We start from the raw sequence: 70,433 nt of genomic DNA, 5'->3' as shown, positions 1-70,433 counted from the left end.
ACAAATGGTTCTACCCAGAGTCTTTCCCATTGTAAAATGAGGTAAGGGGAATTAATGACAAATCCAAAGTCTTGAGAGGAGAGGAAAGAGATTCCAGGTCTTTTGGATGAGTACCATGTGATTCTCCTCAAACACTTTCATAGACCCCTTACTATCTTTCTATCTGAAGAAAGTTACCTTAGTTTTAGATAAGATGTTTAAAGGTTGTCCTACACACATGATGCCTGCTGCCATTACTTGTCCTACCATATTCTGGCAGTCACTGAGGGGAAGAGAATATTGGTTTATCCAAGTCAGGATATCAGGGTCACTCACTGTAGGGAAAAGGAAGACAAATCAAATCTACAGTCACTCCACTTATTGCACACACGCTTGGCCCCTATTTGGAGAAATCCTTCTTAGAGGTTCTCTCTCAGTATCTGTGTCAAATCAGTAGATTCAGAGTGTGATGTCCTCCTCACATTGAACATCAGACCTGTAGTTCTCTCGCTACTTGCCTAATTTAGAAATGTTTAAAAACCCATGAGAAGATTAGAAGTGACCATAAAAACAGACAGACACAAAGCTATTGTCCCTAAGGAACTTTTATTTTTGGCATCAACTTTTTTACACTAAACATAAAGGGAAGAAACTATTTTTAATGTATAAAGCTGTTTTCTAAAGAAATAGATTGTTTATAAATGGACTATTTGTAAGCGTATTAAGTCATGGTGCTCATCTCCCTCATGACGATTGTTACTCTACTGTTAACTTTAGGACACAAGGATTCTAATCACAGTATCAAAGAATTCTAATCTCTGGTGGAGAGAGACAAGGAGGAACAAAACAAAAATAACTGACTAGAGATTGCTCAAATTAAGCCTAGTGTTACTTAGGGAACAGGATTTTTCTGATAGTGTCTCCAATCTAATGTCCTAAAACACAAAGTGTCAGGTCAGAAAAGAGAGAGGGGAGTTATGTTCAGTTTTAAGTGTTTATGGGAATTGAATCTAAATGCATAGAATAAGCTAGGTGAAAGTAACCAACTAATTGAAATAATGAATTCCCAACAAGTATTTGAAGCCTTGCACCAAAAAGCTTACAGAATTAGTCACTGTGATTCTGACATCCAGAACCTATGTGATAAAAACTTCATACGATTTTATTTTGTTTTTAAATGGTACATAATAAACTATTTTTTGATTACTTTGAATAAGACTTGTAAAGTCAATGACAAAAATCATAAACTTTAATTTGTTTAGAAAAGATATTCACTTAGATCCCCAGGACTGTTACTTCTGTGATAAGTTGTCAAATACTGAAAATATCAAAGTTCTTAATTTTTATTGGTTTTTACAGGACAGATAGAGTGTTCTGTGGCTATCAGCCCAGGGTTTAAACTCGGTTGATGTCATGACGATTTGCCTCAGTGAACACAGTTTCATCAAGCTGATCAATCAAGGTCACTTTTTAAAGTCAGTCAATCAGACCACCTGCAATAAACCTGCCTCAAAGTGCCAAGCAATGACGATGCCTCTATAGACATCAACCCCTTTAAGCTTCTTAAAGCCCCATAATCCTTGTTCAAAAACCTTCTCACAAACTCCATATAGTCCCTGCACTCTGCTCTGCTCAGGGAGACTGTATGCTGAGCATTGTTCTTCCCTCACTGTCATCAGCAATAAATTTAGCTTTATCATTTCCTTTCAGATATCGAGTGGCGGCCCCATCAACCTGTGACAATACCTAAAGAGGGCACAGTGGGTTGTTAGCAGCCACATGAAGTAAAGGCTATCGCTGACCAACAAATGCATAAGAAAGCAACTTTTTTCCTAAAGTGCCCTTGTTAAGACATACATGGTCCTGCAGAGACTGCATCTTCTCTGCCCATACCAATTATAGCTGAGAGGCTGGAGACATGTGTGCCTGCAACAGGGGCCGTGGCAATTTTTCCCAGAGGCAGGTCAGGCCAGAGAGACACCAACAGTATGCCATAATCAACTCCCCTGCACGTGCCCTGGTGTCCACTTCTGAGGGGGGACTATTGATGAAGGAGGAGGTATAAGAGCTGCCCTCTGTGTAGAGAAACAGCTCCCCCAGCCACCCTCATCTCTCAGGGTCCCCTTGAGTGACTCATCATCAACGTTCATTGGGTTGTCTGTGATGGGGGAGGGGGAGTATCCTCTGCCAGCTCACCATGGGTTCTGTTTTCCTTTTCCCCACTGCTGCTTGATGAGTGGCTTTGTGGACTTCCGGCAGCCATCAATGAGACAGTGAGCTACTCTCCTACAGGAAGCCTTGATACTCTCTTTAGAGTGAGGGACTCCTAGTTTCCCCAACCATTATTTGAATTCAGTTCCCTGTACTCTGTTCTTGAATGTTCTAGAGATATAATAGTTACTGCTGCTCCACTCATTGGTGTCAGATTGGTTCCCCTGTATCAGTTTCTGTGAATTTTATCTCTTGGCAGGATAAAGTCCTGGCAGTAATCACTGGGGTCAAGAATATTACCTCATGGCTGCCATTCCTTTCTTGTAAATCCCTCCAAATTTCCCCCAGCCTCAAAACCTCCTCAGGATGAAGAACCGAGTTCAACTACTTACGGTTTTTGTATTCATTCCAAGTCCAGGTTGGGATAAAGCAGGACTCATTCATTGCTAAGCGTTCTATAGATATGGCTATGGTTCCCACGTGGGAGTTGAGTGCAGCAGCCTTGGACAGTTTTATCAGCATCAGGTCATTCTCCAGAGATTGTGCTTTGAATTCAGGGGAGGGCACAGTCAGTGAGTAATTCCGTATCTGCTCTTTCTTATTTTTGATGCTGGGTTGATAAACTCCCAGTCGGATTTTAACACTGTGGAAGAAAAAGGGCAAGGAAATGGAAAAGAGCAGGGTCACAGAATGTCAGAACTGCAAAAAATGTGAGAACTCCACACCCCACCCCAGTCATCTTAACTTTCTCTCTCATCCCTGAAAACTGAAGTGACCTGCTTTGGTATGTGAAAGAGGACTAAGAGTTTACAGGATATTGTAAACTAATAGTTTGTACAGAGTCAGTGTATATATCAAACCTGATGTGTATCTGCCACCTCAAGCACATGTGGTACCGTCTAGTGTTGTTATTAGGATTTGGAAAATGTGCATGGGCAGGAGATAGAGATGTGCCTGCACTACATTGTCCCAAGCCGCTCTTGAGCAAGTGTATTGAACTCTTCATTTCTGGATATTCTTGGATCCTTCCCAGCCCCATGTCATTATATTTACGATGTGATGCCTACTTTTATCATTGATTCCCAAGGCTCTCAGTCTATCAGGACTCCTCCCACTTACCATTTTCCATTATATTCCCTGGACACATTCCAACATATGCACTTCCACACCAGGAGTTTAGTCATGCTACAGATACAAGAGCCATTTGCTACCAAAAACCATTGGTGTATTAGATCTGGCACAGGGAACATCAAAATTTCCAACTCCAGTTCTTGGGAGAGGATGAACTGTCTATCCTTTGTATTTCTTATGATGTGCAGAGCAGGGATTCCTGTGTGTGGGTTTTTTGTTTACTTATTTTGTTTTTGTTTTTTTTTAATATACTTTATATTTTTTATTTAAAGTCAAGTTGTTGACATATAGTGTAGTGTTTGGTTTCAGGAGAAGAGTTCAGTGATTCATCGGTTACATACAACACCTAATGCTCATCCCAACAAGTGTCCTCCTTAATGCCCATTACCCATTTAGCCCATTCCCCCCTTCTCCTCCAGCTACTTGTTCTTTATTTTTAAGAGTCTCTATGGTTTCTCTCCCTCTCTGTTTTTATCTTATTTTATTTTTCCTTCCCTTCCCCTATGTTCATCTTTTGTTTCTTTATTTTCACATCAGAGTGAAATCATATGATATTTATCTTTCTCTGACTAATTTATTTCACTTAGCATAATACACTCTAGTTCCATCCACGCTGTTGCAAATGGCAAAATTTCATTCTTTTTGATCACCAAATAACATTACATATATATACCACATCTTCTTTATCAATTCATTAGTCGATAGATATTTGAGCTCCTTCCATAATATGGCTATTGTTGATAGCACTACTATAAATATTGGTGTGCATGTGCCCTTTCAAATTAGCATTTTTGTATCCTTTGATAAATACCTAGTAATCGCTAGTTTGTAGGGTAGGTCTATTTTTAATTTTTTTGAGGAACCTCCATACTGTTTTCCAGACTGGCTGCACCAGTTTACATTCCCACCAACAATTCAAAAGGGTTTCCCTTCCCTGCATCTTTGCCAACATCTGTTGTTTCCTGAGTTGCTAATTTTAGCCATTCTGACAGGTATGAGGTGGTATCTCATTGTGGTTTTGATTTGTATTTTTCTGATGATGAGGGATATTGAGCATCTTTTCATGTGTCTATTAGCCATCTGGATGTCCTCTTTGGAAAAGTGTCTATTCATGTCTTCACTGTGCAGAAGGTTTTATCTTGAGGTCTCAGTTCATTTTTCTTTTGTTTCCTTTGCCTCTGGAGACATATTTAGTAAGAAGTTGCTGTGGCCAAGGTCAAAGAGGTTGCTGCCTGTTTTTTCCTCCAGGATTTTGATGGTTTTTCTGTATTTTATCCATTGTGAATATATTTTTATGTATAGTATAAGAAAGTGGCCCAGTTTCATTTCTCTGCATGTTGCTGTCCAATTTTCTCAACATCATTTGCTGAAGAGACTATTTTTTTCCGTTGGATATTCCTTTGTTGAAAATTAGTTGGCCATCCATTTGTGGGTTCCTATTCTGTTCCATTGATCTTTGTGTCTGTTTTTGTGCAAGTTATAGTTATACAGCTTGAAGTCTGGAATTATGATGCCTGCAGGTTGGGTTTTCTTTTTCAACATTACTTTGGCTATTTGGGATTTTTCCAGGTTCTACACAAATTTTAGAATTGCTTGTTTAGCTTTGTGAAGAATGCTGGTGTTACTTTGATAGGGATTGTGTTTAATGTGTAGATTGCTTTGAGCAGTATAGATATTTTAACAATATTTGTTTTCCAGTTTGAATACAGACTGTTTTTCCATTTCTTGGTGTCTTCTTCAATTTCTTTCATAAACTTTCTATTATTTTCAGTATACAGATCTCCTTCTTCTTTGTTTATGTTTATTCCTAGGTATCTTATGGTTTTTGGTGCAATTGTAAATGGGATAGATTCCTTGATTTCGCCTCCTTCTGCCGCATTATTGGTGTATAGAAATGCAACCGATTTCTGTATGTTAATTTTATTTTTTAACATATTTATTTATTTCGAGAGAAAGACAGAGACAGAGAATCCCAAGCAGACTCCTCATTGTCAGCACAGAGCCCCATGTGGGGCTTGAACTTACAAATCGTGAGATCATAACCTGAGTCAAAATTGAGAATTGGACACTTAACTGACTGAGCTGCCCAGGTACCCTAGAGTATGTTGATCTTATATCCTGTGTCTTTGCCAAATTCATGTATCCATTCTAGCAGTTATTTGGTGAAGTCTTTTGAGTTTTCCACATAGAGTATCATTTCATCTGTGAGGAGTCAAAATTTGACTTCTTCCTTGCCAATTTGCATGCCTTTTATTTCTTTTATTTATTTTCTTTTGAATATTTCCTGTTACTCCCTTCTGGCCTACCAAGTTTCAGTGGATGAGACTGTTACCTACCTTATGTGTCTACCATTATAGTTTAAGGATCTATTGTTCCTAGCTACTTTCATAATTCTCTTTCTACCTTTGCATTTTGCAAGTTTTGGTAGGATATATTGTGGTGTTGACCTTTTTGGTTGATTTTTAGGGGAGTTTTTATGCCTCTTTGACTTGAATACCTACTTCCTTCCCTAAATTAGGGAAGTTCTCAGCTATAGTTTGTTCAAAAGAACTTTCTTCCCCCTTTTCCTACTCTTCTTTTTATGGGAGTCCTATGATATGGACACTGTTTCATTTTATGAATCATAAAAGTTTTTATGTTCTTAGTGAAGTTCTCTAAATCTCCCCTCATGATCTAATAGTTTCCTTCCCCTCTTCTTTTCAACTTCATCATTTTCCATAATTTTATCTTCTACATCACCAATTCTCTCTGCTTCTTCCATCCTCATTGTGATTATATCCAGTTATTTTTGCCTCTCAGTTACAGCATTTTTATTGCAGAGATCGAAGACCTAAAAGCTACATCTTCAGCAGCAAGGGTTTCTCTGTTTTTATTCTTTTTTCAAGTCCTATGGTTGTTTTTCTAAATTCTTGTTGAGATATTGTGCTTTTATCTGTTCTGAGCAAGTGCCTGGCTATGACTTCTTGACCTTTTGGGAGGATAATTCCTCCATATTGTCATTTTGGATATATTTTTGTCTTTTGCATGTTTTAAAAGCTTATTATGTTCTGTGCACCTAAGAGTACTGCTATATTTCAAAAGGATCATACACAGTCAGAGCCTGGCACTTCAGGAAGTGTTTCTGGTGTGTGCTGTGTGCATGCTGCTGTTGTATTTTGGCTGCTCTTTTCCACTGGTCAGTCCTTGGCAGAGCTCCTCCTTGCTTGCAGTGGGGAGTGTTTGGACCTTTAACTAGGTGTGCTTTGATTTGTTTGTTGAAGTAAGCCTGGAAAAAGGGGGAGGGAGGAGCCTGATACAAAAAAACAAAGAGAGAGAGAGAGAGAGAGAGAGAGAGAGAGAGAGAGAGAGAGAGAGAAAAGGAATAAAACAAAAACAAAAACAAAAGCAAACCAGAGACTCAAAAACTATACGGCTAATTTCAAAGAAAAAGGGGGGGGGCGGGGAGGAAAGAAAAAAGAAAGAAAAAGAATAAAAAAGCTTGTGTCCCTCCAAAAAAGAAAAAGAAGAAAAGAAAAGAAAATGAAAAAACTAAAAAAGAAACTATAAACCTGATTCCAAAAGAAAAAAATCAAGAAGAAAGAAAAGAAAGAAAAAAAAAAAAAGCAAGCCTGGTCCTATTTCCACCAGAACTACAGGTAAACACTTAGTTTTTAGTACACTTGGTGCATGCAGGGTGCTGGCTGTGCTGGTCCAGAGGACAGGACGTCTGTGTTGGCTCAGAGTCAGTCTTGACCCAGTAAATAAGCAATTTCCAGGCATGAGGGGCAGGCAGGGTTTGGGTGTAATGGGTCCTGCCTTCCCTGGAGCCTCCCGTGTTGCTCTCTGAAGTCCCTTGCCTCCTACCAGGGGTTGGTGTTGGGGGAAATGGCACCACCCAATCTCTCGTCCCCAGCCCAGGGATCTCACAACTTAGCTCTTCTGTTCAGAAACCCCTCACAGAATAGTGAAGGCAATCAGCTCGCCCTGTGTTGCAACTCTCCTGAGTTTTTCTTTGGACCTCACTTGAGATTCAAAACCAGTTTTAAAGGACTTGGTGCTACACAGATCTGCCCCCATCCTCTGGAGTAGAGCCTCTCCACGCTGTGTCTGAAATCCTGTCCCTGATTAACAGTCCCACACTTGGGCAGTGCTTGAGTTCTATGCTGCTAAAAGCAGCAAAGGTTCTATTCCCTAGGGGTGTGCCTCTGTCCCCTGCTGATGAAAGGCCTTTTGGCTGGCGCCTACAGGGTCTTTTGGCCTTGGGGAGGTAATATACCCTCTTCCAAAAGTACTCCAGGCTAAAGTCTGTGGAGGCTCCTCAAAAAACTATCAGTAGAACTCCCCTATGACCCAGCAATAGCACTGCTAGGGATTTACCCAGGAAATTCAGAAGTGCTGGTGCATAGGAGCACATGTACCCCAATGTTCATAGCGGCACTTTCTACAATAGCCAAGTCATGGAAAGAGCCTAAATGTCCATCACCTGATGAGTGGATCAAGAAGATGTGGTATATATATATATATATACTATGGAGTATTACATAGCAATGAGAAAGAATGACTTATGGCCATTTGTAGGAAAGTGGATGGACCTCGAGGGTGTAATGCGAAGTGAAATAAGCCAGGCAGAGAAGGACAGATACCATATGTTTGCACTCATAGGTCTAGCAGGAGAAACCTAACAGAGAACCATAAGGAGAGGAAGGCAGAAAGAGAGCTGGGGAGAGTGAGGGACACAAATCATGAAAGACTACTGAATACTGAAAATGAATCATAGACTGAAGGGGGAAAGGGAGGGGAGTGGGAGGGAGGGAAGAGGGTGATGGTCATGGTGGGGGGCACTTGTGGGGAGAAGCACTGGGTGTTACATGGAAACCAATCTGAAAATAAACTATTAAAAAATTAAAATATTATAAAATAAAATAAAAATAAATAAATAAATAAATAAATAAATAACAAAAACAAAACAAAACAAAAGTACTCCAGGAAAGGGAATGTGCTCTCCCAATGCACCCCAAAGATCCCTACACTATGCTAGGCACTCCCTGGCCAGCTCCCTCCTCCCTAGGAGCACTGGGCCACAGCTTTGCTCTGGAGAAAGCCAGCGCACTTCCAAAACCTCAGAGTTTGAACTCCAAATGCTGTTTGAGAAAAAAAAAAAAAGAAAAACACAAAAACCCACGACGTTCAGTACTTCTTGCTCCCCAGTCTATGGTCCAGAGAGGCTTGTGTGAAACTGATGCTGCACTTTCTCAACACTTCTCACCTTCTGTAGTCACAGCAGGGAAGCAGATTTGCAAGGGAGAGAAGGATTTTGTGCAGCATCCCCTAGTCCTTCTCCTGCTCCCTAAATCCAGTGGCTTCTGCCTGACTCCTCACCTCACCCTGTGGACATTTCCCTACTCATTACAATCCACACAGGTCTCCTGCTTTGCCAGATACTCAGATATCTTTACTACTTCAGGGACTCCTCTGCCTGGAAAATTCCCTAGGCTTTATGCCTCCCTTCTCTTCCTGTTGGTCTCCTCTCTTCAAAGAAGCCTGACATGACCACCGTCATTAAGGCAGGTCTCTGGTTTCATTCCTGTATGGTACAGCTTGCCACTCTTTTGTGTTGTATTTTTGGCTATTATTTGTTTTGGCATATGTCTACAAGAATGTCAGCTTCACAAGAGAAAACTCATTTCCGTCTTGTTCCCTTGCTCTTTTCTCAGGGCATTCAACAGTTCCCAGCATGCAGTAAATGCTCAATAATATGTTGAATGAATGAATATTAGTTATTCTCCATGAGAGTTTCCTGACACCTTCCTATTGATCTCCTCTTAAACCACCCAAACGGGTGTTATTTTTCCCATTGGGAAGGAAATCCTCTCTCTTTCTGGGTCTTCTGGTTCCCTTAGGATGTCATTAAGACTTGCTGGTATATCCTACAAGACCTATTTTGTTTAAATAGGCCCCTCTAGTCCCAAGAACAAAGAGATACTTACGGTAGGGAGCAGTGGGCAGCCGTCAGTACCCACTCGGGGTGAATCAGAGACCCCACACAGGGTTCAGGGCTGGATGGCAGGTAGACCATGTAAGGAATAGTAAAGTCTTCTGCTAAGTCCAGCTTGTCAACTTCAGAATCTCGGGCCAGAATGACTCCTAAAGAATGGGTAGGTCGCAGGTAGAAAGAGTCTAATAGGTTGTGAGGCAACACTTGGCTAGAGTAGTTTTTTTACTAACCTAAGGTTATCAAAGACAATACCAAGGACTTCAAATATTTTAAACATCCTTTTCTAAAAATCAGAGAGAATCACGTATGTCACCAAAGCTATCTCCCTTAGGGACACTGTCTTTGCTTGAGATGAGAGCATATTAACATTCTGTGAAACTAACTCACGGGCTGATTGGAAATTCTGATTGGCAGTGTGGTGGATTATAAAAATGGAGGGAAGTGAATTATTCCTTTCAAAACGTCATTTTTAATTAACTTTTGCCAACCAAGCATGGAAGTAATAATTGCATACCACCTGACTTTGGTAATGAGAGGGATGGAAAGGCTTTGGGCAAGACCCTGGGCCTCCAGTGCACCACACCCAGCCTGCCTACCTTCCCCACCCAGGCCTCTGAGTCCATCTGCCAGGCAGAGGGACACATGGCTCTCCAGGGAAAAGTGGCAGCTTAAGGAATCACACACTCGATTCTCAGGAGACAGTGAGGCACTATAGTGATGTGTCCCAACTTGCTCACAGGTCTCACAAGGGCTGCGAGAGCACGCTGATGTATTAAGCCACATGGGGAGTGGTTCCTTCTATTTTTTTTCAACAGTTAATTGAAGGAAATGCCAGCCTTTTCCTGTCTCTTCAGCTGTGGCTGCCTGCTTCCCCTTCTGACACTCCCTCTCCTCCTGAGCACCACCCCATCCCTCCCCAGGAGGCCAAGGCCAGCCACTCACCAGCTGCACTCAGGAGAGCAAAGATGAGACAGGGCTTCATGGCAGGCAGTGATCTTGCAGGGAGCACACAAGTTGGATCAAGCTATAAATGTCCCAATCCTTAGTCCAGGCGTCCTGAGCAAGGACAGCTGGGGAGAAACATTAATTGGGGGTAGAAGGAGAGGCAATGACCTTGTAGCAGTCTTGAAACTTGGGCTGCTCAAACCCCAATTGTATAAGGCCTGGCTGAGCACTGTCTCTGATCTGGGTGGAGGAAAGGAAGGGACAGACCAAGTCAAGCCCCTGCTGCCTCTGACCCTAAATATCTCAGGAGTTATGATGTAGCTGCTGACATTTTTCCTCCCTCTCTGTGACCTAGCTTTTCTTTGTTGTCCCCTCCTCCCTTTGTGACTATGTCTGCTCTCTCTCTGCCCTCACTTGCCCTCCCCCTTCTTCTAAAGAGTCCTTCTGCCATTCTTAGAGACTCATCAAACATTGGGATATGAAATAAATTTAATGAATCTTCCCCTACCCCCATTTTTATAATGAGGCAGCTGTGGTCCTCATGGAAGTTACTGGCAAAGTCAAGACTCAGACCTGAATCTCTAGATTTTCTCTGCCATGTTGAACTTTATCTGAGCCCTGTGCTCCCAGAGAACAGTGGCTGTCAAAAATCCTTTGGCAGTTTTGTGTTCATGGACATGACCTACCACAAAGAATCACCTTTCCACAGAGGAGTTACTAGACACCCTGTCCACTCTTTCTCGTGGCTCCTATAGAGCTTGGGATGACTCCTTTGTTTACCTGTGACAAAGCCAAACATCTTTCCCCTTTCACTTGTATCTGTTGAGGTGGCCAGACAAACCCTCCAACTCCCCATTCTTCATCTCAGGAATGATTAGAAAAAGCTTAGAACTCTTTTTTTTCCCTTGTAACTGGCTAAACATAGAGAAAACACTTTCTGTTCCCGACTGGAAAATAATTGTTTTTTTCAACTGCAAATTTCCACACCTGTAACTTGTGTATTACTCCTTCTAAGCAGTCTCCAGGTAAAATCTTCCTGCTGAGACTCTCTGATCTTTGGATCTGGGGTGCTCTTACTGAATAGTTTGAATACAACCAATCCCCTTATGTGCTCAGTTTTTGTCTTTGACACTTATTACTCTTTTCAGTGCACTCCATTCCTTTTTATAGGTTAGACTTACATGATAACTTCCTGATTGCACCCCCACCTCCCACAGAGATATGAAATAAATGGTGGGTTCAATCAGGGATATTGGTCTATAGTTTTCTTTTTTTGTAATGTCCTTCTTTGGCTTTGGTAGCAGGCTCATGTTGGAAGTGTTCCCTCCTCTTCAACTTTTTGGAAGAGTGTGAGAAGGATTGGCGTTCATTTGCTCTTCAAGTGTTTGGTAGAATTTGCCAGTGAAGTCTGCCCATGGGATTTTCTGTGCTGGGATTCCTGATTACTGATCCAATCTCTACTCCTCACTGCCCTGTTCAGATTATCTATTTATAAAGAGCTCAGAACAGTGAGTTCTAATGACAGACAGTAAATGCTATACAAATGCTTGTTAACTGAAACAGCTGGAACCTTAGTATCTCCATAGTTTCCAGGCTTCTGGGGATGCTTTTTTTTTCATAATGTCTGAATATTGTTATGAAGTCCTAAAGAGCGATGAAGAACATGAGCTCTGGAGTCCAGCTTCTAGGATTTCATTCCTGGTTGCAGGACTTCCTAGCTGCTGTATCCTGAGAACAACATTTGACCCCCTTAAGCCTCAGGGAAGAAGGGATATCAGTGTCTATATCATAGGATACTTGTGAGGATTGAATATTACCAAAAAGTGTGTAAGAATGGGGAGACACACTGAAAAAAAACAATAAATACTAGTTGTTATGATGATGCTGATTATACTTTTCGCCTCTGCAACAATGAGAAATGAATCCTGAATACTAAGAAGGAACAAACCTTCAATATGTCTCTGGTTTACAGAAATGTGTATCTTGGCTCTGCACTGCCCCAAACTGTGCTGCTCATGAAAGTCAGGGATTCAGGGTTATTAAGTACCGGGTGTTTAAAGTGTGCCCAGTCTAATACAGCTCTCTCTACAGAAATAAATTACTACCCCCTCCAGTTGTAACCAGGTTTCACGTGTGACCACCAGTGACAAATGTGGGACCCTGAGCAGATGTGGGAGGAAGAGAAAGAGGATGGAGCTGGTCAGTGGTCCCAGCCTGCCCTGCAAGGCGCTCATTCTCAGCAGGGGTCCTCCTTGGAGGTGAGCCTTTGTGAAGAGACTTTTGTAAGGTGGCAGGGACTACTACAAAGTTTTGTGAACTAAACAGCCTGAGAATTTCCCTAAAAACAAGCAATATTTTTGTTTTGTAAAATCTATTTCATGTTTATTGAGAAAACATAGAAAAGTAACAACAGAAATATGAAACAACAGTAAAACCTCACTAATTACAACTCCACTTAGAGCTGTCCGCTATTGGCATGGCCAGCCTTGCAATACTTTTTGCTCTGCCCATGCCCTATAATTTCCCCTCAACAAAAAAGTTAATAATTATGTGACTTTTTTCTTAAGAGCATTTTTATGTTCACAGCAAAACTGAGAAGAGTGTACAGAGATTTCCCATATGCTGCCTGACTTCCCTGATCTCACACATGCGTGTAGCCTCTCCCATTATCTACATCCCCTCCAGAGCAGTGCATCTGTTACAATGGATGAACCCACATGGACACATTACCATCCCCCAAAATCCATAGTTTGTGTTAGTGCTCACTCTTGGTGTCATACATTCCATGGGTTTGGACAATTGTATAGTGACATGTATCATCATAGTGCCACACAGAGCATTTTCACTGCCCTAGAAGTCCCTGGGCTCTGCCTATTCATCCCTTCCCCCAGCCCCTGGAAACTACTGGTCTTTTTATTTACTCTGTGGTTTTGCCTTTTCCAAAATGTCATATCGTTGGAATCATCCAACAACTAGCCTTTTCCTTTTGGCTTCTGGCACTTAGTAAAATGCATTTAAGGTGCCTCCATGTCTTTCTGTTGCTTGATAGCTCACTTTGTTTTTTAGTTCTGAATATAATAATATTTCTTTATTGTAAGAATACCCATCTAGCACATATACAGAAGGTGTGTTAATTGACTGCTTATGTCATCAGTAAGGCTTCTGGTCAACAGTAGGCTTTAGTAGTTAAGTTTTGGGAGAACCATAAGTTATACAAGGATTTTTGACTCTGTAGGTGTTGGTGTCCCAACCCTCACATAGTTCAAAGGTCAACTGCATTTTAGAAGCAGGTGTGTCCTTCCCAGTAATCCACCCTTTTATCCAGTTTGCTTTTCCTGTAGCATTTGCAATGATCGACATTATATTCTACTGTCTCTGTTTATTTGTTTTCTATTTCCCCAGTTATTTGTCTTCTATCCACCCAGAAAGTACGTATATATGATGAAGGTAGGGTTTTGACTGTTTTCTTCTGCTCTATCTTTAGTGCATAACACAGGGTGGACACATTGTAGGTCATCATTAAGTATTTGTTGAGTAAGTGGTTGGATAAGTGAATGGAATAGTTACATTGTCTCCATTGAGGGACATACCAGGTTTATTTGATCAATCTTCTACTAATGGATTTTTGAGTTGCTTCTGTATTTTCAGAATTACATAGACAGTTTATCAGTATGCACTCTGGATTACTCTAGTGGAGACTGTTGCCGCCTTCTTCACATCCACTTCTCCCTCTCCTCATGACCATCCTTATAACCATTCAGTTAACCAAACATACCAAGTAGGCCAAGTTTATTGCAGAATGAAAAGTCCACCCCTTGCTCTGAGGTTATGCCATTTGACTTAATTATAAGTTAATCAGCATAATTCCATTAGATGATTGGCACCAAATTCAGTGAAAGACACACAATATCGTGTCTGCCAGGGACATCTGGGGAAAAAACTTTCTAGAGCTGATGGCAGTAACTTTGTTTATCTTTCTCAGATATAGATGAGGGAGCGTTGCGTTCTGAGGGCCATTTTGATCACAAGGCTTTATCCTGAGGATAAAACTGACAGTAATGCACAGGACAGAGACAGGAATAATAAGGTCCTTGACATTTTTCAATTGCTGAATCATAACATCCTTGAAGCCTTCCCAATGTCTAAGCTTCCATTAGTCATTTTTAAAGGCCATATGAGCTGGCTGTTCTGATTTGCAGTGGAATGACTCCTAAGTTATACACTCCCACTTATACTTTGTTTTTGTATTTATATGGATATTCATAGAATAGAGTTTTAGAAATGAAGTTACTGGGTCAAAGAGCATACAGAATTTACATTTTAGTATAAATTTACAAATTGTGAAGAGTTAGATTTTTTTTTTTTAAAGACAATTGATAGAAAATGACAAGATAGGCTGACAAGGGACTATTGAAAGGTATCAGGAATAGGATTTGTTTGTTTTTTCACACTTTTCTTTGGAATTTCCCTTATCTCTCATCTTTTATATATCTCCCTTAGCCTGCCAGATCTCTGAATGTGTCCTCTTCTTGTAGTGAGGTGGGTAGATGTTTTGGTGATAGGGTGGAATAGAAAAAATTTTAGAGGAAGCAGGAGAATCTTTAAGCTCATTTGTTTCTGGTGAGAAGCCTGAGATATTTAGTTAAGGTGGACCCAAAGCTACCTATTTTAACATAGAGGAGTTATATATGAAATTAATTAATTTAGGCTATATACAAACATAAAAGCAATTCAATGAGAACTATGGAAATAAGACAGGACAACTTAGTTATCACCAAATATTTAAGAACCTTGAATACAAGTTTAAGGAATTTGGACTCCATCCCAGTGGAACTGACAAGGCAGTATTAAGGGCTCAGGACTATTTCCTATGAATATGCCATCCAGAATTACAAAGGAATCGAAATTTGGTAAAGGGGCATATATCTTCCCACACTTTCCTCTTCCAAAATACCTGATCAAAATACCTGATATGGACTGCATGTTTGTGTCCCTCCCCCATGCCCACAAATTTATGTGCTCAAACCTAACCCACAATGGGATGGTATTAGGCGGTGGGTCCTTTGCAAGGTTTAGAAATAATCATAAGGGTAGAGACCCCATGATGGAATTAGTGTTGTTATAAGAAGAGACTAGAGCCCTTTCTCTGTCAGATGAGGACACAGTGAGAAGGCCTCTGTCTACAAGCCAGGAAGTAGGCCCCCACTATTTCCCATTGCACCTTGATCTTGGACTTCCCAGCCTCCAGAACTATGAGAGATTCATGTTTGTGGTTTACGTCACCCAATCTATGGCACTTTGGCAGCCTAACCGACTAAGACAACATCCCTTCTTCACCTTATTACTGAGTCTGTGGAACATTCCCCTCTTTCAAACCTCCTCCATTTGCTCCAAGGTGTCCATGTTTAGACCCCATTATATTTTTCTCCAGAATCCATACAAGATATGCACAGGAATCACGTGTTGGGACTTGTGCTCCAAACCAACTCTGTACCCACAACTTCTATGACCTTAGTGTAACAAATCTATTTTCTGCAAACTTTCCTGCATTTCTACTTTCTTTCTTTTACAGTTCAAAAGAGTACATTATTTGGGCTGGGATGTGGGGCTCTTGAGGTGGAAGATAGGCAAATGGCACAGACGGCCTGCAGACATCATGCCTGCTATGGAAATAAAATCCCAGTGGGAAAGCAAGAAAAATCTTAGAGAACTGAAATATATAGGTGGGTAAAATCTTGAAGAATGCAGGAAATCTGTGATTTGGAAGAAGAAGAAGAAGAAGAAGAAGAAGAAGAAGAAGAAGAAGAAGAAGAAGAAGAAGAAGAAGAAGAAGAAGAAGAAGAAGAAGAAAGAAAGAAAGAAAGAAAGAAAGAAAGAAAGAAAGAAAGAAAGAAAGAAAGAAAGAAAGGAGAAAAGAAAAAAAGAAAAATTCTCCATCTGGTGGTTTCCATTATCTAGCCTCATAGAGTTTCAGATGGATTGGAGCAAAAATTTTTAAAAATTTTAAAAAAAGGAGACCATGGTGTCACAGAAGTAGCAATGCATCGGGAATAGGGCCGCTGAGGTTTCCCTGACTCTGAACTAGCTGGATGACTTTGGGCAGTTGATTTTCACTGTCTGTACCCTGGTGTCATCATCCTCTGTTCAAATCTGTGATGGCAACAGTGACCTCAAAGCTTATCCATGCTTATATGCTTATATCTTCAATGGACCACACAGGGCTTAGCAGGTAGGTGATCAGTAAATTCATTTGGATCAGGCTGAATGAATAACTATCCTCATGTAACTGTTCAACTCTGAGTCCACTCTTTTAATCAGCAGCCAGTCTGAAGAGAAAGTTCATAAATATTAAGTAAGGACCATTCTTGGACACATGTACTGCAGGTCAAAATGTTTTTATTTAGATACTGTTTTCAGACATAGGTGAAAGGTGAAGGGTACTCAGGGATAGCGTGTGGAGAGGTCTCTGTGCTTAGTTAGCAGCGATGGTCTGCTGAATCCAGCTCACGTAGTTGCAGACCTTGGTGTAGACACCGGGTTTGCCTCTTTGGGCGCAGCCGTAACCCCAGGAGACAATGCCCTGGAGCTCATTGTTGCAGACCACAGGGCCACCAGAGTCACCCTGAACAAGAGGGAGGAAGAGACAGTAAGAATTCTCAATCTCGCCAAGATGGGAGAAAGGCTCAAAGGTTTTTCTCCGTTACTGGGGTCCGTTTTCCCAGGTTGCTGATTCTCCAGAAAGCGCCGTCCCTTCTCCTGGGAATCCAACTCCCACTCTCTGTACTACATCCCTATCCTTTCTCCCCCCTCCTCCTAGCTCCTGCTCTTCTCTTAGCTGCAGGCATGCAGGGCCAACAAGAGGTGAGGACTGGTGAGTGCAATGCTGCCCAGCTAGCCCTGCTTTTTTTCCAGAAAGTTTCCTGCTACAGCATCCCTCCTCAGCAGGGCGCCTGGATGTCCTGTTTGCATACCATCTTCTGTGTATCTTTTTACCCTTCACTCTAACCATTAGTATCTCAAAAAGAAAATTTATCACTTATTCCAAATCTCTCCCTTGTCCCTTATAATCCATCCCAGAGACAGCTTCTCAATCTTCTGTGTTTCAGGAAAGGGAAAACATGGTGGAAATGCCTGAGGTTTGGTCAGAAGGATTACAGAGAAACTAACCTGGCAAGAGTCCTTTCCACCCTCCAGGAAGCCCAGACAGATCATGTTGCTGGTGATCTGGCCTGGGTAGGCTTGACGGCAAGCACTGTCAGATAGGATGGGGGCTTTCAGACACTGCAGGACGTCGGGATAGTTTTCTGTTGGGCACAAGAGTAAAAATGGAAAAATATTACCCACAGGACTCCTGGAGATTTCTTTTCCAATCTCTCCCTCCTTCCCTCCTCTCTCTGGTTGTCGGTAACTTCTATTTTGGAAAGTCTTCCAAACAGTTTAAAGCAACAAGTTGTTTTCTCTGGCGGTGGCATCAGGGACTCTCAGGCAGACCTGTATACTTTAGGTGGCGCCAAATCCCTCGGCCTCTGTTCTGCTTACCTCCTCGGTTTCTACTTTTTGGCAAATCACTAATCACACTGCAACTGAATACTGCTGTCTTCTATCACAGTTCATTTTCTGCTGTGTTTTTCAGCAAAGGAATCTTACTAAGACTCCATACATCCACAGACTGTCCTCTGGGGAGTCACTTGCCTTGAGTGACAGTTTGGACTAACTGACCCTCAACAGGTCTTTTACTTCTAGGATTTCCAGACTTGGTGCTTTTTGTTCCAGGTGACACTCACCCCCAACACTCAGGAGATTGCCCCAACCAGAGATGAGGCACTGGGTACCAGCAGCTGCACAAGATCTTGGCAGAGAGATACTAGACACTCGGGAGTTCAAGGTGGCAGGTGAGCTCAGTTTAATCAGCATGATGTCATTATCAATGGTGTTTGCATTGTATCGGGGGTGGCGGATGACCTTGGCTGAATTGATGAATTGCTCACTGCCCTCAGAGACTGCAATGTTGTGTTCTCCCAGACGCACCTGGATTCGGCTGGATTAAAGGATGCAAACAAAGTTCCCTAAGTATCCAACTTGAGCTTTTCCCCCTCCCCAGTGCACCCCAGTCATAAGCATAACATGAACATCATCCCTTTCAAGTGTTCCCACACACAGGAACTTGTGTGCTTAAGGCAGCCCTACCAGATATGATCCAGGTTAGAGTAACTCTTAGGTGGTGTTGCTACTAGTCTAGACTCACAGCCCGCCATCTTGTTAGAATAGCTAGATGTTTAATTCCCATGACAAAATGACACCAATAAATTGGTGGCAGATTAAGTGGGAATTGGTGAATATTATTCAGCACCTGCTATTCCTCCTCTGGTTGAGATTACCTATTATTGTAGGGAGACATGGCAGGAATCAAAGACATGACAGAATTTTAAGGGGACAGAATGAGTTGTGCTTATTTTTAACATTGTACTGGAAACTTTATGTGAGTTTTCACCTCCATATGCCATTTTTTCCTGGTGGAGCTATAATGATTGGGACTATTTATTGATTATGCTCTTAGCTAGTTCTAGGTAGAATTGTCACTCACTAGTTCCCCCCCTCTGTCTTTGCTACCATCATTTGGAAGGCCATCAGGGAGTTCTAAGGTTAGCTGTCCATGTAAAATTCCCTCAATGCAACATACAGTGCCTGGGGAGAATGATGAAGCTTCTAGAATCTGAAAGTTCACTCTTCCAGCACGACTCTCCGGGTTACTGTGCTTGTGCTTTGGCAGGGCTGGGGGTGAGCTGATCTGGGAGAGCAGGTATGTGAGGATCGGTTACTTACGACTTGTAGCAGTGAGCTGCAGACACCACCCACTGGGAATTGAGGAGGGAGCCGCCGCAGAAGTGGTAGCCGGAGTTCAGGGACACCTGGTAGGGGACGGAATTCTTTGGACAGGTGTAGCCCCCGACGATCTTGTCATCGTCATCAACGGGGAAAGCAACTGACAAGGAAAAGTTGGAAACAATCTGTTAAACCGATCCATCTTGGAATTTCTACTTACCACTAAGTTTTTATAGGTGAACCATAAAAGAGAAGATAATGTTTTCTTGTCACATATGATCAGGAAATGGTGATAACATAATTTTTACATAACTTTTTTCCCTAAAGTTTTATTATTCTATACCTTTGACACATATCCTAGTTATACTGTTTTAAGTATCTAACTTTGAAGGTATGCTTTAAATTTGATATAAATACTGGTTTTCAATGTATGTGCCACACACACACACACACACACACACACACACACAGACACACACCTTGATCAGAGACTCTTTATATATTAAATTCCCTGAACATTACTACCTAAGGATATAAAGAATACATTTTATGGTTGCCTGGGTGGCTCAGTCAGTTAAGCGTCTGACTCTTGGTTTTGGCTCAGGTCACGGTCTCATGGTTTGTAAGTGTGAGCCCCACATTGGGCCCTGTGCTGACACTGCAGAGCCTGCTTGGGATTCTCTCTCTCCCTCTCTCTCTATTTGCCTGCCCCTCCTCTGCTTACTCACTCACTCTCTCTTTCTTTCAAAATAAATAAACATTTAAAAAAGAATACATTTTATACAAAACTTTGTTCAACAGACATGCAATAGGTGTTCAGTGAAACTTTTTGGTAACCATGCTTATATTTATTTATGGTGGTTGATACAGGATAAATATTCCCATGAAGTAATGGAAAGGAAGCTTTTAGAAGCCACCTAGGAATGTTCTAGCCTGGAAGGAATTGGGAGTTTGTACTTTTCTCCCCCCAATTTCTTTATTTGGTTCTTGCCTAAAATTTTCATGAAATAATTTCACAGAACATTATATTTGGTTTCCCTCCCCAACCTTTCCCCTTAGCCCAATTATCTTTCCAACATTTTTCGGTTCAGCATTCTGAAGTTTGGCCCACTGATTTACTAACATTTCTATGGCTCCCAAAGTCTGTGATTATATCATATCCACCCTATTGTTCAAGTATTTTAAAGTAATTTTGGGAATGATATTTGGAGACTAGTGTATTGAACTTACACTCATCCAATTTGGGAAAGTTTAATAGTAAGTTTTTGATAAACTTTGGTAGTATAAGGAATAGAAACAGACATTTCTCTATGTCTTTGATGATTAAATATGTTATTTTACAGCAGAGAGACTTCATTAGGAAAGACATTGTAAAACCTAGCCCATAGCTGTTATTCATGAGAAATAAAGTTTCTTTGCCTGTTAAGATCCTTTCAGTATAGAGGAGACTCTGGTTCTGACCCTCACAGCCTCTTCAATGAGCCCAAGACTAGTCATTGGTCCAGATTATTAATTCTAAATGCAACATTTCCTCAATGTTAACTATCCTTTCCTTTTCTCTCTTCCTTCATAGATTTTTACCTTGAAGTTCAGGGCAATTTCTGCCTCTTTATACTTTCTACACTAATTACTCCTGCTCACTATAATCTTTCCTCAACAAATGAAATTTAATCATGCATAGACATTTGTACTCCAGTAGTTTTCCCTTATTCATGGTTTCAGTTACCCTCGGTGAACCGCAGTCAGGAAACAGATGATCTACTTGTTGATGTGTCATCAGAAGGTCATTACTAGCCTAACCTACCTCAAAATGCCTACATCATTCACCTCACCCCATTTATCATGTAGGCATTTTACATCATCGCAAGAAGTGTGAGTATAGTACAATAAGATATTTAGAGAGAGAGAGAGAAGAACATAATCACAAAACTTCTATTACAGTATGATTATTATATAAGTGTTCTATTTTATTATTAGTTATTGTAAATCCTTACTGTATCTAATTTATAAATTAAGCTTTATCATATGTACACATATATGTTGGAAAAAAGCATAGTATACACAGGATTCTGTACTATGTGTGGCTTCTGGCATCCACTGGGGGTAGATGTACCCACCGCATTCATTTGTTAATAAAGACTCACCAGCAGCTCCCAGGAGAGCAAGGAAGATGAAGGTCTTCATGGTTGCTCACTGGATTTGGACTGGGAAGTGTGATGAACGTTCTTCCTCCACAGCTATTTATATCTCCAGGTTTGTCACTGACATCCATGGCCATGGGTGCCAGAAAAGTGATTTGACTGGAAACTCACAAATCCAAATTTAGAATTCAATTCTGTGCCAAAGTGAAGATAATTTGGCATCATATTTAAACATCAGCTTTTGTCTACTTTTCCAGAAAGTTATGGGAATGGAAGTAATAAGCCCACCTGGTGCAATTTGTTCCCCAAAATAGAAAAGTACATTGGAGTAAGGTCACAGAACGGGGCTACAGGTGTCCTGTCTCCCAGACAGAAATCTTACGTGTTTGGTTGTCTCAACCATGAACTTTTATCCTGAGGACACTCTTGAATACTACCCCCCTTGATGTTTAATTAACATTGGCTATTTCTCAATTATATAATTTTTCATGTGACATCCATGGCTTTGTATAGCCATGTTAAATTTCTATTATTAATAGGGAAACTTGTTTCCTTGAGAAAAGAAAAAATTGTTCTGAATTGAAACTTTGACCCCTCTAAACAGGAGAATGAAAGAATAACTTACTAGAAGTTACTATATATATATATATATATATATATATATATATATATATATATACACATATATATATATACATACATAAACTTTGCATATATTAACTTAGAAATTCTCATTACAACCCTAGAAGATACCTATTACTACCCCCACTGTACATGGGGAAACTGAGGCACGTGAAATTTACGGAGGACTTGACCAATATCACATAGCAAGTACACAGTAGGAGCAGAATTTCAATCCAGGAAATCTGGCTTCAGAATCTGTGCATTTAACCACTATACAACACGTCCCCACTTAGTTCACAACAACCTGGACACCAAGATAACACAGAAACGTTGGAGAATGATAATACAATTGAAATTTAGGGAGTGCTTACTGTGTGTCAGGCACTGTGGGTGGGGTTTATATACAGCAGTTCATTCAGTCCTTACCAACAGCTTTATCACTGTGGCTCCAATTTTTACCATTCTGTAGACGGGGACAGAGAAGCTTGGGGAAATTACATATTTTGCTCAAAGCTTTATACTCTTCAGTGGGTAACACAGTGTTCAAACTCAAGCAGCCTCATTTCAGGGATCATAAACTCTACTGTGATGCCATAAACATAATCAAAGAGAACAATCTGAACTCTGCTAAATTAAGGGAGGACCCTAGGGAGCAGCGAGAATTCTTAGATAAATTAAAGAAATGGGTTCCTGGAGCAGGAGTGTTCACAATTCATGAAGCATGGCAGAAGTGTCCGGAAAAGTGAATCTCAGGAACCAGATGCTCCTCCCACACATCTGAATGGCCTCCGAGGAAGTTACTTTTACTCTAAGAAATCATCTCTCATGAAGAAGCTTGTACATTTAAAATTATGCTGATATAAAGATGACTCACTAGAAGGCAGAATTTCCCAACCCCAGCACTACTGACATTTGGGGCCAGGTAATTCTGTAACGTGGGGAGTGGCCCTGCTCACTGTAGGAAATTCACCAGAATCCCCAGCCTTGGTTACAAGTAACACTAGCTCCTCCTCCACGTTGTGACAACCCAACTGTCTCCAGACATTGCTAAATGTTCCCTTGGGTTCAAAATTATCCCCAGCTGAGAATGACTGACCTAAGGAGAACAGATGGGTAAAGTAGCTTCTAAGGCCCTAGCCATGGGAAAGTGATTTGAATGGTAGGACAACGTAGGCACTAATTGACTGCTGAATGAATGGCACATAAAGCAGGGGACTTCTCCTCACTGATCCTTAAAAATCAGGGAAACTAAGAAGTAAGAGAAGGGCCAGGCCCAGAGTGAAGAAGGGTGAGCCTTCTCAACCCGTCCAATTATCTCCCTTTCTGATACTCCATGATTAAGTGTTGGAAGTTGTATGTTTCTGTATCACCCCTAGAGCTTCCCTTGAAACTCACCAGAGATCTTAGCCCATTTGAAAGGCACAGTGTCTTCAAGCAGAGTTTCCACAGTAATTGGTTTATGTGCTGCTATGCTTTAGGGAGCTCTCTCTGGGCTTTACCATTTGGACCCCTTCTCCCTGGAAGGGGAAGTGTGAGCGTTGCCAGGTAAGGGGAATTATCTAGGCTCAACTGCATATGCTCAAATAAATGCCTGAGATAAAGGAACATGGACCCATCTAATGGCAGTGTGAAGACTCTTCAGTCAGCTAAAGCAGTAATTGGGATGTGGGGAAACGCTGAGCGATGGGTTCTGGACTTCGGGTATTCCCAAATAAGTCTCCTATGTGGTGCCTGGAAACCACTGGACACAATGCCTTTAAGGTAATTTAAGATTGTTTTTTATTTAATCTTTATTTATTTTTGAGAGGAGAGCACAAGCAGGGGAGGAACAGAGAGAGGGGGAGACACAGAATCTGAAGTAGGATCTAGATTCTGAGCTGTCAGCACAGAGCCAGACGTGGGGCTCAAACTCAAACCACGAGAGCATGACCTGAGCCAAAGTTAGACTCCCAACCGACTGAGCCAGCCAGCCGTCCCAAGTTTTTATTTGTAAATAGACTTTTTTCCTGAGCCTCTTCTCAAGCATAGATGTTGATATTTCATGTGTTGGTGAATCATTATCTAATGCACATTAAAATGAACACATGCAGTTTGATGATATAGCTCTTTAAAAAATTTAAATTTTATTTATTTTTGAGAGGTAGAGAGAGACAGAACGTGAACAGGAGTGAGGCAGTGAGAGGAAGACACACGGAATCTGAAGCAGGCTCCAGGCTCTGAGCAAGCTGTCAGCACAGAGCCCAATGTGAGGGCTCGAACCCACAAACTGTGAGATCATGACCTGAGCCAAAGTCAGACTCTCAACCAACTGAGCCACCCAGGTGCCCCTGATGATATAGCTCTTTAAATAACAATCGTCGTTTGTGTGCTCCCTAGAATCATGTTGAAGACTAGTTGTTTTAGTGTATGTGCTGCCAAAGTAAACAGGTGTTGATGTCTGATCCCATAGCATCAGGCAAAGAACTGGACAGAAAGAGAGTGGGAAATCCCAAGCATCGCTGGTAGTCGTGGCTATGGTAGCTGCTGGGTGTAGAAAGGGTATAAGGCAGAGTAGATGTGGGTATCCAGTGAGGGCGCAAAGTACACCAAGTGGAAGATACTAGAAGACTGCTCCCTATTGAAGAGGCCAGGCGAATACGGGATCCGTATGAGGTGCCTCTCTACATGAGCGCCATGTCCAACTTTTCGGTAAAGCGGGTCAACAAAACTGAAGAAGACATCCTTGCACGATTGTGTGTGAGCTCAAACCTACGAGATACCTTTTACTCCTGAGATGCTGTGCACCAGCCTGTGAAGTTGGGCCCTGGAAGACAGGGCTGAAACTTCCCAGATACAGTAGATATTCGTGTCAGTACTTCATGTGTGCAAAACATCTGTCCTCAAGAACATCGATGAATTCTTGTTTACAATCAACACTGGACATGCCACGGTGTGTGGATGTGCCAGGGGGTTCGGAGGTTTCCTTCCTCATTGTCGTCCATGAGAAGAGCCACGGGCTATGTGTTGCAGTGTCCATATTCCTTTTGCCTGGCAGAGTGGGTTGGTACCTATACTTCTTTTCCTAACTTCAAACACACGGTGGCCCAGAGGCATGTGTCTGTATTTAATGTATCTGTATTTGTCACCGCTCTTTCCCATGCACACAGCTTAGTGGCCTTGGAGGACTATTTAAACTTGGGCCTGAATTGGGAGCTGGTTGGACTCCAGCAAATATGTTGACGTTTATATTGGCAGAAGCAAGACTCACCGACCTCTGAGGGCAATTTTATAATCTTTTCTCTCATGGAGTCCGTTTCTCTTTTCCCTTAGCCCCTCCAGCCATTTTCCTAGCTAATACAGTGCTATTACTAAGGCCATTTACTGGCTCTTTAACCGCGACAACAGGAAGGGAAATTTTTAAATAAGAATTCCCCTCCCTGAAAAAAAAGATACATTAAGTTTACTAAAAAAAACGAAAAAAGCGATCAGGGCAACAAGATTACAAAAAGGAACAAGGTTACAAAGGACATGCTTGTGTCATAACCTTGATGCGAACCTGACTGTCCTGTGTAAGCTGAGTTTCTGATCATTGCCATATACAGAAAATCAGTGTTGGTGAATAGAATGTTCTCTTTTGGTAAAGTGAACCCTGAGCCAGACACGCTTCCCTGAGAACATCTCTATTTTAGTTTGAGGACATCTCTCTTCTAGCCGCATGTGATTCTCTCCATAAAATTGTTTGCAAGAGTCCGCAGACTTTTCTTGTAAAGAGCCCAGTACTAAATATTTTAGGCTTTGCAGCCGGTACAGTCTCTGTCAGGACTAGTCTGCCTTGCAGCGTGAAGGCAGCTGTAGATCGCGCACATGTGGATGAGTGCAGCTGTGTTCCAGTAAACCTTCACTTGCTGAAACAGCCTGCAGGTCAACTGGGCCAGAGCCTGTTGACCCTGCTCCAGAAGAGAAGGAAGAAGTGAATTAAATGCCCCGCATCCACACTTCAAATTGAATGGTGGTTGTTTCAATGATCAGGTGTAGCTTGAAATAAAACTAGTGATCTTTTTTTTAAAATGTTTTTTTATTTACTTTTGAGAGACAGAGAGAGACAGCACAAGCAGGGGAGGGTCAGAGAGAGAGAGAGGTACAGAATCTGAAGCAAGCTCCAGACTCTGAGCTAGCTGTCAGCACAGAGCCTGACACAGGGCTCAAACCCACGAACCATGGGATCATGACCTGAGCCGAAGCCGGACGCTTAACTGATTGAGCCACCCAGGCCCCCCATAAAACTAATGATCTTAAGAAAATTAATTCACTGTTGACCTTCAAGTAATGCTTCCAGGAGAGAGTAAGAAGTGGGAGATTGGGGATTTAGGGCTGGGATATCGGAATGACAGAGAACAGGGCAGAACGAAGAAGAGAATGACAGAGACAGAAACTTGTACCAAAGGATGAGAAGCAATAAAATTCTGGGAGAGAACATTTCAGTCTGGCAACAGAGTTCGTTTCAGTCTGGCAACAGAACTCTGGACTTTGTTCTGCCACTAGCTTCCATTTTGGGGGTCTTTGCACATTAATACCCTCATGTACAAAATGAACGTCCACAGAAAATCAAGGAGAAATGGGAGAAGTTAACATGATCTTCGATCCACATGTAAGAGTTTTGTTAAAGTGTTAACACAACTAAATTATGTCTCTGTCAGCATTCACTTCCCACTGCTCTGTCTTAAGGATCCTTGACTTAACCTTTGAAGATCCTTGACTTACCCTTCAAGCAAACCACCTGTCCCTTCATTCAGGACCACAGTCTACTACAATAAATAGCACTACAAGTATTTTCTTGTTTCTGGATTTACTCTTCTTCAACCAATCCTCCATACTGTTTACCAGAGTGTCTTTCTAAAATGCAAATGGATCATGTCATTTGCCTGCTTAAATCTCTCCAATCACTCCATGTTGATGTTGGGCTACATTTAAATTGCTGGGCATGACATTGAAGCCTCTGAGCCTGGCCACTCTACACTATTTCACACCTCTATGCTTTTCCCACAGGCCTCACCAGTTTAACCCCCACTCATTCTCCAGGTTTCTAAGCAGAGAGAATCCTGAACCTTGCTCTCTCTAGCTCAGATCAGACCTTCTCGAATCTTCATGTCAGCTTCTACATTTCTTATAACATTTCCTTCCAATTATATATTAATTGTGTGAGTATCTGTGTAGTGTTGATCGCTCTGGGTAGTTTAAAATTCCTAAAGGCACAACTGATATCTGATTTGCTTACTATTCTGCCTCAGAGCCAACATGTACCTGACACATAGTAATTGTTCAGTAAATAATTGCTGAATAGGGTTACCTCCCTCACTTCTTCACTTGTGAATTCCTATTCATCCATTAAAATTTGCCTTGAGCATCATCTGTTCTTAGAGTTAATCTCAGACATTTATCTACGCTCACTCCTAACTCCACCCCCACGCTGCCTCTGACTGGACAGATAACTCCGGGTTACCTTTCTGCACTCTTAAAGCCTTGTGTATATTGCTATCAGAACTTTTTAATTTTCTTGTAAATGTTTATTTTCTTGCCTGTTTCCTCAACTAGATTATGAGCTCCTGAAGCAAATGTTTTATATTTCAATTCTCAATTTGTAGCTCTGTCTCTGGCTTAGAGTAGATCCTCAGTTCCTCTTTGCCCCATCAGATGCTTGGGCCCCATCCATCCCATCCCACCAAAAGTTTTCCAGCCTCTGTGGCAGAAAGGAGAGCACAGTACCTTCTCAACCATCCAGTTGGAACGATTTTCCTGGTGTTGAACCAGAAGGTTGTTTAGAGCTTTTAACCAATTTTTCTTAATCTTGTCCATTGGTGATATAGGATCAGGAAAGTCATGATAAAAGTTAAGTGATCAGAGGCCAGAGCCAGCAGAAGATTATGGGTTCTAGAAGAGTAAATAGGAGAAGCAAGATAAGGCAAGATTCGAACCTAACAGAGTTTCTCTTGCCCCTTTATGTAGGAGGAGCAAATCTCAAAAGGCAATCTCAAAAGTTGCCTCATGTTACTAGAAAAATAGCATGCCAGAACTAAAAGTTGAAGCTATATCCTTGCCTCCTTTTAGACAAAGACACAAAACTGGTTCGTAGAAAAAAAAATGAACTGGTACAGGACTAGATTGCTTAAAAATTTGGCTTATATTCATCTCCTTCAAAAAGCCTTCTCCAACTTCAACAGTCCCTGAATGATAACTGTTTTTCTACCTGTCCTTCAAATGCTGATGAACACAGATTACACCCTATCGTTTTATGATTACTGAAATGTCATATAGTAGTATTTGAGCTGTTTCATCTCGTGATTGTTTCTGTCTCACCATCCAGAGTATTTACACACATAAAACTAGAGGTGTATACCCTATAGTTTTTGTTATGTATTATTTTATTTCCCCTGCTGCACAGAACGGATTGCAATCAGGGCTCTTCTGTAGAGCCACTGTCAATGATGGTTTGGTGACCAGAACAGAGTAGGGGGCCAGTCCCCCTCCAGGCAGACTCTTGAATATGAAGGGAGAGCATCTGGCTGTAGTTCTGAAGACTGAGGTCCTGGGGAGGTGAGTGGGTGGTTATTAGAACATGTGCTCCCCTGGGGATGATTGAAGGGGCCCCTCGCTCCTCCTTAAAGAGAGGAAAGAGCGAGAAGCGTGTGGTGGGACATCAGGGAGCACTGTTGTTTCAGGCCAGAGGAGCTCACCTTTAAGGTGCTTTGCAGAGACTGGCAGGTGAGAAAGGGTGTTGCTGGGAAGGAAGGAAAAGAAACTGGTTAACATACGTGTATTACCTAGACATGGTGGTATTAAATATGTGCGGGTCTTTGTATATCAATTATACCTCAATGAAGCTGTTGAAAAAATAAGTAAAATTACAGAGAACAAGATGCAGAAACTTTTTTAAAGAAATTGTTTTAAAAAGATACAGTCTGTGACCTTAAAAAGCTCAAGATCAATAGGAAGACAGGAACACACATGACAATGATGTGTTCATATAGGAGGGAAGAAAGGAGAAATCTCAGACTTCTAGAACCAGGAAATTGGCTTTGCTCCCTGGAGAACAGGGTAGGGGAAAAAGAGAAATGCAAATGGTTCAGAAAAGCCCAAGCGAGTCAAGTACATGTTCACTAGCTGCAACTATCACACTGCATTGATCTAGACCTATGTCTAGAGCATAAGGAGAGAGACAAGATCCTGAGGCCTCCCCGCACCCACTGCCAATCTTAAGTGCATTGAATTATTCCCTAAGCAACGTGTGAAGTGAAATATCTTTGTTGTCAGAGGATGAGTGCTTTGCTTTGTATCCGTGCAGGAAGGAGGCCTGATGCAGGTGACAGACATTCTGCCAAGTGAAGAAGGTACTTCCTTGGGAAAGAAAAGGGAGCCAAGGGAGGTGAGGAGAGCAGCCTGGTACAGGTCATTGAAGCCCCAGCAGATGGAGAAGGGCATCCATACTGGGAGAGACGTGCACCATGTTGGATATCAGACACTGAACTGAGGTGAGGAGGGTTCCAACATGGAGAGGACTCCTCGGCACAGGGTGTTTGTCCCCAAGCAGGGTGAGGGGGGCATGTGCACGGGAGAGAAGGTTGTCATTGCGATGGACAGTTGGGTACATACAAGGAGACTGATCAAATATGTAAACCTATTAAGGAGGACAGGAGCCAGTTTTCTCAGTATTGGTTAAAGGAATTGCAAATATAGAAAGAACACTAGAACACTAGAGTGAACCTTATAGTATTGAAATTAGAACTGGAATTGTAAGCTTGTGGCTTTCCAATATGTACATAGATATAGAATTAAAGACACTTGTTAGAGTGTGAGCATTTGTGTGTATTCCCTATGCTCTGCCCACTGATGGGCGTAGAAGTACTGTCACGTCCAAAGCCCAGATCTAGTGCCCATCTCTTGGTTTCTGAATACAATTATCCACTAAAAGGAACCAGGGCTCTTTAGAAAAATAGTTGATACCAAGATGGAAGCAGGGAAAGCACAAAATGAGCCTAGAATATACTCTTGTGCTATACCTTAAGGAAATACTCAAATACCCATCAGTCTGGGGGTGACAATAAGGATGGTTTAAAAAGGGAAACAATTTTTTTACTTCCAAATCTCCCTTGGACAATGCTTGATACCCATTGGAAAATTAGTATACTTACCCTTTAAAATAAAAATTAGTACTAATAAATAAATAGACTTTAAAAAGGAGAGGGGCACCTGGGGGATTCAGTTGGTTAAGTATTAGACTCGTGGTTTTGGCTCAGGTCTCATGATCTCATGGTACGTGGATTTGAGCCTCACATTGGGTTGTGTGCTGACAGTGCAGAGCCTACTTGGAATTCTCTCTCTCTCTCTCTCTCTGGCTCATGTGCTCTTTCTCTCTCTCAAGTTAAATGAATAAACTTAAAAAAGATTAGTGCTGAAGCTCACCTCATGCCAGGCAAATTCATTTTTTTAATCATTCCCATTTCAGCCTTGTATCCTGATACCATACCCTCAATTTCTGTAAGCCACTAGTACCAACATGCCAGTGCCACGTTGGGAAACAATTTTTTTAATGGTTAGACTCACGTGTGGTCTCTTACCATTTTCCATTGCATCCGTATATTCATTCATTCATTCATTCAACAAGTATGCATTAAGTACGTGCAAAGTGTTGAGGATTATGATAAGGGTGGGGGTCCTGGGAAGGTCCTAGCAGGGCAGACATCTGGACAGAAGCTTGTCCTGAATGGCTTATCCTGTTTTCGAGTTAAACAGCAGGTGGGAGATCAATATTTCAAGCTCTCCCTTTCTCCAGGTTTCAGGGGTGAGGAAGTGAGAAGGTGAGTAGATGAAATGGTTTAGCTTAGCTGTATAAAAAACAATTATATATTAGCCTTCCCAAAACATGCACTAAGCCTCTCCAAACTCAGTGTTTCTAAAAGCATGTCCTGGGGTACCTGGGTGGCTCAGTCGGTTAAGTGGCCGACTTCAGCTCAGGTCATGATCTCACGATTCAGGAGTTCAAGCCACACATGGGCCTCTGTGCTGACAACTCAGAACCTGGAGCCTGGGCCTGCTTTGGATTCTGTGTCTCCCTCTCTCACTGCCCCTCCCCTGCTCATCCTCTGTCTCTCTCTGTCTCTGTCTCTCTCTTTCTCTCTGTCTCTGTCTCTCTCTCAAAAATAAACAAACATTAATAAATAAATAATTAAAAAAAGAAAAGCATGTCCAAGTGCTCCTATGAGTCTAGAAGCATTTTGAGGATAAGAATGTCGCCTTACTCCTTAATGTTTGTTGACCAAACTGAAATTCAGCGTGCCCGCTCCCCTCTGCCCAGCAATGAGGACTGGAGGGGAGGTTAATGTGCGCCTGTGACCTCTAGGAGGAGCTGTGACTTCACCGAAATTCCCGAGAAGAAGGGAGGGGAGTGGGAAGGAGGCTTAAGAAGGAAGACAAAGTGCTGGCATCAGGTTTTGCTCCTGGTTCTGCTCCAGAGAAGGAAGATGGTGTGGGGACCGCCACGATGCAGAAATCAAGTCCAGGAGGCACCTCTCCAACCTCAGCTGCATCGTCTGCGGTCCCCGTGGCTCCCAACCCTCAGGACCTTTTGTTACTCTCCAGTGCTTTCCCTGTAGGTGTTCGTGCCCTGCTCAGGCTCAGCCCCCCAAGTAGGTGAGCTGCCCTCTGGGGGGCACGGCTAGCGGCATATTTCCTTCATCACCCACTGAGGGCGCTTCCTACCCAGTTAGCATTAAATTCCTGTATCTTACAAAGATGCCCAGCTGGCTCCCTGGGGAAGGCTCTGGAAGCCAAGCAAGGTGGCCTGAGTTAACTCAGGATGAGGCTTGAGTGGGATTGTCCTGGCTCCCTGAGAGGACGCGGGGGTGGGGGGACACCTGTCCAAGGGGAAGGAATGTGTGTCTGAGTGGAGGAGGTGCTGTCTGTCAAGCAGAAAGGGGAAGGAAAGACTCAGTCATTCACTGGGGAGGGGGAGGAAGCTACTAGCAACGACAGAAAACGCAACTGTCTGAGAAACCTCCTGGAGGCCAGGGGGGATGGGCCTATTCCCTGAACCTACACTTATGTCCCAACCCGGCTCTGGAGGGACCTTCCAGTGCAGAGCCTGAGAGGAAAGAGGAGGCGTGAACTATACAACCAACAGAGCAGTGACCTCACCAGCAGACATTCTGTCGGGGCCCTGCCACATGTGCAGAAGACAGCAATCTGGCCAGAGGCTCCCTGAGTCCCTTCCCTTCTGCAATGAGCTGCGGGCGCCTCTGCTGTGTGGTCCTTTGTCTCCTCCGCTCAGGTGAGTCTGGGAACGGGTGGGCCATCTCTGTCCTCAGGTTTCTAGCTTTTCCCATGGAGCTGCTTCCTAAGACACTTAAAGTTTGGTTTTTCTTGCTCCCACAGTCCCCGTGGACACTGCGATTACCCAGACACCAAGACACCTGGTCACAGCGACAGGGAGCAACTGGACCCTCAAGTGCGAACAACGTCTAGGACATAATGCTATGTACTGGTATAAACAGAGCGCTCAGAACCCACCGACACTCATGTTTGCCTACAGCTATGATAAACTCGTTGAAAATGACAGCGTCCCCAGTCGCTTTGCACCTAAATTCCTAGACAGCTCGCACCTGCACCTTCAGGTGGCCGCCCTGCAGCCAGATGACTCCGCCGTGTATCTCTGTGCTAGCAGCCAGGACACAGCCCTGCACAGCCAACTGCTCCCTGTGCACAAACCTCCTGGTGCAGCCAGGGAGCTGTGGGGGCGACCGCGACTCAGCTCAGCATCTCTGGTGGGACCCCAGACGGAAATCTCAGACCATAACGCTGCCTGTCAGTTGGCTGGGTGCAGCGATGCCCAGTTCCCTGCACTGACATCCACAGCCTGTGGCCCGGCTCTGCCCTGGCCAGTCTGTGTCTGCAGCTGAGTGCAGGACAGGAAAGGTCCACGTGAAGTTCCTCAGGTAGCTTCCGATCGGCACGTGGCCCCGGGGAATCTTTCATGAGACACATTACTCTCTGGCCACAGGGATAGAGAATGACTTCCTTCCTGACATGAATTCTCACCAACTTTGCAGATCAAAAGATCCCGTTTTACAACTAAGGAAATGAAATCGTGGGCCTGTAGTTGTGGGGTCCATTCCTGTTTTCATGGACTCCATCTTTCAGAAGCATCTTACCTTGTAAAAATGAAGAAAGGACCTAGTAAAGGTTTGGCTAAGGAGCTACCTCGGATATAACACTTTCAAGCTGGGGTGATATTTTCTAGGCGGTGGTATGATTTGAACAAAGGACTGAGATATGGAACTGTGTACTCAATCCATGAATCCAGAAGCCAAAGGGTGGGGTGAGGATAGGTATCCCTCTCATTATACTCCCAGTGACCTAGTTGCAAATTCATGCTTCTTTCCCCTGTATTTTTAGGGTCTTCTAGATAAAAAAGTTCTGATTCTTTGAGAGGGGAGGAAAGATGAGTGGGTGCTTCCACCACAGGACATATGAACATGAACTATGACTCTACCTGGTCATTTGTGGCTCCTTTTGATGGGAACCTAATAGGTAAGGACGGAGGTATTGATCTTGACTATCATGAGGTAAGACAGTTGCTCCTACATAATGGAAACAGGCAAAGGCTTACCTGGAGCTCAGGGAACTCATTCAAACATCTCTTTGTCCCTAAATCCCTGGTGATGAGTTTTGCGATTGCAACCATCTTCACTTAAGGGGCTCAAAACCCTCAGAGATGAATGTCTGGGTCACCCCACCAAACAAACAACTTAAACCACTGATGTGCTAAGCAAAGTTGGAGAAAATTTAGAATTGGTGATAAAGGAGATCATAAATCTCAGTAATGGCTTTGGGTACAGTAACAGCAATAGTCCTATAGCCCTAACCCTGTATTGATACAAATTACAGCTGGTCCCCACCTTGAAGACCTTATTATTTGGGCTTGAAGCAATGCAAGGAGTAGACTGTTTGAAATGCCTCTATTGTATCACTGCCTGTCCTTCTGCTCCACCCCGACTCCAGCCACAACTATCTCATGCAGCGCTTCCAAGCAGACATTGACCCCTTCCATATTGATTGAACCTCCTCTTAAATATGGGCAATGTATCTAACTTTCTTCCTAAAGTGCTCTGTGGCTGTGGTTGAGACACATGAATGGCCTACTTGAAGAAACTTTTTTTTTTAATGTTTTATTTATTTTTGAGACAGAGCATGAGCAGGCAGGAGCAGAGAGAGGGAGACACAGAATCCAAAACAGGCTCCAGGCTCTGAGCTGTCAGCACAGAGCCCAATGTGGGGCTCGAACCCACAAATGTGAGATCATGACCTGGGCTGAAGTCTGAGGCTTAACTGACTGAACCACCCAGGTGCCCCGTGAATGGCCTACTTGAAACTTACACAGGCACAGCCCAGAAGTGTCGGGGATTTAAAGCTCCATAGGACAATCCTCAAACAATGGGGGATGAGAACGAATGGATGAAGCTTTTGTATTTGTCTCGGACTCCCTAGAAAGGTCTAGATTGACAAGCAGACACTTATCTATAATGATGGCCCAATTAACATACATGTTTTTCTTATTTTCCATCATTTATGTTTCTGGGCATGATTTGACCTAGATATCGCCATCTGACTTATCTTCCACTTTTCTTATTCTTTCCAGTTGTATCTGTTCTGCTTTTAAGCCCATATGTTGAAATTTTTAATCATAGGTATTTTGTATATTCTGTGTCTATCATCTCCACTTAAATGTTTACTACAGTTTCCAGTTGTCTATTAAAATTCTCCATTTCGTCATTTACGTTGTTGAATATTTTATCGACAGTTGTTTTAATGTCAGTGACTGACAACTCCATCTGAATTATTTTCCCTCTAGTTCTTTTTTAAGTTTATTTATTTATTTATTTATTTATTTGTTTATTTAGAGAGCCAGACGGGGAGGGGTAGAGAGAGAAGGAAACAGAATCCCAAGCAGGCTCCATGCTGTCATCACAGAACCCAATGCTGGACTCGAAATCACAAACTGTGAGATCTTGACCTGAGCTGAAGCCAAGAGTCAAATGCTTAACTGATTGAGCTACCCAGGTGCCCCTTGAATCTTTTTCTTTTGTTTTCTCTTCTTGGTTTTGGCCATGTGATCTTGTGTCCTCACACAATAGATATTGCGTCAGAGAGCTAGCTATTATATATGAAAAACTGTAGAGATAATCTCAAGTTCTGGATTGTATATTTTCTTATAGAAAGGATTCCTTTTTGCCTAAGCTAGGGCATCTTGGTAGAGGCAAGACTTCTTAATCTGGTTGGTAATTGAGCTGGATGCCTGGCTCTTGCTGATTTCAGTTTATTAAGGGCTGGAGCCTGGCCCCAGGAGGGCACTGAGAGCTGAGAAGTGTGCTTTGCGGCCACTAGGAGGAGCTGTGGCTCTTCCAGAGCCCTGAGAGTGGGGGTGGGGCGGAAGGAGGAAAAGAATAAAAGGGACAGTCCTTCTCCCAGGGCAACTTGGTGACTTTGGAGACATTTTGTTGTCCCAGCTGGGGGAGGAGAATGCTAAGGGCACGTAGTGGTTAGAGGCCAGTGCACAGGATAGCCCCCACAGCACAGAATTGTCAGGGCAGTATGGCAATATCTCCCAGGTTGAGAAACCTCAGGCTAAGCCTTGAGTTGTAAATTTTGTACCCATAGAGAAGGTGTCCTGGAGACAACTCAAGGACGGTAAAATCATTCCGCCCAGATTTCCCCAACTTCCATGCTTTCATTCACCTCTCCAACTGCTTTGCTCCAGTCCCATAGTCCCATAGCGGGATCTAACCCCTCGCCAAGGCTCTGCCCTGGGGACAGAGAAGACCCTCACCTGTATCCTGGGCTGCAATCTAGTCCCCCTCCAGGAGAATCATCAACAGAGCTTGCTCCTAACATCAATTCATGCATTTTAAATGATCTGCAGCTGGTTCATGAGTGGGGCCCTCACCATCAGTCTCTTGTCCACAGCTGAAGGAGTCCTGGGGGCTCCTGAGCAAAACTTAGACATTCAAGGGAGCCAAGATTTGAGTGGGATCACCCTGCATGATTGTGATGTAGAAGATCCCAGAAAAGAAACTAGCCAGACTCTGAGACCAGATCTGGGGCAGGGAAAAGGCAGGGAGGGAGAGAAACATTCTTTTTTAAAAAATTATTTGTGTTCTTTTAGAGAGAGAGAGCATGAGCAGAGGAGAGGGACAGAGGGAGAGGGAGAGAACCTCAAGCAGGCTCATGCTCAGTGTGGAACCCGACTCAGGGCTGGATCACACAGCCCAGTTGGTTGATCAGGGAGTCTGATCCCAGTCTCACTTGGATCAGTCTGATGCTCAACCAACTGAGCTCTCCAGACACCCTGGGAGAAGAGCATCCTTAAGGCAAGTTGCCTGCCCCATTCAACTACCCCTAGAAATTCCAAACTCCTTTGAAAGGAGTAAGAATTAAACTGTCTTTGAAAGGAGGAGTGCAGGAAGTGAAAACTGTAGAGAGCCCCAGAATGGGGAAGTCATTCTAGGCTGTGACATCACAGGCAGAGCCCCTGGAGGGCCACGGAGAACAGCAACCTGGTTCTTACCTCTGAGAGATAACCCCCAGCGGGGCTCTGCCTGCCTCCACCATGGGCTCCGGCCTCCTCTGCTGCATGGTCCTCTGTCTCCTGCGAGCAGGTGAGTCCTCCATCCAGGTGTTGTGGTGCAGCTGTGGGTCTCTAAGCCTGTGCTCACCAGGGGTGCAGCCACAGGCTACCTCCTGGGACTTGTCTGAATTCTGCTTCTTTCCTTCCCAGCCCCCCTGGACACAGCAGTTTCCCAGACTCCCAAATACCTCATCGCACAGATGGGGACAAAGAAGTTGCTAAAATGTGAACAAAAGTTGGGCCATGATACTATGTACTGGTATCAGCAGGATTCCAAGAAATTGCTCAAGATCATGTTTATCTACAACAATAAGCAACTCATTCACAATGAAACTGTTCCAAGTCGTTTTGCACCTATCCCTTCTGACAAAGCTCATTTAAACCTTGAAGTCAGCTCGCTGGAGACAGGTGACTCTGCCATGTACCTCTGTGCCAGCAGCTAACACAGCCTTGCAGAGTCACTGCCTTCCCGTGCATAAACCCCCTGGCCCAGCCAGGGAGCTGCGGGGGCTACGTGTTCACCTGACTCTGAGGCTCCATTCGCCCCCGTGAGACCCCTAGACTGGAGTTTCCCAGTACAGACCCCAGCACAGGCTGCCTGTATAGTCTATGGGGCACTTCTCTATTTATGCTCATAGAAGTTTTCCAGAATTCCACAAACAAGATCGTAACTGGTGGAAGAAGGTCTTCTTCAGTTTCTTTGCTGTACATGTTGGTTCTTACTGTGCAAACATTATGAAACACACAATTCACTAAAAGTGTTCAATGAGCAAAAGTCTAGAGGAAAGTGAGGTGAAGATAAAAGTTTCCAAGATCATAGGGAAATCCAGATTATTAATCAGTGCACTGGTTAATAGGAAAAATATTTGGAGAAGCATGAAAGTTCATGGCAATAGAAAAAAAGAAAGAAAGAAAAAAGGAAAGAAAGAAAGAGAAAGAAAGGGTTGGGGGTAAACACCAGAAGGGGTACGCTTGTGTATACAGACCCCCTCCTCGAGGCAGCATGACCAATGCTGATCAAGTGGCATCTTGAAGATTCCTCCAGAGCAGGCACTACCCAGATGGCAGAGGACATTGAACATTGAAAGGACTTTGGACGCAAGTCTCTAGTCAGCAGCTAGTAATTGGTCCTACCTTAAGTGAGATAACATGAGCAATTTGTATTTGGTACAGTACTGGTAGTAGAATGGATCAGAAAAGAGATAGTTTGGGGAGGAAATAAGCAATTAGAAGACTGAAAATATTCTACATGATAGGGCTTCTGGGTGGCTCAAGTTGGTTAAGCATCCCACTTTGGCTCAAGTCATGATCTCAAGGTTCATGAGTTTGAGCCCCTTGTCGGGCTCTATGCTGAGAGCTCAGAGCCTAGAGCCTGCTTCAGTTTCTGCGTCTCCCTTTCTCTCTTGCTTCTTACCCACTCGCGTTCTCTCTCTCTCTCTCTCTCTCTCTCTCTCTCTCTCTCTCTCTCTCTCAAAGACAAATAAACATTAACAAAATTAAATATTCTACATGAAAAATTATGGACAATATAGAATAGAAGCTCTGGCTTATTTATGCTCTCCTAAATAAAGTTAAGTTTCAATCTGGCAGTTTTGAATGTAGGATTTTCTAGGATCTATTTCGATTTTGCCCTTCCTAGTAGGGACCCCTGGCATGTGGTCGTTATTACTAGCAGCGGACTCAGTGGGCATCACAGCATATCCACCAGTGTCTCTCACCCCACCTGGGTCCGAATGCCAATGTCATCCAGCTGAGTGTCTTCTGAAGTCACTCCTCAGCTCTCGCGCCTACTACTCTGCTCAGCCTTCTGGAGTCCCACCTGAGCATACACATCAGGAAGTAGCCAAGAAAAAAAGGAAGATTTCCTTACACTCATTCTAGGGTTGTTTTTTTTTTTTTTAGTACCATATGCCCCAATCCAAGTTCTCTTGGGATCGGTTATGTCTTTTCTGTTGGTCATCAAACAACACACACTGATGGGTGCTGCATCAGCCTTGCTGGATGACACGGTCACAGCAAGGAAATGGCAGATGTTTGCACAGCTCCTGCCATGAAGCAAAACTGGTATCTCCTTCTATTATTGGCTCATATTGGGAATGGGACCACTGTTATTGATTAGGCCTCACAATTTTCCAAATCAGACCAATAATCCCCACAGAGCTACCCCATAAGAAAAAACATATTCCTGTCCCTGCATAAGAGATTTTAGATCAAAGCACTGCAGATGTTTGCCAAAAGGCTCTTCTAATGAGCCTTGCAGACCCAAGACCTAAGGGGGGCTAAGAACACAAGAGTTACGATTAACTCCAGCCGGAGAAGAAGAGCCTAACTTAGAGATAGGGAACGGACATAAGTTGCTACATATACCTTTGCTAACTGGAGCCACAAATACCCTCCCTTGTACTGAATTCAGTTATGAGGATGGATAAAAAAATTAGAAACCCAGGTGTAAGGCCAACTCACACAGGGCCCCCATTATGCTCACATCAAAAAGGGCTTTCTGTAGCGACTTGTTAACAAACATTCTTTCTCTTATGGTTAATGAGCTAGATAAAATAACTCCCAGCCTATCTATATACAATTTAACCTATAATTTAATTTTAGCGTACTAACTTAAATAAGATGTATATTATCCTGTGTTTTACTAAAAATATTCTGTTATTCCTTTGGTTATAAAATTTACTTAACCTTACTGTAAGTGCATTCCACGACTCAGTTATAACTAGTTCATTAAAAACAAAGTCATAGTTATTGGCCAAAACCCAACCGTACAAATTAAGATAGGTTTGTTACTTTCTTAATCTTGGGGACTGATGCCAAGAATAAATTGGGATCGTTCTACAAAAATAACTCTGGAAAACTTGTTTCTGTGCACGTTTGATGATTAAAGCACCTTATCACTAAGACTTAGAAACTCTAAACAATTTCTATGTTCTGCTATCCTGTTAATGCCTGACCAATAAAAAAGACACCAAAGCGGACCGAGCAGAGATGCCTGCCTGGTGATCAAGAAGGAAACTTGCGGCTCTCTCCTCACTCTCTCGCGCCGACACCATCCATCCTTTCGGGGAACCCCGGACTTGCTGGAGCTGGACTCCGGCAACACACTATTGCTATTTTATCCAGATAATGTTTATTTGAATTCCCTTACATGTTTCCCATTCTACTTCTTCACTGTTTCTTCTTGCAACTCAGGTTTTCCTTATGTCATTTTCCTTCTTTAGGCACACCCCTAATTCATATGCCTTAAACCCACCTTTCACCCACCACTTGCTGTGGGACATGCTTATGCTAGTTTTGGTTCTCAGGGAAGTCCAGATTTTCTCTTTCACTTATTGTTTAAGGGTGCAGTTTAAATTATTCTGGATGTGTTTTTTTGGTTTTTTGTTTGTTTGTTTGTTTGTTGTAATCCCTGGAAGCTTACTTACTGGGAGCCAAACCATCCATGTTTTAGTGGTTTCATCGTAGTAGGGCCAATCAGTGTCTTCTTGCTACAGTGGATGTAATAAATATAATAGTGGCAATGCCAGCCTTTAACTAGGGTTAATTTTAGGTTCTTGCCTAAGAATGGACTATCTCCACCTGCAGTGAATGAGAGGTCCCTCATATACGTAACCTGTTCAGGAGGTGAATATCGAACTCCTTTGCTTAAATTCTCACCTATACACCCTTACATTTTTGGTTTTATGGGCCACCCTGAAAGTCTGATACACTTTATTACATTAGAAAAATGAGTAGGAATTGAATGTCCTAGGCATGTGGATGAAGGGCAACGTTGCCAACCCTTTTCGTTGTTTCAGAGGCTTCTTTTGCCTTCACACTTCTGTGAATCTTGTATCATCACTGTGCCAACCCTCCTGATCTCCATCTGTGAAATGAGGGGCAGGACTCCCTCTGACTTGCCACCACTGGGCTGGTTAGAAGCCTGCAGTCTGGGAAATATGCCGCCTTGGCCACAAGGAGGCGCTGTGCCTCTATTGAAAACTCTGAGGCTGGGGTGAAGGAAAGGGATGGGAGGCTAGGGAAGGGGTGAGGAGGGAAGCAGTGCATAGGGGCTCCATCCTTGGATCAGTTGGGAGCACCAGTTGCAGATTCCTCAAAGATACTAAAGTCAGTTTCAAATTGATTTCCCTTTGCCCTGCACAGGATGCTTTGAACATCCTATTTGTTCTAAGCCCCGCCAAGCTCTGTACTCCTGCTGGGGGCAGAGGGTGACTGATCTCTTGTCTCCTCAGCCACCCCTCCCAGTGTCTGGCTCCTGGCTGGCATCCAGTCCTGACTTTTTACTGGTGGGCACTGGCCCCACGTGGAACCACGGCCCTCCTGTTTCCCTCCTCCACAGAGCTGGGCAAAAGGGCTCCATGGACCTTAGACACTGAGGGAAACAACCTCTTGGGTGACATGTGCATGACTAAGCAGAGAAGGAGGGAGAAACCTTGAAGTAGAAATGGCCTGTTGCTGAGGGGGGTCTTGGAAGGAAGCTGGAGAGAAAGAGTCTAAAATTAAAGATGGAACCTGATAGCAGAGAGCAACTCTTCCAGGAATGGCTCAGCCCAGTCCACTCAAATCCACCTTGTAGCAAAATCTGTCCAAGGTGTGAAGCAGGAGGAAGAAATATACCCCTGGGCTGGGACAGTGACATCACAGGCCAACCACCAACCAAGACCAAGCAGACCAGAGCCCAGCCCCTGCCCAGGACACCCTAGTTAGATGATCCTCACCTTGACCCTGCCTCTACCATGGACTGCAGGCTGCTCTGCTGTGTGGCTCTCTGTCTCCTGGAAGCAGGTGAGTGTTGGGTCCCAATGGGCTGACCCCAGACTCCCAGCTTAGTTCCAGGGGCTACAGCAATATTGCTTGTGTGAATTCTGTCCCTTTCTTCCAACAGTCCCCGTGGACACTGCGATTACCCAGACACCAAGACACCTGGTCACAGCGACAGGGAGTAACGGGACCCTCAAGTGCGAACAACGTCTAGGACATAATGCTATGTACTGGTATAAACAGAGCGCTCAGAACCCACCGACACTCTTGTTTGCCTACAACTATGAGAAACTTGTTGAAAATGACAGTGTCCCCAGTCGCTTTGCACCTGAATGCCCAGACAGCTCGCACCTGCACCTTCAGGTGGCCGCCCTGCAGCCAGATGACTCCGCCGTGTATCTCTGTGCTAGCAGCCAGGACACAGCCCTGCACAGCCAACTGCTCCCTGTGCACAAACCTCCTGGTGCAGCCAGGGAGCTGTGGGGACGACCGCGACTCAGCTCAGCGTCTCTGGTGGGACCCCAGACGGAAATCTCAGACCATAACGCTGCCTGTCAGTTGGCTGGGTGCAGCGATGCCCAGTTCCCTGCACAGACGTCCACAGCCTGTGGCCTGGCTCTGCCCTGGCCAGTCTGTGTCTGCAGCTGAGTGCAGGACAGGAAAGGTCCACGTGAAGTCCCTCCAGTAGCTTCTGATTGGCATGTGTTCCTGGGGAATCTTTCATGAGACACGTTCCTCTCTGGCCACAGAGGTCCTGCCAGGCCTCCTGCCAACAGGTGCCTTTCTCTGATGTTCTTTCCACCCAGGTGCGACCCTGCATCTCAGTCAGCCCTGGTCCCAGCTCCAGACACGCTCAGCCCTTTCCCAGAGCACCTGCTTCCTCACCACGGGCCCTGTCAGTTCCCACCACCGAGGATAGCGGCTCCATCTGCGGTTTGGATCGCTGTCCTCTAGGTCACTCTCTGCTGCATGCCCGGGGATTCAGCTCTGTGCGGGCTTCTCTTCCTCTCAGGCTTTGACAAGTTTCAGGCTCGATTCATGTTCCTTCTGTGTCTCTTTGATCCTAATTCTTCAGGTCTTCACATCGTGTGTTATCAGCCACTGATGGCCCCGGACTGTGACTCACAACATGCAGGAAGGGGAGAAGGCCCCCTGACATTTCAGAGCAGGACTGTATACTCGGGACGGTCAGCGCTGACCCCATGTTTTCTGGCATTGCCCCTTGCAGTGCCCCTCCGCACCCCCATCCTGCACACAAAATCAGACCCCACAGGCTGAGCAGAGCCTTGTTTCTGGGGAGTCAGATTCCCGCACTGACACAGAGCCTCCCTCCTCTCTCCTGTAGGGGACAGTGGGGACCCCTGAGCAAAGTTTCAGACCAAAAAACCATCTGCCAGTTCACAGAATGTGGCACCTCTCCAATTAAAGCACATCCTTAAGGTGTAGGGTTTCTTTTACCTAAATGTGACTCTTCCCTGTCAACTGGTTGAAAGACAAACCCTTCTGGATTCAGTGTTTTTAGGCCTCTTTTATCATGAGATAAAACTCGCCTGCTGTAGAGTGGATTGTTTGGTTTTAGGTTTCACAGGGATCCTCTAAACAAACACTGTGTCCCTACACTCCCTACAGAGGCCCAGAGGGCAAGATGGGTGCCCTTGCAGGATGTGTGTGGCTCTAGACTCTGTAGGTCCGTGGTTTCTGAGCCTCTGTCCTCAGGAACCAAGGAGTCCCTGCTGTCATTGCCTTTGCCATCGGGGTCAGCATGAGCATTGGGGAATCAGAGAAAGGACTTCAGGCAAGGTCAGCACCAAAGCCAGCTGCAAAGGGAACCAGGAGACCCAGCCTTTGGGAAACGGGTTTGAGGCGCGCGTTCATGTGTAGGCAGGTGCGTGCATCTTCGCCAATTCTTTTATTCTATAATCCAGCTGTCCTTCTCTGATTTCTCTTTTTTCCCATTCAAGGCAGACCTTGACTTTCAAAGCTGCAGAGACACCTGCTCTAAGCCACACAGGTAGCAAACGGGCTTCCATTTCCACCAGCTCAGAGCCAGTGCACACTGGGTTGGGTACTTAATGCTCTCGTCCATCCTCCTTCCCTTGTGCTGAAATGTCCTGTCAAATTTCAGGTCTCTGTTGCTCACACTGATGGCACTCGGAAAATTATTTCATTTTTTGGTCTCTTTATTCCCAGTGTTAAGTCATCAGGCTCAGAAGTGTCACAGAGTCACAGCTGTGGACTGTAGCTGTGATGTGGCCGTGGGGAGGAGAGCGGGTTCCCCTGGAGCCCTGGGTTGGCTGTCATGAAGCTCTGACTCTCCGAGGGTCCCTCAGCAGCTGCAATCCTACACTGGAGTGTGCAGGCAAGGAGCTGGGCCTCGGGGCATCGGGTGTGGATGGCAGGCGGCTCCCCGCCCCGCCCCCTCCAATGGGGTGCTCCTGAATCTGCAGGTGCTGCCCAACACTGTGACATCACAGGGCCTCCTTCCTGGGCTACCAATGTCCAGCCACCACCTGGGAGAGGCCTCCCCTCACCCCGCCCCCTGCCATGGGCACCAGGCTCTTCTGCTGATGACCTTTGGTCTCCTGGAAGTAGGTGCATCCTAGGAGTGTGAGGAACATTCCTTTCCCACCCCCTTTATCTAGGAACAGTTCCAAACATCTGCCTCATTCTCTTTCTGGCCTCTGCCTCCACCCACAGGTCACTGGGAACCCGAAAGTCACCCAAAACCCTAGCCGCTACATCCCAGAGAAGAGACGGATCATGGCTCTGAGGTGTGAGCCCATCTCTGGTCACTTGTACCTTCTGTGCGACCCATAGAGCCCAGAAAAGGGAGCGGAGTTACTGATATCCATCTGTAACAGCTTCCTTGAGAGAAGGCAGACTTTGTGAAGAACCGATTCTCAGCTAAGACTCCTGACAGATCCTACTTGCTCTGAAGACTCTGGCCCTGCCGCTGGGGGGCTCAGGTGGGCAGCCCTGTGCCAGCTGCTCAGCCACAGCCTTCCAGATGCTTCCTGCCCTCACCCAAACTCGAGGCTTCTCTGCGCCACCCCCTTCCACAGTGGTTACCCACAGCCCTTCCTGCCCAGAGGCTGCAGCAGTTTCCCAGGAGCAAAGGTCAGAAGTTCCCTTTATTTGCAGAATGGGGAATTTGCACAGGGATATCTGGGGCTGGGGTATTCAGGAAATATTGTCAGGTGCCACAGAATGTGGCCATAGACCCCAAGGATGAGACAAGTATGGCCAAGTGAGGGACCAGAAGAGGCTATAGAGGAACCTGTAAAGGACTGACCTTTCAGAAGCTAAGACCGGAGGGTTCTTGAACAATCAGCAAGAGGGATGACGTAGGGGTCACTTCATGAGGGAGATACTATACTTCCTGTGAATAAGGCAGATAGACTCCAAGTGCTCAGTTAGAAAGACAAATCAGTGTTCCAGGCTAGTTGCATTTATCCTATTGGTTATACACCTACTTATTAGTTCAGTTACTAATTCATTAATTTATTCTCTTTTTAAAGTTTTAAAATTTATTTTGGGAGAGAGTGTGTGAGATCAGGGAGGGGCAGAGAGAGAGAGAGAGAGAGAGAGAGAGAGAATCCCAAGCAGGTCCCGCACTGTCAGTGCAGATCTAAACTCAGGGCTCAAACCCACGAATCATGAGATTATGACCTGAGAAGAAATCAAGAGTCAGACGCTTAACCGACTGAGCCACCCAGGTGCCCCCATTCATTTATTCATTGAACAGACAATATGCTACCCCAGGATATGGAAGGTATGGTCAGTGCACCACAGGGACCCCATCGCATTAGAGGAAGAATCAGTCACAGGGTCATATGTGAATCAGGGGTCCGCCTTCCCTAGTCAGGGTGCTCTCCTTCATGCCCGGAAGTGGCTGAGTCCTCTAGAAAGAGTGCCAAGGCTGCGAAGACAGAAACACCATGGACAGAACATGCAAAATGAAGAAGAGCACTGCGGGAAGGGAACCAGAGAAATGGTCCTGGGAGCATGGCCATGGTCTCCGGGGAATTTTGCTGGGGGGTTTCCCTGGCAGGATGGCCCTGAGGACACCTCCCTCATTCCCTGAGGAACCACGAAGGGCTGAGCACAAGGGCACCAGGGCTGACACCCTGCACCAGTGGTTACAAAAGCAGAGCACGGGGCAGCAGATGGTATACTGTAGCCACCACCCTGACTCCCCTAATCCTGACCCTGGGAAGGAGCAGACAGGCCAGTTTTCCCAGTAACCAGGAAGAAATTCGAGTCCAGGATGCAACCCAGCAGGTGGAAATCTCCCAGAGTCAGCCCTGGTCGGGTTCAGCCTCAGGTGGAAGGTGATTCAGGAACAATTAACAGTAAATCGTGGGGCTCTATAGGCCCTTGTAGGGCATCAAGCCAGGCATATGCCAACACTTCAACGTTGATAGGTTAGCCCAGAAGGTTAGATATCCACGATTATGCATTTCTCGTTTGTAAGGACAGTGCTCGGATCTCTGTGGACATCTGATAATGTGTATATTTCACAAGTAATTTTAGAAAGAATTCTGTTTGGGAGAATGATACAAAAATATATTAATGGTTGCTCACTCTGGATAATGGGATACATTTTTTATTACATGAAGTGAAATGCATAATATAAATGTGAGTTATATATATTTTGTCAAATGGAAAAAGTAGCAACACCACCCCAAGGTATAGACACGTGTCATCACCTTTTGGTCTAAGTCTTCTTCCAGTCAGTACCCATCCCACGGGTAATCAATCACTGCTCCGTGTCTATCATCATAGATTAGATGTGTTTGCTCTTGAGTTTCATATAAATGGAATCATACACTTTTTTATGACCAGCATCTTTCACTTAACATGCTTTTCTTATTCATCTTTATTGTTATGTGTATTAGTAATTTATTCTTTTTTATTCTATGAATTTTTTATTGTGTCTCCCCCCCCCCATTGTATATCTGCTTACATGTTGATGGACCCATGGGCTGTTTCTAGGTTTGGGCGATTGCATTCTGGTACAAGACTTTGGGGTGGACGTATACTTTATTTCTCTTGGGTAATTCAGATCGCTGAATTATATAAGTACCCATCTGACTTTGTAAGAAGTGGTCATGCTGTTTTCCCACGTGGTGATACCATTTAGCCCTCTCATCAAAAACGTGAATCCCATTTGCTTCCCTTGTTCACACTGGGGAAAAAAGTAGAAGGAGGGGAAGAAGCCAATCAGTCGTTCAAAAGAGTTGGAGCCAATAGTACATTTCTGGGAATATTTCCCAATATCTGCTGGGAAATACCACAAAGGAGACATGCAGGGCTCCAGGGACGGTGAGGGTCTGGGGTCCAGGGAATTTACTGGAAATCTTCGTGGCGCAGCTGACAATACAAACACTTTCAGTTTCTTAAAAGAAGGCACTGTGGTTCCAGTGAGACACAGAAGATTCTGGAAGGGGCAGAGGGATCTGGGGATGACAGGGAAGGGGATTAGAAAGGCTTTGTTATTCGTCAGGCAGATTAATTAGTGAGCTGCTACAAGAACACTGGTGTTAAAAATAAAAATTCAACCCAAGTGAATCTGAAGATCTAACTGGCTTTATTAAGCAGTTAATGCATGGTGCAGCATCCCCTGGAGCAAGCTGAGCGATGAGCCCAGGAGTCCTACAAAATCTAGGGCTGTTCTAGAAGGTAGGGTGCGGAAAGGAAGTTAGTTATTAGCAAAAGAAAGGAGAGCAGTGCGTATTCAGGGTACTTTCTTCCTTTTAAAAAAAAATTTAATTCAGTGTAGTTAATGTACAGTGTTACGTTTCTTTCAGGTGACCAATACAGTGATCCAACAGTTCTATCCACTTCTCCGTGCTCATCAAGAGAAGTGGACTTTTCATCTGATTCACCTGTTTCACCCATTTCCCCACCACCGCCTCCCTCTTTGGCAACCACCAGTTTGTTCTCTGTAGTTAACACACTGTTTCTTGCTTTGTCTTTCTCTTTTTTCCCCGTATGCTCATTTGTTTCTTAAATTCCACCTCTGAGGGAGATCATATGGTATTTGTCTTTCTCTGACTGGCTTATTTCACTTAGCATTATACTCTTTAAATTCATCCATGTCGTTGTAAATGGCAAGATTTCATTCTGTGTTCTGATTGACTAATATTCCTGTGTGTGTGTGTGTATACACACGCCATATCTTCTTTATCCATTCATCTATCAATGGACACTCGGGCTGCTTACATAATTTTGCTATTATGGAGAATGCTGTAATAAACATAGGTGTGCATGTATCCCTTCAGATTAGTGTTAGTGTTTTACCCAGTGAAGGAAACAACCAACAAAATTAAAAGACACACTACTGAATGAATGAAGATATTTGCAAATGACCTACCTAATAAAGGGTCAGTATCAAAAATATATAAAGAGCTTATACAACTCAACACCAAAAAAACAAATAATCCAACTAAAAAAACGAGCAGAAGACAGGACAACTTTGAGGGGCAGGGGAAGGCAGAGTATCTATCACGCAGATGAGGTCCTTCTCAGGATCAGGCCATTTCAGAGACTGTTAAAGACCACATTCCTGGGGCGCCTGGGTGGCTCAGTTGGTTAAGCATCTGACTTTGGCTTAGGTCATGACCTCACGGTTCATGGGTTCCGGCCTTGTGTTGGGCTCTGTGCTGACAGCTAGCTCAGAGCCTGGAGTCTGCTTCAGATTCTGTACATCCCTGTCTCTGAACCTCCCTTGCTTGCCCTGTCTCTCTCTGTCTCTCAAAAATAAATTAAAAAGCATAAAAAATTTAAAAAAAAGATCACATTCCTGGGAGAGGTTGAAGCTTTAGTTAAATCTTCCTTTGCTGTCAAGGACAAGGGACTTCATTTGGGGCCTATTTCCATTTTTAACACTAGTCTAGCTTTCTGTAGCAAGTGGAGAGTCTCTCAAAACTGGAAAGAAACGGGGACAGTGGGGGAGTCCGAAGGAGCGTCCTGGATCTCCAGGGGAAGTGTATACAGAAGAGTTAAAACCCTCCAAGAAACACCAGAGAACCTAGAGTGTGAGCCTGCTCCCTGAACCCAGGTCTGCTGAGCAATGCCCTACTGTAGAAAAATGAAAGGAAGGAAGAATGAGCCAAAGAAGGGGATTCTGGACTTTAAAAGCCTGCAGGAAGATTGGCATCCCAGGAAGTCCTGGCTACTGGCTGGGGAAGAGGCTCAGAGTGCCAGCTCTTCCCTAAGATCACCAGAGCATTGAGCTGGAGGATACTCCCTCACTCCCTGACCTGCCATGGCTACCAGGTTTCTCAGTTTTGTGGACTTCTGTCTCTTGGGAGCAGATGAGTCCAGGAAATAGAAGGCCACTCCTGACATGGGCTTTTCTTTTCAATTCCTTCATGTGGACAACTGTTGCTTCCCTGTCTCTATCTTCATTTATACATCCTTCTCTGAGGGGACCCGTGGATGCTCAGATACCAAGACCCTCATCATAGACATGGAAAAGAAGCTGCCCTTTGAATGTTCTTTAAAAAATGAAACTTTTTGCTAAGTACTGGTATCAACCAGACTGTGGACTGAACTCCAAGCTCCATTCATTCATCAGATAGTGCTGAGCTTATGGTCAAAAAAGATGTGCTTGAACAGAACATGTCTAAATATGATTTGGAGGGGCACCTGGGTGGCTCAGTCAGTTGAGCGTCTGACTTTGTCTCAGGTCATGATCTCATGGTTCGTGAGTTTAAGCCCCACGTCGGCTCTGTGCTGACAGCTCATCTGCTCATCTGCTCCAAAGAGACTGAAGGAAGCACAGAAGCCCTCTGCAGCCCCCTCTCACCCAGCAGCTGCAAATATGAAGCAAGCCCCTGTTGCATTTCAGTTGGCGCTCTTAACTTCTTGTGGACTCGCACTCCAGGCGAGCTGTGGGGGGCTCGGGGGCTGGCATGTGCCCTGTGCTCACTTCATGAGCACTTGTCTCCAAGGCACAATCTGATTCACCGGACCCTTCCTTACAGACTGCAGTGACACCAAAGCTAGAATCGTGTTTGACTCACGTCCAGTCCATGTGAGGAAAGAGTGTCTCGTTTACAAAAATGTACAGAGCAGATTTTATAGATGAAGGCTACTTACCAAAATTTTGGAGGCCTATGTTGACTTGAGACTTGAGGTTTGAAAAGCAGTTCGTTTACAATAACAACAGTAAAAATGAAATAGAACCTCATAATGCATTCCCATAAATTAAAAAAATCCAAGAACATCATACCGATTAGCGTGGGGGAAACACAACCAAAAAGAACAAGTGTTGATGAGGCGGTAACGGTAAGGGAACGCTTCTGCACTGCTGGTGGGAAGATAAATAGCGCAGCCACTGTGGACAGTAGTATGGCAATTCCTCAAAAACTTAAACATAAAATCCCCCAATGATGTGGCAGTTCTACTATGGGATATATTCCCCAAAGAAGAGAAAGTGGGGATTTGAACAGATATTAACACACCAATGTTCATAGCAACATTATTTCCAACAGAAGAATTTGGGAAAACAGAATCTGAGAAGGATTTTAATTCCTATACCAGTTAACATTCATCTACTGGCTACTTCCAGTGTAAATTTTTTAAACACTTACACTTGACTCAAATGTTGCTAAATTTTAAATAGTGCAATTTACAAGGGTGCTTGGGGTGGCTCAGTCGGTTAAGTGGCCGACTCCTGACCAGCTCAGGTTATAATCTCAGGGTTCGTGGGTTCAGACCCTGTGTCAGGCTCTGTGCTGACAGCTCAGAGCCTGGAGCCTGCTTCAGATTCTTTGTCTCTCTCTCTCTTGCTCTGCTCCCACTCACACTCGCTCTCTCACTCTCTCTCTTTCTCTCTCTCTCTCAAAACAAATAAACATTAAAATAACATTTAAAAAAATTGATTGGCAACCCAGGAATTTTATCTAATTGGATAAAAGCATGCCAGGTATTCCTTAAAGCAGAGAAACATTTTCTTAGTGTGGTTTATACTGATAGTTTATATTTCTATGCATTGGTGTGGAAACTTCTCCTTTTCTATCGTCAGAACTCATTTGATGCATTAAATGCATAAAACATATTAAGCTCCATTAGAGTTACATATGCACAAAATTCATAAAAAGAATTCAGTTAAAGAACGTTGCCATCTGGGTTTGAGATAATTTTATTTGGTTTATATCGATGGAGATTCACTCTGGCTGGGATTTTCCTCCTCTGGGTGGCATCTGAGAAGGGGTCCCCCCGATCATAGCTCTTTGGACCAGAGCTGGTGACTGTGGCAAATGCCAGATGCGGCTGCATTAGGGACTGCTTCTCAGTGGTATCTGTCGCGGGGCTTTGCCTTCGGATTTAGAAATTCAAGAAATAGATTATATTAGAATATCCACATTCACTTTATACATTGCACTATTCTTTTACAAATGTGTTATTATTTATTTTGAGAGAGAGAGAGTGCACGTGCAAGTGAGCATGGGAGGGGTAAAGAGAGGGAGAGAGAGAATCCTAAGCAGGCTCCATGCTGCAAGCAGGACGCTGGGCTCAATCTCAGGACCCCGAGTCATGACCTGACCAGAAGTCAAGAGTCAGCCATTTAACTGACTGAGCCACCCAGGTGCCCCTATAAATTGCACTGTTTAAAATTTAGCAACATTTAAGTCAAACGTAAATAGTGAAAGAAATTTACATTGGAAGTAGCAAGTGGATGAATGTTAACTGGTTTAGGAATTTAAATCCTTCTCAGATTCTGTTTTCCCAATTTCCTCTGTTTATTTATTTTTTACTTTACTTTAATCCAGACTAGCTTGCTTCTCCTTCCTAGCATTCAGTACAGAGAGTTAGATTATTTTATTTTCCTACTTGGGCATTTAAGAAAGTTTAGAGAGGTTTAATCACATTCACATGTGCAATCATAAATGGAGAAATGAGCATTCTGGTATCAATGAACAGAAGCAAAAAGAGCGTTTCTAAAAGAGTCAGATTAAAAGAGAAAGACCAGTTCTCCAGGGGCTCCTGGCTGGCTCAGTGGGTAGAGCAAGAGACTTGATCTCAGGGTTGTGGATTTGAGCCCCACATTGGGTGTAGAGATTACTTAAGCATAAAATTTTGAAAAGAAAGACAGAAATTCTCTAGCAATAGGGTAACAGTGAGTATTATTTTCTTTATTTTGGGGTAAACTGATTAGCAGCCACTTTGGGGTAAACTGATTAGCAGACACTTTGCCAAGAGACCTGTCTGAATGGTCTGCCCTAAGCAAGCTGTCTGGAGTCTGCAGAGCAAAAACAACCTTAGTTAATTATTAGTCATCCCAAACTCCGTGAGAGTCCATCCGCAATGAGACCAACAGGCCACCTCTGTATGCTCTGGGTCACACCACGGTTCCTCCTGAAGCAACACCATTTAACATGGGCCAGGTTTCCTGGGAATTTTCTCAAAAGCAAATCATTTCCTCTGGTCACCTTTATTATTATTACAATGTAGTTAGATCTGTCTTTTGTCTGTGTTCTTGTTTGTTTTTTGGTCTGCTGGGGCTGGGAGAAGAAAACAAAAATATTGCAATAGACAAAGGATGGAAGAGTTTCTAATTTATTATTTCTTAACCTTTATTTACTTTTAAGAGACAGAGAGCATGAGCAGGGGAGGGACAGAGAAAGGGAGACACAGAACCTGAAGCAGGCTCCAGGCTCTGACCTGTCAGCACGGAGCCTGAGGCAGGGCTCAAACCCATGAACTATGAGATCATGACCTGAGCCAAAGTCGGCTGCTTAACCAACTGAGCCACCCAAGTGCCCCAGAACAGTTACTAATTTAAATACTCCCCCAAGACTCACCTCATGGTAGAGGCAAAATCTTGGTTACTGCCCAGTTGGCCACATGGGGGCACTGTGGAACCTCCGAGTGCCAAAAGGAGCTGGGGCAGAGCAGGGGACAGAGCCAGCTACCAGGACCCTGAGGGTTAAGGAAAGCCTTGCTTGGAGCTTTTTTCCACTACAAGGCTTAATGTTATAAACACTAATTTGTGGTTGTGCAGTCCCATCAGGAGACCAAACCTTCAGCGTGGCAGTGATTAGGGAGTTTCCCTGAGCTTGCAAGGGGAACAACAGGCAGTGGGGTGTTGGGAGGGGGCAGACTCCTTGCCCAGGGCAGGAACAGGTAGAGGGACATCGCCTCAATGGAAAAGCCAAGGAGCTGTGGACGTGGGTAGGTGGCCTAATCCCAGCTAGCCTAGACTGCCGCAGCCCCGCCCCCCTGTGAGGGGCTTGTCAGGACAAGGCAGCATTCCTGGATAAGCTTAGCTAGGGACCTGGCAAGGGAGGCTCGTGGGAACCACGAAGGGTAATGGCATCAGAGCAGTGACATTACTGCCTAGCCTCCAGCCAGAGAAGGGGTGCCCATATCTTCAGCTCTCAGAGACCCAGAACTCTGAGCGGGGAGACACCTGGCTGGTTCTGTGTGCCCCCCACCCCCCCGTGCTGTGGGCTGCAGGCTCCTCTGCCATGTGGACCTTTGTCTCCTGGGAGGAAGTGTGTCCTTGTCCAGGTGGGATATCTCTGCTCTAAGCATGACAGCACCTGAACGCACGGCACATCGGGCTCCCTCTCTTGTCTGTTTCCCAGCTCCTGTGTCCTTCCCTCGCAGCCAGTAGATTCTGGAGTCCCCCAAACTCCAAGACACATGATCAAAACAAGCAGAAAGCAAGTGACACTGAGATGACCCCTCACTCTGGGCACCCCAGTGGATCTTGTTACCATCAGGCCCTGGGTCAGGGACCTCAGCTCTTCTTTGCATATTATGATGAATTACAGAGAGCAAAACGACCCTTGTCAGATTAGTTCTCAGTGCAACTTTTGGGTGACTGTCTCTCTGATCTGCACATGAGCGTCTCGGAGCTGTGGGACTCCGCTGTGTATCTCTGCACCAGCGGCTCGGCACAGCCCTGCAGAGTCACCAGAGCAGCCCTGTGGGTGGGAGTCGTGACATCATAGGCAAATACCCCTTTCACGGAAATGGGAGGTTCAGAGCTTTTGGCTGCTCACCCCTGAACTGAGTGATGTCTTCGCTTCCTGGTGTTGCCATGGGTTCCAGGCTTCTCTGCTGGGTGGCCCTTTGTCTCCTGGGAGCAGGTGAGCCCTGGGCACGGTGTGAAAGCCTCTGATACGCGTTCGCCTACTGTGTAAGACAGGCTTGCAGGCTTCCCCCTGAGCTCTGCCCTCTGCTTCTTTCTCCTTCCTCCCCAACAGGCCCAGTGGATTCCGGGGTAACTCAAACTCCGAGACACGTGGTCAAAGCACAAGGACAGCAAGTGACGTTGAGATGTTCCCCTATCTCTGGACACCTATCTTTGTACTGGTACCAACAGGCCGTGGGCCAGGGCCCCCAGTTACTTATCCAGTATTATGACAAGAAAGAGAGTAACAGAGGAAACTTCCCGAAACGATTCTCGGCTCAACAGTTCGCTGACTATCACTCCGAGCTAAACATGAGCTCCTTGGAGCTGACGGATGCGGCCCTCTATCTCTGTGCCAGCAGCCCTGACACAGCCCTGCACCCTCCGCAGCCTACCGTACAAAAATATTCCACCCTCAGCTCAGGAAGTGATGGCGAGGGTGGTGGCTGCCAGTCACGTGGCCACAGGCCCTGGTAAAGCAACAGGGTCTCCCAGATGCTGGTACTGCTGTCCACGTGTGTGAGAAGTCTTAATGCTCACAGAAATCATGCAAGGTGAAGTATTCTTTTCCCTGTTGACATATATGAGGGGAAGTAGCTTCCCTGGTGTCTGAGCAAGGACTCCAGCTCTGCTCTGTTCCTCAACACCTGTGGTCCCCCCACCCCCAGAACTGTCCCCTGATCTGGCTTCCCTTCCCAGGTCCTGATTAGCAGGACACAAAGGATCACGCACCCACGTGTGATTATCACAACGTCGTCCTGGGAAGATGAACACACCCAAACAGCAGTGGGTCCCTTGCTTTGGACAAGGTCCTGTATCATATAAAATACAAAATGAAAATCAGTGTGTTTCTTGTCTTTGACAGTTTTAGCATCTCCAGTATTAAATGCATAGTATTTATCTTAAATATTTGACTATTTCTATTGGATTCACCTGCCACAGGAGCGCAGGAGACTCAGAAATCTGCAAGGGCTGAGTGCGTTACACACGAACACGGTTCAATTCTGCAATTGGTAGAGACTCACAGAAGGAAATAACGCTATTATTTACTGACAACTTCCCATATACCAAATAAGTCCTTGATTTGCAAATTTTTAATTAGTGATGTGGAAAAAAGCCTAAGAGGCAAATGCAATTACTGCTCTCATTTTAGAGATGAAGGGATTTGCCCTTACATTAAAGAAGTTGTCCAAATTGAGTATCAGCTGGTCAGGTGCAGATGTGGGACTCCGACCCTGGTCGCACTGACTCCTGAGTGCTGTGTTTACAATTCTCTGCATCCATGCACTCAAAATCTGAATGGTGCTGCCTCTTCTCAGCCTGGGTATCTCTGATGACATCATTGACAGAGATCAGTTTACTCAGGAGAAAGTCATGTGGAGAAGGAGTTCCGACTAGGTGCCTTGCATACTTGGCTCTAATTCCGACTCCAATACAAGCCGCTCGTCAGGACCTGAACCCAGTTTCCAGACATGTCGGGCTGAGAATTTTCATGTAGGAAACGAGAGTAATAATATCCATCAGTGTCACTCAGAGTACTCTAAAAAAACAAAACAGACTCTATGTATACGTAATTCACTGTTTACAGAGAACCAGTTCACACATTTGGAGAAGCCAGTAAGTCCAACATCTGCGAGCTGAGCCAGTGGTGCCAGAGACCCAGAAAGAGCTGATGTCCAAGTTCGAAGGCTATTGATCAAGAAGAATTGAGGTTCCAATTCGCTGGCCATCAACTGGACAATTCTCTTACCTGGGGTAGAATCCGTCTTTCTGTTCTAGTCAGGTCATCAGTTGTTGGATGAGGCCCACCTACAGTGTGGGAGGCAATCTCCTTTACTCTACTGATTAAACATTACTCTCACCTACTGTTAAAATCTATCTATTTAAATGTTAACCACATCCAAAACCACCCTTTCGGGAGCCCCCAGAATGATGTTCAACCAAGTATCTGTGTCCCCTGTGGCCCAGTCAGGTTGACACATAAAATTAGCCATCATGCCAACTTCTAGGTTTGTATAAAAAATATAGGGACACCTAGGTGGCTCAGTCAGTTAAATGTCCAACTTGCACTCAGGTCATCACCTCACAATTTGAGAGTTTGAGTCTGCGACAGGCTCTGTGCTAACTGCTCAGAGCCTGGAGCCTTTTTCAGACTCTGTGTCTCTTCCTCTCTTTCTGCCCTTCAACCACTCACTCTGTCTCTGTCTCTGTCGCAAAAACAAATAAATAAACATTTAAAAATAATTTTTAATACCATTAATAAAATGTAATAAGCCAAAGTACCTAGCACATAATAAGAATCTGGATTTCTTGATTTTTTTGTGCTAATCTCTGGCAGCTTTTCCCACCATTTCCTATGTGCAAAGGTTGATATGGACATATTTTACCTAAAACTGCTATAGCTGTCACAGAAATGGTGATATTTTTGCCTGATGATTCATTACGAAATTATCTAGAGCATGTAACATACCACCCTTCACAGCCATTTTAAAATAAACTTTATTGACACAAGAGTTATAAAAAATAAGCATTCACACTTTAAGTGAAGTGTTCAATGATATTTTTGTAATGTATAAGTATGTACCCATGTAATACACACCCCATTAATATACAGAACATTTCCATCACCCAGAAAGTTCCCAAGTACCCCTTTCCACCACCTCTCTCGATCTCAGACAAACTAGTGATATGATTTCTATTGCTATAGATTAATTTTGCTCAGTCACCTTTTTAATGGACATTTCAAGTCTCTACCCAATAAAATAATTTACATATAAATATTCAAGAGAGTGAGGTGCTTCTATAAAGTTCTATGGATAAGAGGTGCTTGAAAATGATCCACCAGGGACAATTCTATCTGGAGTCAGATGCTCTGATAAAAGGATCATTGAAAGCTGTTTGAAGCTGTTTCTATAAAATTTATTTACTCATTTTAATTCATTTCTTTTCTCACGTACCCCTCATTCAAATTATTTTATAATAAAGCTTAGGCACAAATTTATCGTCTCCGAGGGCGTAATTTTGAGTTCCTATCAGACGCATACATAGCGAGGCTACATGTTCACACACTGTGTGCTGGGGCTGAGCTGACCACAGGCAGCTGTGAGACGGATCATTCCACGTTGGGAGAAGGGTGTCATTTGGAGCCAGCGTCGAACCCTCAGAACACGAGCGTTGAGGTGGAACATTCCCCCTTCCATCTGGCCTGCTGCCATTCTCGTGCTCTGCGTGTTCTTCTGTCTCCTGGACGAGCGACGTCCCAGGCACAGACCTGAAACTCCCTCACGGGCTTGGGAGGCCCCAGTTCAAGGCCTGACGCTGTGGTTATAACATCAGGCGCCCCCTCGGGTCCCAGCTGTAGTGTCTGTGTCCTTCCCAAGGCCGCAGAGATGCTGATTCACGGAGCCCCCAGACATGTGATCCTGCTAAAGGGAAACCAACACACCGGGAGGTGACCACAGATAGGAGACACAGCATCATGTGCCCACGACCAGCTACACAATCGGCAGAGCTCGCAGTTCAAATATTACCAAGAATTTGAAGATCCATCACAACAGCAGGGCCATGAAGCCGGGCCATCAAATCTTTCTAAGCCTGGGATTGTGGGCAGCAGGATAGTTTCTGAGCTCCCCTGTCTTTACTACGTAATTAATGCCAACCGTTCTCCACAAGCAGATATTCCCCAGGAATGCAAGTCTCAAATTTTTAAAAAAGCATTTTTCACTTAGCCTGGAGGTGGCCACCTCCCCAGGGTCCCTCACACACGTGAGTACCTCTCTGCCAACACATCCTCGGCACTGCTGAGTAGCCACCATCCTGCCCCAAGGAAAGGTCACTCACAGGTGCAACATCATTCTGCTTGCTGCTGTCTCAGCCCAAAAGTGGGCGGCAGGGCCTCTGGTGAACATGAAGGTGCTCTGCTGACATTCGGCAGGTGTCCTGAATTGGTAAGAAACAGAGCAAAATGGCTCCTCAGGAGTTGATGAGCCTGCCCTTGAGGTTTGGAAACTCTGTCTCAGGAGAATTGTCGCTGAAAGGATGTTAACAGGATGGTGGTCAATGAAGCAAAGTGGGAACAGACACTTGAAGGAGGATTTGAGACCCACGAGTCTAAGGCCTCAGGAAGACCTAAGGAATTTTCCCCAATTCAAAACTACAGACACAGACACACAGAACCAGCACATTCATGAAGTATTCCATCACGGGAAGAAAACCTTACATAGGTTTACAACCTGTTTTACAAAAAAAGTGAAGATCCACTCGTAAGATTTGTGTCTAATTCAGACAAGCCCTTTCTTCCCATCCTGAGCTGTTCATTGACTTTTTTATTTAATCTGCAGATGGGCTGTGGCCCCTCGTGAGGGCTGCCTCTGGGGCTCAGGCAGGAAGTGACAGCTCCGAATGATTCCCCCGAGAGTCTCCTTCCCTGGTCCTCAGCACGCATTCCCAGGAGACCCCTCCATCCTCCCGGGCCCTGCCATGAGCCTCAGCCTCCTGTGCTGTGTGGCCGCGTGTCCCCTGCAGCAGGTGAGTCCTGGGCACCTGGGCAGCGTCCCTTTCATCAGTGAAAATCTCAAGGTCCCCACATCACGCCTTTCCATTGTGGCTGCGACATCAGCATCTCCTCTGCAGGGCCCATGAATGCTGGGATCACTCAGACCCCCAGATTCCAGGTCCTGGGGACAGGACGGAGCATGGCCTTGAGATGCGAGCAGGACACGAACCATGACTACGTGTACGGATAATGACAAGACCCTGGACACGGGCTGCAGCTGATCCATTACTTGGTCAATATCGGCTCCTTTCAGGAAGGAGAAATCTCCAACGGATACAACATCTCTGTGTCAAATACAAAGAACTTTCTTCTCACGCTGGTGTCCAGCACTCCCTCCCAGACATCTGTGTTCTTCTGTGCCAGCACTGACTACACAGCACCACACAGCTGCCTCCTCTCTGCACAAAAATAGGTAGAGGGAGGGCCTGCGTCCTGGGCCTCAGCAGATCCTCCATTCGCTCCCAGGCCTCCCAGAGCCCCAGAGCCCTGGGGGCCCAAGTGCCCAGAGTGAACCTCGGTGTGCCCTACGGACCGTCTGCAAGGCACCGACAGCTGGGCCCGGACCCACCAGACCTCAGGTGGCTGCATCCCCCTCTCTGGTCTGTCTGTGCTCTGAGCCACCTGGCTGGCTGGGAAGTGCTTCCCCAGCTCTAACTGTTCCAGGCACCTGCCTAATTCTGACGCCTCCAGGATGGAAGTTGTCTGCACTGCAGAAACAGTACGATGTATTATTAACAATGTAGTATCAAAACAGATCTATCTAGACCCCCCTCCTTGTCTCTCCCTGACACCTCAGCGCATTGCTCTCTGATGCCCTGGTATGAACTCTGCTCCTGGCAGCCTTTCCATGGGGACAGCCCCCAACCAGCCCTGCTGGGTCTGTCCTCTACCCGCTCCGGGCCTAGCCTGCATGGCTCGTGGGCCCTCTCTGCTCCAGCCACACTGCTAGGCCCTCAATTCTGCCATTTCCCTTCCCACCTCAGGGACATCCAAGGCTATTTCCTCTGCACTGGACATGGGTCCTTGCTTCTTGTAATGGCTGACTTCCACTCACACTCCTGTTCAAGGTCGCCCTGGGTCGTTGGCCATTCCGGGCACACCTGTTTCCCAGGCGAATGGCAGACACAGTTGGTGTGTGTCTGTTCTAGACTTTCCAGGCCCCGAGGGCAGACTTTTCTTTCATCGGTTGTAATGTACAGGCATCATAAAGACAAACTTCTCTGACAACTGTATGTCAAGGTGAAAAGAAATAACAAAAAGTAGACTTTATTAAAAAATAAAATCTCATATTTATAAATGTAACACATAATTCAAAATAAATCCTGAGACTGTACCAGAACTCTAAATAGGAATTTAAAAATGTTTAGAAATAAGGGCACCTGGATGGCTCAGTTGGTTAATCATCCGGCTTCGGCTCAGGTCATGATCTCATGATTCGTGGGCTCTGTGTTGACAGCTAGCTAAGAGCCTGGAACCTCCTTCAGATTCTGTGTCTCCTTCTCTCTCTGACCCTCCCCTGCTCCTGCTCTCTCTCTCTGTCTCTCACATATAAATTAAAAAATTTTTTTAATTAAAAATAAATAAAATAAATAAAATGTTTAGAAATAAGAGATACTGAGAATACAAATGTTGTACTTTGAGGGAAATGTATAGATGCCTAGGGCTTATGAGTTCAAAAAACTACTAACCTAAATATCGAGCTGAGGACCTAGGATAAGTATGGAGTAATTCCCCCAAAGGAAAAGGAGTAAAATCACAAACATAAAGAACAAAAGTAGATAAAACATAAGCAAAATATATTAATGAGACTCAACAATGACAGACATAATTATGGGAGCTAATAAAATAAACACACCTTATGCAGGCCTGAAGAGAAAAGAAAGGCAGTAAAAATAACCTTAACCAACAAAAGAAAGGATAGGCAAAAATAGAACAGACCTCAAACTGTAAAAGAATGTTAGGAAAGTTGTCATTAAATTAGAAAGAAAGAAAGATACATAAATTTTTTTAAAGTTTATTTATGTTGAGAAAGAGAGACAGAGAATGAGCAAGGGAGGGCCAGTGAGACAGAGGACAGAAGATCTGAAGAACTGACAGCAAAGAGCCTGATGCAGAGCTCGAACTCACAAAGCGTGAGATCATGATCTGCACCAAAGTCGATGCTTAACTGCTTCAGCCTCCCAGGTCCCCTGAGGATTCTAATGTTTAATGCATGTTGACTTATTATGACATGAGGCTGTGCTACAGGCTGCGGAACTACTTTGCGGAGAATCATGAACACAGAGACGACATGAGTCATGGGCCTGCAGAAGGAATAGGACCTTCCAAGTCAGATTTTCCCAGGGTTTTTCACCTGTGTACCTCTGAATAGGTCAGGGCCTTCATGAGGCTTCCAGGGAGAAATGAGTCAACCTCCCACCCCAGTGCCCAACTGGATGATGTTGAGTATGTGTCACTGGGAGAACAGAGGGGATGGTGACAGGAACAGCGATGCCCCGGGAGACCCTGACTGGCAGAGAAGACGATCAGCTCCCCCTTTGGTCCATGTGTTCAGGGTGCTGTGGACGCATCTCTTTGATGACATGCCCAGCACACGGGAGAAATGGGGAAGGAGAAGGGGAACGTAACACAGTGTGAGCCGGTGCACCCAGACCGCCCTGGACTGAAGGAGACAACATGCCCTGAGTGGGTGAAGAAAGGGGCTTCCGGGGGCACCTGGAGGCTCAGTCAGTTAGGTGTGCAGTTGGTTTCAGCTCTTGTCACGATCTCAGTTTACACGATCGAGCCCCACATACCGCTCCCCACTGAGTATGGAGCCTCGTTGGGATTCTTTCTCTCTCCCTCCACTGCTCTTTCTCTCTCTTTCCCTCAAAAAACATAAATTTAGGGGTACCTGGGCATCTCAGGTAAGCTTCGACTTTGACTCAGGCCATAAGTTGATGGGTTCAAGTCTTGTCCAGCTCTCTGCTGACAGCCCAGTGCCTGGAACCTGGTTCAGATTCTCTGTCTCTCTGTCTCTCTGCTCCTTTCCTGCTTTCTCTCTCTCTCTCTCTCTGTCTCTGTCTCTGTCTCTCTCTCTCAAAATTAATATTTGAAAAATTAAAAATGAAGAAATTAATTTAGAAAAAAGAAAAAAGCTTACAAATATTAAATTAGTCACTCAAGCATGCTCCAGCATAAATCCTGCTCCCTGAGGTTGAGGGGAAAGACAGAGACAGTGATGTCACTAAGAACACTGCCTTGTGCACACGAGGGACCTCCCTCCACCTCTGCTCAGGCTCAGGAGAGCCTGATGTGGTGAATCTCCACGTCCTGTCTGGACCCTGCCATGGGCACTAGGCTCCTCTACTGTGCAGCCCTCTGTCTTCTGGGGGCAGGTGCGGCCTCTGAAAACCAAGGAATTTCAGGGAGTGTGTGCATGTGTGTGTGTGTGTGTGTGTGTGTGTGTGTGTGTGTGTGTGAGTATGAGTGTGAGTGATGATTACGTGCAATGAATATAGTTGGTTACCTCCCCATTGTTTCCACTATTGTCTCCACAGGTCACACAGGAGCTGGCGTTATCCAGTCCCCCAGGTCCAAGGTCACAAGGAGGGGCTGGGACGTGACCTTCAGATGTGATCCAATTTCTGGTCACACTGCCCTTTATTGGTACCAACAGGCCATAGGGCAAGGCCCTGAGGTTTTAACTTACTTCCAAGGCAAGGACAAAGTAGAAATGACAGGGATGCCCAAGAATGATCGGTTCCACGTGAACAGGTCGGAGGGGACCTACTCCACTCTGCAAATCCAGCGAGCAGAGCCGGGGGACTCGGCTGTGTACCTCTGTGCCAGCAGCCCTACCACAGTGGGGCACAGCCGCCACCTTCCTCTGCACAAACCTCAGGCTTCTCTCTCCCTGCTGCACGTGGGGACCCTAAACAGCTGTCTGTGCTCTTCATTTCCCGATAAAAAGGGGTAGATTTGGACATCAACTCTCAGCTGTCCTAGGGGTAGAAAAGACACTAGATGAACTCCATGAACTGAATGTAAATGAGGGTGGATGATATATCCATCTGGCTGGCAGACTCTCCGGACCAGCTTCAGGTTTCAAGGCCAGGACTGAAGGTCCGGGACACCAGCGGTCCTCCTGCAGGACCTGGGGCTCTCCGTGCAGCAGGCAGTGCCTCTGCCTCTGCGTTTGTGGTCCCATCTGGGAAGTTTGTGCTGTTCTCAGGCATAACTTACTTCTTTTTTTTGTGCTTATTTATTTATTGTGAGACAGAGAGGGAGGGACAGAGCAGAGGAAAGGCAGAAAAAGACAGAGGGAGAGAGACTCCAAAGCAACCTCTACACTGTCCCCACCAAGCCTGATATGAGATTCGAACTCTCAAACCATAAGATCAAGACCAGAGCCAAGTTGATGCTTTACCGACTGAGCAAGCCAGGCACCCCTAGAGGAACCTCATTTTAATGCATGGTAACTTACTATGTCATGAGGCTGGGCTATAGGCTGTGGGGACTTACTACATCATGGTTTTATGAACACAAGGAGGACATGGGTCGGTGGCCTGAAGAAAGAACAGGCGCTTCCAACTCAGATACTTTCCTGGGGTATTTCATCCTTGTACCTCAAAATAGGTCAGTGCATTCAAGAGGCCTCCATGGAGAAATGAGTCAACCTCCCACCCCAGTGCCCAACTGGATGATGTTGAGTAGGAGTCACTGGGAGAACAGAGGGGATGGTGACAGGAACAGCGATGCCCCGGGAGACCCTGACTGGCAGAGAAGACAATCAGCTCCCCCCTTTGATCCTTGTGTTTAGGGTGCTGTGGACGGGTGTCTGTGTCCGTGCCCAGCACACGGGAGAGATGGGGAAGAAGAGGAATACAACACACAATGTGAGCTGGTGCACCCAGATGGCACTGGAGCTTAAAGGGACAACATGCACTGAGTGTGTAAAGAAAGGAGATTCTGTGGGAACCTGGTGGCTCCGTCGGTTAAGTGTCCAGATGTTGGTTTCAGCACAGTCACGATCTCACAGTTCATGAGATTGAGCCCCACATGCGGCTCCCCAATGAGTATGGAGCCTCCTTGGGATTCATTCTCTCTCCCCCTCTCTCTGTCCCTCCACTGCTCTTTCTCTTTCTCTCAAAATAAATAAATTTAGGGGTACCCAGACATTTCAGGTAAGCTTTGACTTTGGCTCAAGTCATGATCTCCCAGTTCATGAGTTCAAGACTTGTCTAGCTCTGTGCTGACAGCCCAATGTCCAATACCTGCTTCAGATTGTCTGTCTCCCTCTCTCTCTGCCCCTTTACCTCTCTCTGTCTTTCTCTCAAAATAAATATTTGAAAAATTAAAAATAAATTAATTTTGATAGACGAGAAGAGCTTACAAACATTAAAGTAATCACCCCAGACTGCTCCAGCATAAATCCTGCTCCCTGAGGTGGAGGGGATTGACAGAGGCGGTGATGTCATTAAGAGAACTGCCATGTGCACAGGAGGGACCTCCCTCCTCCTCTGCTCAGGCTCAGAAGAACCTTACTTGGTGAATCTTTACATCCTGTCTGGATCCTGCCATAGGCACCAGGCTCCTCTGCTGCGTGGCCCTCTGTCTCCTGGGGGCAGGTGCGGCCCCAGAAAACCAAACACTTTCAGGGAGCGTATGAGTGTGTGTGTGTTAGTGCTTGTGTGTGCCTGTGTGTGTGTGTGTGATTGACAATTACCTGCAATGGCTATAGTTGGTTTCCTCCCCACTATTCCCAACTTGTCTCCACAGGTCACACAGGAGCTGGCGTTATCCAGTACCCCCGGCACATGGTCACAAGGAGGGGCTGGGACGTGACCTTCAGGTGTGATCCAATTTCTGGTCACCCTGGCTTTATTGGTACTGACAGGCCATAGGGCAAGGCCCAGAGTTTTTAATTTACTTCCAAGACGAGAACAAACTAGACACGACAGGGATGCCCAAGAATGATCGGTTCCACGCGAACAGGTCAGAGGGGACTTACTCCACTCTGCAGATCCAGCGAGCGGAGCCGGGGGACTCGGCTGTGTACCTCTGTGCCAGCAGCCCTACCACAGTGGGGCACAGCTGCCGCCTTCCTCTGCACCAACCTCAGGCTTCTCTCTCCCTGCTGCACTCGGGGACCCTAAACAGCTGTCCGTGCTCTTCGTTTCCCAATAAAAAGGAGTAGATTTGGACATCAGCTATCAACAGTTCTGTGGGTATAAAAAGACACTAGATGAACTCCATGAACTGAATGTAAATGAGGGTGGATGATATATCCATCTGGCTGGCAGACTCTCCGGACCAGCTTCAGGTTTCAAGGCCAGGACTAAAGGTCCGGGACACCAGCGGTCCTCCTGCAGGACCTGGGGCTCTCCGTGCAGCGGGCAGTGCCTCTGCCTCTGCGTTTGTGGTCCCATCTGGGAAGTTTGTGCTATTCTCAGGCATGACTTACTTCTTTTTTTTTCATGCTTACTTATTTATTGTGAGTTAGAGAGGGAGAGACTCCAAAGCAAGCTCTACACTGTGCTCCAAGCCTGATGCGGCACTGGAACTCACAAACCATAGGATAAAGACCTGAGCCAAGTTGATGTTTTACTGACTGAGCAAGCCCAGCACCCCTGGAGGAACCTCATTTTAATGCACGGTGACTCATTATGACATGAGGCTGTGCTACAGTCTGCGAGGACTAAGACATCATGATTTCATGTACACAGAGATGACATGGGTCTTTGGCCTGCAGAAGGAATAGGAGCTTCCAAGTCAGATATTTTCCCAGGGATTTCAATCTCCTGTATCTCTGAATAGGTCAGTGTATTCAAGAGGTTTCTAGGGTGAAACTGAGTCAATGTCCACCCTAGTGCTCACCCTTGCCTAAGAAGTGGATGATGTTGAGTAGGTGTCACTGGGAGAACAGAGCGGATGGTGACAGAAACAGTGATGCCCTGGGAGACCCTGACTGGCAGAGAAGACAATCAGCTCCCCCTTTGATTCCTTGTGTTCAGGGTGCTGTGGACCCGTGTCTGTGACATGCCCAGCACACGGGAGAGATGGGGAAGGAGAAGAGGAACGTAATACTCAGTGTGAGCGGGTGCACCCAGACGGCACTGGAGCTGAAAGGGACAACGTGCCCTGAGTGTGTGAAGAGAGCGGCTTCCGGGAGAACCTGGGGGCTCAGCCGATTAAGCATCCAGCTATTGGTTTATGTTCAGGTCAGGAACTCACAGTTCATAAGATTGTACTTACATGCAACTCCCCATGAATATGGAGCCTCCTTGGGATTCTTTCTCTCTCCCCCTCTCTCTGTGGCTCCACTGCTCTTTCTCTCTCTTTCTCTCAAAATAAATAAATTTAGGGATACCTGGGCGTTTCAGGTAAGCTTTGACTTTGGTTCAGGTCATGATCTCCCAGTACATGAGTTCAAGACTTGTCTAGCTCTGTGCTGAGAGCCCAGTGCCCGATACCTGCTCCGATTCTCTGTCTCCCTCTCTCTCTGCCCCTTTGCTTCTCTGTTTCTGTCAAAATAAATATATGAAAAATTAAAAATAAATTAATTAATTTATAAAAAATAAAAGAGCTTACATATATTTAATTAGTCACTCAAGCATGCTCCAGCATAAATCCTGCTCCCTCAGGTTGAGGTTAATGACAGAGGCGGTGATGTCACTAAGAGAACGGCCTGGTACACACGAGGGACCTCCCTCCTCTCTGCTCAGGCTCAGGAGAACCTGATGTGGTGAACATCCCAGTCCTGTCCGGACCCTGCCATGGGCACCAGGCTCCTCTGCTGCGTGGCCCTCTGTCTTCTGGGGGCAGGTGCGACCTCTGAAAACCAAGGAATTTCAGGGAGTGTGTGAATGTGTGTGTGTGTGTGTGTGTGTGTGTGTGTGTGTGTGTGAGTATGAGTGATGATTATGTGCACTGATTATAGTTGGTTTCCTTCCCACTGTTCCCAACTTTGTCTCTACAGGCCACACAGGAGCTGGCGTTATCCAGTCCCCCTGGCACAAGGTCACAAAGAGGGGCTGGGATGTGACCTTCAGGTGTGATCCAATTTCTGGTCACACTGGCCTTTATTGGTACCGACAGGCCAGAGGGCAAGGCCCAGAGTTTTTAATTTACTTCCGAAACAAGGACAAAGTAGACACAACAGGGATGCCCAACAATGATAGATTCCAGGCGAACAGGTCGGAGGGGACCTACTCCACTCTGCAGATCCAGCGAGCAGAGCCGGGGGACTCGGCTGTGTACCTCTGTGCCAGCAGCCCTACCACAGTGGGGCACAGCTGCCGCCTTCCTCTGCACAAACCTCAGACTTCTCTCTCCCTGCTGCAGCCGGAGGCCCTAAACATGTCCGTGCTCTTCGTTCCCAATAAAAAGGAGTAGATTTGGACATCAACTATCAGCTGTCCTGTGGGTAGAAAACGACACTAGATACACTCCATGAAATGAATGTAAATGATGGTGGATGAAATACCGAGGTCTCCTCAGGCTGGCTTCAGGCTCCAAGGCCAAGACTGAAGGTCGGGAACACCAGGGGTCCTTCTGCAGGAACTGGGGCTCTCTGTGCCGCGGGCAGTGTCTCCCTCTCTACATTTGTGGTCCCATCTGGGAAGTTTGTGTCATCTCAGGCATATTCTTACTTTTTTTTTTCATGCTTATTTATTTATTGTGAGCTAGAGAGGGAGAGGGAGAGCAGAAGGGCAGAAAGAGACAAAGAGAAGAAAAATCCAAAGCAAGCTCTAAACTGCTCCGAGCCTGATATGAGGCTCCATCTCAAAACGGTAAGATCAAGACCTGAGCCAAGTTGATGCTTTACCGACTGAGTAAGCCAGGCACCCCTGGAGGAACCTCATTTTAATGCATGGTGTCTCATTATGACATGAGGCTGTGCTATGGACTGTGGGGACTTATTACTTCCTGGAGATTCATGAAGACAGAGAGGACATGGGTCGGTGGCCTGCAGAAGGAACAGGAGCTTCCAACTCAGATATTTCCCAGGGTATTTCATCCTCTACCTCAATATAGGTCTGCATTCAAGAGGCCTCCAGGGAGAAATGAGTCAACCTCCCACTCCAGTGCTCAAGTGGATGATGTTGAATATGTGTCACTGGGAGAACAGAGTGGATGGTGACAGGAACAGCGATGCCCCAGGAGATCCTGACTGGCAGAGAAGACAATCAGCTCCCGCTTTCGTCCTTGTGTTTAGGGTGCTGTGGACGGGTGTCTGTGACAATGCACAGCACACGGGAGAGATGGGGAAGGAGAAGGGGAACGTAACACACAGTGTGAGCGGGTGCACCCAGACGGCACTGGAGCTGAAAGGGACAAGGTGCACTGAGTGGGTGAAGAAAGGGGCTTCCGGTGGCACCTGGTGGCTCCGTCAGTTAGGTGTCCAGTTGTTGGTGTCAGCTCAGGTCACGATCTCACAGTTCATGAGATTGAGCCCCACATGCCACTCCCCACTGAGTATGGAGCCTCGTTGGGATTCTTTCTCTCTTTCTCCACTGCTCATTCTCTCTCTTTTTTTCAAAATAAATAAATTTTAGGGTACCTGGGAATCTCAGATAAGTTTCAACGTTGACTCAGGTCTTGAATTCCCTATTCATGGGTTCAAGCCTTATTCAGCTCTGTGCTGACAGCCCAGTGCCTGGAACCGTCTTCTGATTCTCTGTCTCCCTCTCTCTTTCTGTCTTTCTGTCCGTTTTCTGCTTTCTCTCTCTCTCTCTCTCTCTCTCTCTCTCTCTCAATATATATTTGAAAAATTTTAAATGAATAAATTAATTTAGAAAAAAGAAAAGAGCCTACAAATATTAATCACCCAAGCATGCTTCAGCATAAATCCTGCTCCCTGAGGTTGAGGGTAATGACAGAGGTGGTGATGTCACTAAGAGAACCGCCTTGTGCACACGAGGGACCTCCCTCCTCCTCTGCTCAGGCTCAGGAGAACCTGATGTGGTGAACATCCCAGTCCTGTCCAGACCCTGCCATGGGCACCAGGCTCCTCTGCTGCGTGGCCCTCTGTCTCCTGGGGGCAGGTGTGGCCTCATAAAACCAAACAGTTGCAGAGAGCGTGAGTGTGTGTGTTTGTGTGTTTGTGTGTGTGTGTGTGTATGTGTGTGAGTGTGAGTGATGATTATGTACAAAATTATAGTTGATTTCCTCCCCACTATTCCCAACTTTGTCTCCACAGGTCACACAGGAGCTGGTGTTATCCAGTCCCCCAGGCACAAGGTCACAAGGAGGGGCTGGGACGTGACCTTCAGATGTGATCCAATTTCTGGTCACATTAGCCTTTATTGGTACTGACAGGCCATAGGGCAAGGCCCGGAGTTTTTAATTTACTTCCAAAACGAGGACAAACTAGACATGACCGGGATGCCCAAGAATGGTCGGTTCCACGTGAACAGGTCGGAGGGGACCTACTCCACTCTGCAGATCCAGCGAGCGGAGCTGGGGGACTCGGCTGTGTACCTCTGTGCCAGCAGCCCTACCACAGTGGGGCACAGCCGCCGCCTTCCTCTGCACCAACCTCAGGCTTCTCTCTCCCTGCTGCACGTGGGGACCCTAAACAGCTGTCTGTGCTCTTCGTTCCCCGATAAAAAGGGGTAGATTTGGACATCAACTCTCAGCTGTCCTAGGGGTAGAAAAAGACACTAGATGAACTCCATGAAATGAATGTAAATGAGGGTGGACGGAATACTGATGGCCCCCTGGACAGTAGGACTCCCCGGGCTGGCTTCGGACTCCCAGGCCAGGACTGAAGGTTGGGACACCAGCGTTCCTCCTGCAGGACCTGGAGCTCTCCGTGCAGCGGGCAGTGCCTCCGCCTCTGGGTTTGTGGTCCCATCTGGGAAGTTTGTGTCGTTCTCTGGCATATTCTTACTTCTTTTTTTTTCATCGTTTTTATTTATTTTGAGAGAAAATGAGAGAGAGAGAGAGAGAGAGAACAGGTATGGGGCAGAGAATAAGGGAGAGAGAGTGAAACCAAAACAAGCTCCAAGCTGTCAGCTCAGATCCCAAAGTGGTGGTGAAACCCACCATCCATGAGATTATGACCTGAGCCCAAATCCAGAGTCAGAAGCCCAAGTTACGGAGCCTCCCTGGAGCCCCCATGCTCTGACCTCTAAAGATTCTCTGTCCCTGAAACTTTGGAAGCTGTGAGCTACATAGGAGCTTGTCTGTCCTCCTGTTTAAATCAGGTCTTTACTCCTTTTGCAGCGGTGATGGCACAAGAGAGATCATGAGGGTGATTAGCCCTCCCGTCCGTCCTCGGCCCAGCTGGGACAAACCACCTCCTCTGTCTGTTGTCATTTTCCCACCACTGCTGTCCCAGAAGTGAGGGTGCAGCACATTTGGAAGCTTCCCCAGTCTTACCTTGATGCTCTGTGTGAAGCCAATTTTTAGATATGCAGTGTTTTCTTTGATGTGCTGGCCTTTTCACATCAAAAATTTCCTTAAATATTTTGAGTCAAGAAGACAGGATATTTTCTTAATTATGAAGCACCCATTTCCTTCTTACTGGCTCCTTTGTTACATTAGATATTGTGATATATTATTGTTATAAGTATAAATAATTATGCAGTTATAACATCTTTCACTCGCCCCGCCAGTGAGGCTGTGGTTTGTATCTGTGAAACCAAAAGCCATGGTCAGAGCTCATAGAATCTTGGATCATGGGTTTCTGGGTGTCCTAAGAGATAGACCGGGGGCTCCAGGTCTGGGATAGATGTCACAGACTCAGTGATGGTGGAGGTGCCCTGAGCCTTGTATGGCTGGTAACGGGGTTACAGTCACCCCGAATCCACTTATCAGAAACTGTGAAGGCTCAGGACACCGTATTTCTTTCCCCAGAGAACTGAGTGTTCTTGAAAGAGAGTGTTCCTGGTCTTTTTTTTTTTTTTTCATTTTTATTTATTTTGAAAGAGATAGAGAGAGAGAGAGAGAGAGAGAGAGAGAGAATGCACAATGGGGAGAGGCAGAGAGAGAGGGAAAAGAATCCCAAGCAAGCTCCACACCATCCACGCAGATCCTGACACAGGGTTTGATCTCATGTATGAGATCATGACCTGAGCCAAAATGAAAAGTCCAATGCTTAACCATCTGAGCCACACAGGCACCTCAGTCCTGGTCTTAATTTAATGTGGCATCAGCAAACATCGCTCACTCTGCCGTCCTGTGTCTCCGGAAGTGAGAAAACCTAGGGCACCGTTGAGAATCCCTTATCTTTGGAGTGCCATTCCAGACGCTTCCGTCCTAGACCCTGTCTCTAATTGCGCCACCATTCACGAGCCTGGCAGTTTCACCTTCCTTGTGATCCCAATTCCCTCCCTGCTGCCAGAATCAGCACATTCACGTTGTACAACTATCCATTTCGCGCCGTCTGTCCCTGGCTCACCTCAATTCTATCCATCCTTATTTTACCCATTAGACACTGTATCCTCCATGGTTGTCTACTGTCTCGTAAGATGTTCCATATTATTCTTACATTC

General features: G+C 45.2%; 2 protein-coding genes, 1 long non-coding RNA gene and 6 gene segments (V, D, J or C); 7 read left to right on the top strand and 2 right to left on the bottom strand.

The window, feature by feature from the left end:
* The window catches only part of LOC115304893 (serine protease 58-like), an 11,020-nt gene extending 493 nt beyond the window's left edge, over positions 1–10,527 (bottom strand). Inside the window, exons 1-4 of the mRNA XM_029955234.1 lie at positions 10,238–10,527; positions 9,288–9,444; positions 2,583–2,833; positions 178–314 (exon numbers count right to left, since the gene is read on the bottom strand). Coding sequence (XP_029811094.1) covers positions 178–314; positions 2,583–2,833; positions 9,288–9,444; positions 10,238–10,277 — 585 coding nt within the window. The 5' untranslated portion in view covers positions 10,278–10,527. The remainder of the gene's footprint in view (positions 1–177; positions 315–2,582; positions 2,834–9,287; positions 9,445–10,237) is intronic.
* A 6,092-nt stretch (positions 10,528–16,619) lies between these two features.
* LOC115304885 (cationic trypsin) lies at positions 16,620–21,318 on the bottom strand. Its single transcript, XM_029955222.1, has 5 exons — positions 21,208–21,318; positions 19,064–19,223; positions 18,025–18,278; positions 17,408–17,544; positions 16,620–16,862 (listed from the first exon to the last, which is right to left on the bottom strand). The coding sequence occupies exons 1-5, from the start codon at positions 21,245–21,247 to the stop codon at positions 16,713–16,715; spliced, it is 741 nt and encodes a 246-aa protein (XP_029811082.1). The 5' UTR covers positions 21,248–21,318; the 3' UTR covers positions 16,620–16,712.
* A 10,403-nt stretch (positions 21,319–31,721) lies between these two features.
* LOC115277944 lies at positions 31,722–34,071 on the top strand. The segment is given in 2 exon segments: positions 31,722–32,128; positions 32,233–34,071. Coding segments are annotated over 2 exon segments (573 nt in total).
* A 2,021-nt stretch (positions 34,072–36,092) lies between these two features.
* Positions 36,093–36,948, top strand: LOC115277952. The segment is given in 2 exon segments: positions 36,093–36,512; positions 36,632–36,948. Coding segments are annotated over 2 exon segments (342 nt in total).
* Positions 36,949–40,848: 3,900 nt separating this feature from the next.
* Positions 40,849–41,893, top strand: LOC115274410. The segment is given in 2 exon segments: positions 40,849–41,269; positions 41,370–41,893. Coding segments are annotated over 2 exon segments (573 nt in total).
* Positions 41,894–43,748: 1,855 nt separating this feature from the next.
* Positions 43,749–47,199, top strand: LOC115277940. Its single transcript, XR_003902601.1, has 3 exons — positions 43,749–43,833; positions 43,943–44,362; positions 47,056–47,199. It is a non-coding gene; the product is annotated as an uncharacterized LOC115277940 (long non-coding RNA).
* A 6,041-nt stretch (positions 47,200–53,240) lies between these two features.
* Positions 53,241–54,239, top strand: LOC115277933. The segment is given in 2 exon segments: positions 53,241–53,352; positions 53,470–54,239. Coding segments are annotated over 2 exon segments (477 nt in total).
* A 6,944-nt stretch (positions 54,240–61,183) lies between these two features.
* On the top strand, positions 61,184–64,129 carry LOC115274399. The segment is given in 3 exon segments: positions 61,184–61,328; positions 61,491–61,795; positions 63,830–64,129. Coding segments are annotated over 3 exon segments (654 nt in total).
* Positions 64,130–65,664: 1,535 nt separating this feature from the next.
* LOC115274388 lies at positions 65,665–66,327 on the top strand. The segment is given in 2 exon segments: positions 65,665–65,757; positions 65,912–66,327. Coding segments are annotated over 2 exon segments (465 nt in total).
* The last annotated feature ends 4,106 nt before the right edge of the window (positions 66,328–70,433 follow it).

This window comes from Suricata suricatta, chromosome 2 (genome assembly GCF_006229205.1).
Source record: "Suricata suricatta isolate VVHF042 chromosome 2, meerkat_22Aug2017_6uvM2_HiC, whole genome shotgun sequence".
In the NCBI taxonomy this organism is placed as follows: Eukaryota; Metazoa; Chordata; class Mammalia; order Carnivora; family Herpestidae; genus Suricata; species Suricata suricatta.
The sequence above is the reverse complement of the archived record's forward strand: the minus strand, read 5'-3'. Positions and strand labels throughout refer to the sequence as shown.

Excerpts from the sequence above, each read along its gene's own strand:
- LOC115304885 (XM_029955222.1), bottom strand. The coding sequence starts at position 21,247 with ATGAAGACCTTCATCTTCCTTGCTCTCCTGGGAGCTGCTG. Across the intron at positions 17,545-18,024 it reads CAATCTCCTGAGTGTTGGGG|AAAACTATCCCGACGTCCTG; the intron begins GTGAGTGTCACC and ends TGTGCCCAACAG. Across the intron at positions 16,863-17,407 it reads GTGGAAAGGACTCTTGCCAG|GGTGACTCTGGTGGCCCTGT; the intron begins GTTAGTTTCTCT and ends CCTCTTGTTCAG.